This window comes from Budorcas taxicolor, chromosome 7 (assembly GCF_023091745.1).
Source record: "Budorcas taxicolor isolate Tak-1 chromosome 7, Takin1.1, whole genome shotgun sequence".
Lineage (NCBI taxonomy): Eukaryota > Metazoa > Chordata > Mammalia > Artiodactyla > Bovidae > Budorcas > Budorcas taxicolor.
The window spans coordinates 97,666,942-97,739,030 of NC_068916.1; the positions used below are offsets into that span (position 1 = coordinate 97,666,942).

General features: G+C 40.0%; 1 pseudogene; it reads left to right on the forward strand.

The window, feature by feature from the left end:
• Positions 1 to 36,954: 36,954 nt before the first annotated feature.
• On the forward strand, positions 36,955 to 39,100 carry LOC128051076 (60S ribosomal protein L7-like; annotated as a pseudogene).
• Positions 39,101 to 72,089: the final 32,989 nt, after the last annotated feature.

Here is a 72,089-nt window from a genome sequence, read left to right on the forward strand (position 1 = left end):
TTGCACAATTCAGAATTATGGGACATTTTATAACTTTTGGGTAGTGTTTATCATTTTCTAGTCATGATAAACTTCTTAGACAATTGTGAACTTAATGTAAAACACTTTCTAATTGTATCAGAATTACTGTTTGTGTTACTTTTCGGAGTTTACTCACTGGGACTTTTAAATTCTCATCCAGAATAGTAGGAAAAAAGAAAAAGCTTTATAAAATGAAAAATAAAACGGTTGCGATAGAATATAAGCTGAGCTGCTATAACAAAGAAAAATGAAAGTAGGGACCCAAACATGGTAGAAACTTATTTCTTTCCTATATAAAAGGTAAGAAACCAGCTGAGACATGTAAATGATTATGATCTAGCAGGACATTTGAGGACCAGGCTTCCTTAGTTTGAGTCATCCACCATTTTCCAGGATGTTTTCCTTTGTCTGTATGGACAGAGCTGTGTCACCAGAATCATATCTGCATTAAAGGCAATAGGAGAGGGAAAGAGAGGTTGGGCAATTTCTAACAAGAATGTGATCTGGAAGTCACAGTCATCACTGCTGCCCACCTTGTAATGGCCTAAGAAACCACACCAAAAAGAGTGATGGCTACTAGGAAGCACACGGTAGTCTCTTTCAAAACACTCAGGCAAGTTAATAACCCACAGAGCAGAAACTTTGAAGTAGTGCGAAGATATAAAATCATTAGGGGGAATGTAAACCATTCGTAAACTGGAGAGATGAAAGGCCAGTGTTAACATGTAGTGTGTTTTGTTTTTTTTTCCTGGCTTGTGGGAAAAAGTAATACTGAAGAATAAACCACTTTACAATCCTTGCCGGTCCATTTACAGAAGATGCCTTAGTGCTTAGTATTCACAACCTCATTTTTTTTTTTTTTCCTTCTGACAATGGGCTGGAGACTTTGCTTTGATTGTGCGTTGAATCTGTTTGAATTATAATAACTGGAAAGTATTTTCAGCCTTGTTCAATTCTGAGAAAGGCAGAGTGACTATTTTGACAGTTTAAGTTTAAAAAGCCAGTAAAAATTTCCCATAAAGCAATCCCTACAGTTAAAAGTTTATCACTTTGCATAAAGGAGCCAAGATTAAGTCTATAAGGAATTTTGAAAGCATTTCCTTTAAAGTTAGGGAATAAAAACACAAATATAATTCAATAACTTGCATCTTAACCTGTTTTCTTTCTCTTGCAATAGTGCTATCCTCACTTAGCTGTTGCTGTGTAGTTGTTGAGAAGCCTGAAGTTCCAGGCTTGTTTGGCTTAGAACACATATAAACCTTGATAGACCATAGTGTGTTTTATAGTCATTCTTGTGGTATATTAGCCTTAATGGCTACAATAGTCCTTCTTTCACTTTTTGCCACTATGAACATATGCATGCCCTTATGACTCTATTTAAAGGTCTTAACATTAATAGCAATATCACTGATAAAAGACATCTTTTAGTTTGCATAAAAGTACTGGTTCTTGGTGTTTGGCGTCACTAGCTGGCAATGAAGCCAGCTAGTAGTCAATCTGATATATAAGTCTCATATTTCTTGCTGCATGCTTACGATTCTTGGCTATAACCTGTATATCCCCCTTTATTATAACCAATTTACTTCTTACAGTGAAGATGGAAAATGACAACTCTTCATCTTAAGAGCCCTAAGCAGACGTTTGTAGCAAACTTGAGCCCAAGACTCATTGATACCTGGCTGATCTCCTTATTTCAATATATACAACTCATTTAATTACAATACTAGACAAGACACAGCACAAGTCACAAAGATAGATAACTTGATTACATTCTATAACTTTCTTGACTTGACAAGTCTTGGCAAAGGCAAGGCATTAGGCTCACCGTCTGAGGCATCAAATGTCATAGTGATAATGGGGTTTGGGACCACGTGTTTCCTTTGGTGACAGGCTGCCACATGCTGTTCGGTGGTTTTAGCCTGGCACTTGGAAGAGAAGAGAGAAGGTTGCAAAGAGGTGAGAAGTATATGAATCAGTTCCTGGGGTGTCCTGGGGCTCAGGAGAAAATGACTTGAAACAATTCCAGCTCTTGCTTTTTCGTTCAATCAATTCCCAGCTGGGCTGTGACAGAAGGCAGATGATAAGAAAAGAGAGGAAAGCAATAAAGTGCAGCCACTTTTATAAAAGAAGAAGTTTCCCAGAGGAAAAAGTGAAGAAGAAGTAAAGGACTGCAGGGGAGGAGGCGAGAAACAGAGCTTGCTTGCAGGAGGGGAGAGGGCAGAAAAACCTCCGTTCTGTCATCAGTAGTAACAGCTGCAAAGAAGCTGAGACAGGTAATTATGTTCAGTGGAAAAGGGTTTCATCATAACCATACACTCACTTTTATTTATTTTATTTATTTTTATTTTTTATCTTTTTGGACTCCAAAATCACTGCAGATGGTGACTGCAGCCATGAAATTAAAAGACGCTTACTCCTTGGAAGAAAAGTTTTGACCAGCCTGGAGAGCATATTGAAAAGCAGAGACGTTACTTTGCCAACAAATGTCCGTCTAGTCAAGGCTATGGTTTTTCCATTGGAGAGGATTCTTGAGAGTCCCTTGGACTGCAAAGAGATCCAACCAGTCCATTCTGAAGGAGATCAGCCCTGGGATTTCTTTGGAGGGAATGATGCTGAAGCTGAAACTCCAGTACTTTGGCCACCTCATGCGAAGAGTTGACTCATTGGAAGAGACTCTGATGCTGGGAGGGATTGGGGGCAGGAGGAGAAGGGGATGACAGAGGATGAGATGGCTGGATGGCATCACTGACTTGATGGACGTGAGTCTGAGTGAACTCCGGGAGTTGGTGATGGACAGGGAGGCCTGGTGTGCTGCGATTCACGGGGTCGCAAAGAGTCAGACACGACTGAGCGACTGAACTGAACTGAACTGATACACTCACTATATTATGTAATGAGTGCATGCTCAGTCATGTCTGACTCTTTGTGACCCCTTGGACTGTAGCCCACCAGGCTCCTCCGTCCATGGGATTCTCCAGGCAAGAACACTGGAGTGGGTTGCCATTCCCTTCTCCGGGGGATCTTTCTGACCCAGGGATTGAACCCACATCTCCTGCCTTGGCAGGTGGATTCTTTACCACTGCGCCACCTGGGAAGACTCAGTGACCATGAAGAACGGCCTTGGTCAGTTGAAAATGAAGACAAGACCTTCCCAACTGCCATGCAAGCTTAATACAGTCATTGAAAAGGCAGGATGATTTCTACAGGAAACAAAGCAAGCGAGAATCCCCCTGGGGCTCCTCAGTCTTAAAAATGAGAAAACATCATTTTATATCATTTAATTGTTTTGTTAGGTGTATTTTTAAATAATGGTTTCATGGATGCAGTATAGAGCACCAGCTTGATTCTACAGGTTTTGAGGGCAAAGCTGCAGTTCTTCTGCATCTGCCATAAGCTAAAGCTTTGCTGGACACATGGAGGCACATGTATACTTGTAACTGTGAGACCAAAGCATAGAGATTCAGGAGGCTGTAGCATTACTAATGTACACTGTGCTTCTGTCATTCTGTGACTTTAAAACAAATGATCTTTGAAAAATGGGATACATGTTACAGTTCAGAGTAACCAATAATAACACTTAAAAGGACACCAAGTTAAAGCATATTTAAAAAGAATTAAGGCAGTATTTGAAGAATATCCTTATAATGGACCAATAAAGGAAACAGGAATATTTTCATCCCTTTTCTCTCTTTTTTTCCTTTTCCCCCTTTTTGGTAAGGTGAGTTTTTCAGTATGCTCTTGGTAAGTCAGAATGTTAGGGACATACCTGAAATTTCTGGGTTCCTCGGGGGAAAGCAACTGATAAGTGGTGTTTTGTTCTGAATTTTGGTAGCAGAAAGGAATGACCCCAGCTTACAGAAGACAGAAAAGGAAGCAGTGTACAAGATCCATGTTCAAATAAGTGAGGCCTTACCTGGCCAGGAATATTTCAGTTTTGTAGTAGTTTTAATAATGGCAGAATCCAGGTAATGTTACAGGATTTAAGAAAGTAGCTATATCACTGCTTACTTTCTTTATATTAAAATACTAAATATACTTCAAAGTTTTCAAAGTCTTTGCTGGAAACATAGGAAAGGCTTCCAAGCCACAGAATTGCAGTGTGGTAACTTGATTCTTTGATTGATCCCATCCCATCCAAAGACTTAAGGAATGTGTGGTCCTCGACACAAGGCGTGTGTGTTCAGTAACCACTCTGATTGGTTGACTAGGTGTGACTCAGTCACCTACACAATACACTTTGCACCCGGAACACAGATTTTTTTTTTTAAGTTACAAGGCTGTTAGCATTCTATGTCTGTGTTCTTTACTAATACAGTAAATAAAGAACATTTTCCACATCTATGAGCACCACCCCCAAGGAACCAGAGTATGAATTAAAATTGAGGCAGAACCTACTAGTGTATATATGTATACCTTTGTTTAATTTGTACTGAGAAATACTTCAGTGCTTGAACTTACTGTCCAGTGATTATTTTCTTGACTATAATTGTAATTTTGAAAGAATGTGTTTACTGCTAAGGAAAAGAGACATTTAGGAGGTTAAGACTCTGAAGAATTAGAAATGGAGGTAATTGAGAAATTAAACTTTTATTTTAAAAGTAGACACTTTGCCCCATAAAAACTGAGCTTAGTTAATTCCTTCAGCATTAAGAAGATTGCTAACAAAATAGTTTTGCTGATGATTTTTCAGATTCTGAAATTTTATCTATGTGTTTCATCTTTATTAATCTCCAGAGAGATTTACTATTGGGCTGGCTTAAGCTCTGCAAATATGGTAAAGTGATAATGTTAATATAATGCAAATCCCCAGGGGCCCAATGATGACAGATAAATGTCAGTTTTGTGCTAGATAAAGGGAAAAAATCTAGTAAAACCATTATTGGGAGGAAATTGCACATTTTTTCCAAGTTAAAAGGCCGATTTTAAAAAATGTTTTCTGTGGCTATAATACTGAAATGTTTGTGAATAACACAGTACCTTATGTATTTTGGTTTGACACAGACTTTTTTTTTTAACCTTGAAACTTTTCATCTTCTTTACAAAGTCCATTTACTTAATCTGTGACACAAATAACCCTCATGTTTTCTTTCAACCAAGATTTAATTCCGACCCTATAAAAAGTATTCTAGTAAACACCTATAAGAGAACAAAGCAGAGAGAAGTTTAACATCTATGCAAACGGACAGGACAAACATTACCTGAGTGTAATTTGGGGAAGAGATAAATTACACTGCTTCTTTTGCATTCCCACGTGCCATGTAGAGCTGCCGGGGTTGGGAAGGTGCAGTCACAATGAAAAAAATTTGTTATGCATGAGCCAATTCCCTTATGTTGTATCTAGAACATCTTGTGCTTGGTGGTAGGAGACTAGTGGGAATCAGAGTTTTAAGTTCTTTTTCTGTAACCTTAAAATAAATCAGAAGTTGGATATGATGGTCTCACATAGCCAAGTTTCTTTAATTCTTATAACACATCAGTTGGTACCTGGATCTTTTAAATTAATGGACACATGTGCCAAACTGACAGAAAAAACTTTTCCTTTATAAATTAGCCCTTTATAACCTGATTTATTCAGGGGGTCCCTACCAGGCTGCTTTTAACAATGGCATAAAAATGTTTTTTGTTCACTAGGACTTGGGGATTATTTGTGGTTATCCCTGTCTGGGGTATTCCTACGGTTACAGTGTTTTATTCTATCTCAAAACTTCTTATAGGCAAAGATGGAGTTTCAGGTTTTCAAACTGAACACCTTCTGTAGAAACAGTGGGTTCTCCTGGCTCTTTGAGTGATCCCCCAGACTTGATTGGGAAGTTTTCCTACCCACTTCTGCCCAGTCGCATCTTTCTTGAAAGCCTGAATGCTGCATTCTCCAGAGCCTTTTCTGACCCACTCCCCACTCCATACACAGGGATCTCTCCCTTTAAAATCTGATCATTTCTTCATCCTTTTCTCGCAACAGTTAGAACATGCTGCTTTGCATTATGGTTATCTGTGCACTTAAGTGTTTCTCGAGAGGCTTTCACAGCAGTTAACTCACTTGTATTTCCTCTCTTCCTAGTCTCGTATGTTCCCCTGCTCTCCTTCAAGCAGGAAGGTTGTCAACTGAGCCTTGCCTCCAGGGACAGATGTAACAGAATGGAAATCACTCGAAAGAGCTTTTCCTGACTTTGGTTTCTAAAATATTAAGGTCTTAGGGGGATGGAGTGAACTTCAGAGTTTAACTAAAATGTTTAGGGTTTTGGAGAGGGTCAGATTCCCTGTCTCCATCGCTAGGAAATTTCCCTTCAGGGTTCAGGTAAGGAAAGGATCCCAGAAGAGGGACTGGAGCACAGAAGTTGGCAGGTCACAGGGGCCCTTGCTTCTGGGGCTGGGTCCCCTGGGTGGATGAACTTATGGAGATTTCGCGGTGTGTGGAGTGAACCAGAAGGAGAACCATTCTCTTCTTCTCAGTTGGAGTCAGTAGTTTGGTGGTAGGGGATAAGAGGTTTGAAGCTTTTATGGAGAAAGGGGTTCCCATGCCCACTGTTCAAGTAAATCACTTTGAAAGAAAATTTCCCAAAATACCATTATCTTCCTACTTTCTTGAACAATTTAAGTTCTTTTTCTATAACCTTAAAGTAGTTGAAAAGCTATGACAAACCTAGACAGCATATTAAAAAGCAGAGACACCACTACTTTGCTATCAAAGTCCTTATAGTTAAAGCTATGGTTTTTCCAGGGTGGTCATGTATGGATGTGAGAGTTGAACCATACAGAAAGCTGAGCCCTGAAGAATTGATGCTTTTGAACTGTGGTGTTGGAGAAGACTCTTGAGAGTCCCTTGGACAGTGAGGAGAACAAACCAGTCAATCCTGAAGGAAATAAGTCCTGAATATTCATTGGAAGGACTGGTGTTGAAACTGAAGATCCAATACTTTGGCCACCTGGTGTGAAGAACTGACTCATTGGAAAAGACCCTGAAGCTGGGAAAGATTGAAGGCGGGATGAGAAGGGGACGACAGAGGGTGAGATGGTTGGATGGCAATCACTGGCTCAATGGACATGAGTTTGAGTAAACTCCAGGACTTGGTGATGGACAGGGAGACCAGGCATGCTGCAGTCCATGGGGTTGCAAAGAGTTGGACATGGCTGAGCGACTGAACTGAACTGAAAGTGGTTGAAACTCTCCAGACCTAATGAGACCTGTAGACAAGAGTCGGGGGCACCACAGTTTGCTATCTGCTTAGACTAAGGATTAAAGAGGTTGATTCAGGAGACTGAGGACAGAGTGCAGTGAAACTATATATTTATTCTTCTCCTTCCTTCTTTTTGATGCCTTTTTATTTTGTAAGCCTTTAAGAACTTAGAAACAGATTCAGATAAAAAACTGAATGTGGCCAGATGATTGATTGAAAGTAAATTTGCTCCATCGTACTTGGAATGAGGGGAAAGAGTAATTTCTTTTCATTTTAGCAAACTGAAAATGACTGTATCTGGGGTGCTCTGGTGATGTGAGTTTCCAGGCTAAGGTGTGTGTCATCTGCCTCTAAACTATCGACCTTTATGATGCGCCAGGTTTCTTTCTAGGTATTTTTTTGAATAGAACTAGTTTTCATCATCTCACCATGAAAAAATACTATCGTTGCCTTACTCTCTCTCTTTTTTTTTTAAATTAGACGGGGCAGTTCAGGCAGAGGGTGTTGATGGAACCTGCCTAGAAAATTTAAGTGGCAGATGATGGAACATGAGCGCAGGTGTGTTTCTGGAAGCTCTCCTTGACCATCGTTCTCTACTGCCTTTCACACACCTCAGTTTTCTTAAGGGCTGGGCTAGATGTGATCTGTGTTTCAACCAGAGTCCTTGCCACACCATTTTGCTAAAGGTCTACTGAAATAAATCTTTTGAAATGAAGACAGTCCAAGTAGCTAAGGGATATTAAATACATACAGAATTGAGGGAGGAAAACAAAAAAAGAAAGTGATTGGGAGAGTGCCCAAGTCCCCTGAGGACGTGTCATCCAATTTTCTTTATCATAGACCACTTGCATTCTAGCTTGGAGATTTGCAAAGCAAGCTTCCAGAATTTGTGTGTGAGCCATACAAGTAACACTTTGATTGCAGCTTTTACTTTTATTTTTTGATGGAAAGCTATGTTGCATATTGTAGCAAAGTGGCAAGTTGTGCCATCGATTTGAGCTAGAACTATAAGTGAAAGTTAACAAAGCAGTCAATACCACAGCGGAGAAACATTTGAATGTGATGGATGTTTGTCAAAACAGCCCTTTTTATATCTCAAAACTCTTAGCTGTCTGTTTGGTTTAATTTTTTGGTTGTCTTAGATTTTTTGAGGAAGCAGTGATTAAGCCATTAAAAGATCTCACTAAGTGGTTCTGAGCTGCTTGTGGTCAGATATTATGGTGTCATCTGTCATTCTCTCAGGCAATCAAATAAAATAATTAGCTTTGTCTGTCATGGGGCAAAGTCTCAACTAACTGTGACTTGGGCCAACTTTGATTGAAGGGACATATTTAAACGGCCTAGAGTCAGCTGTTCTTCATCTCCACTGAGACTGGGAAAGAAATTTGGCTTCCCTTACAGCCAGAGGACTTGAGTTACAAGGAAAAAGCTTGCAGATACAGAAATGTGTGGCTTAGGGTTTGAGGGGGATTTCTTCCATGAAGGCTTTTTTAGAAAATAATTACAAAAATTGCTTTAGGGATGTTTTAAAGGCAATTGTATGCCAGTGTTTTTCCAGTGGTTCAACTCTCTGGGTGGTGTTTTTTTGGTATTTTCTGCTTCCCTGGTGGCTCAGATGGTAAAGTGTCTGTTTGCAATGCGGAAGACTTGGGTTCCATCCCTGGGTCAGGAAGATCCCCTGGAGAAGGAAATGGCAACCACTCCAGTACTCTTGCCTGGAAAATCCCGTGGATGGAGGAGCCTGATAGGCTACAGTCCATGGGATCGCACAGAGTCGGACACAACTGAGCAGCTTCACTCTGATGTGACTCACAAGACTTTCTGTTTGACTTGTAAATTTAGAAGTTGGTATCTCTAGAATGCAATTCGGTGTCCTCGGGCTTTGCTCCTCACAGCATGCTCCTCAGAACTGCGGTCTTGGAGTCAGCGAGGACATGTTAGATGTGCTGATCTCAGGTTACCGCATCTGCTCCATGGAAATCTGTTTTAATGACCCTCTGGGTGGTTCATATGTACGTTAAAGTCTGGGAAGCCCTCTTCTGGGGGAATCACTTTTCCCTTATGACAGCATGCCACAGGTGCCCTTAAATCTTACTTAGTGTAATGACAGCAGAGGGGAAACCTGGGCTGAAATTCTTTTCTACTTCAGAGGTTTCCTGCATGCCTTTGCTTTTCCTGCACTTGAGTATTCTCAAACTGTAGCAGGGGTTATAACCACTTGGGCTTGTTCAAGCGCAGGTTGTTGGGCCCCACCCCTCTTGTTCGATTCAGTAGGTCAGGGATGGGTCAGAATTTGCATTTCTAGAATGTTTTCAAGTGAGACTGAAGCTACTGCTTCAGAACCACAGCTCTGATCAAGTATCGGTCCCTAGTTTACTTTGGCTCTAACTAATCCATATTACAAAATCCGGTGAAGGCAATGTTACCAGAGTAGAGGGAGAAACTCTGCTACCTTTGGATTTTATGGCCTGGGGGAAATTGTTTAATCTTTCTGAGCTTTAATCTTTTCATCTGTCTAATGAGGATGAAATGAGGTTATAAGGATAAAGAGATAGTATGTGTATAACAAAACTAACAGGGGTGCCTGGCAAGGAGTGAATTCTTATACATTATTTACCTTACTCTTTTCCCATTGGATTTAATTGCATTTAAACAATTGAACACCATCTGCTCTCACTTTCATCTCTTTCTAACCTTCATCCAGTTGAACTCTCTGCATTAAACCTAAGCTCCAACAGTATCGATTGTTTTTGAGCATTTTCAGATATACTCTTTGCTGTGCTTTTTATCTTACAGATGCTGACATCTTTTCCCTTATATATTTTTTTAATGCTCCTAATCAAACCATCCTGCAATATTCAGTCCCACAGTCTGCTAACTCACTATCCTGACCTTGTGCGTTTTATTTCCTTCTCTATGCTAATAGTGAATCTTGTTCATTCATTTCTGTATTACTGAACTTACAACATTGCGTTTCATTGATTAGCAAATTCATTTAATGATCATTTATTCACTCTTCTTTCCCCTGGATAGCTGTCTGTTTGTAACAGAGTCATGTCGGAGTCTTTTGTATTCTGAACTAGTGCTGCACTGCTCGGTCCATATTAAAATGTTCTGTGGATTGGCAGGGATAAGAGCGGCCCATGTGATATTCTCTAATTTCTTGTTTAGGATTCTCCGTAGAGAGCTCAAGGGCGAGGGGATCTCCAGCTGAGGTTTTAATGAATTGACATAGACATGGCTTTCAAGGGAGCTAGAATAAGACTAATCTTCAGAGAATCCTGCAAGTGAATATGGTACTGAAAATCACATTTAATGATTATAAAATCGATGGAAAGTTTATTAGTCTATTCATGCAAAAAAATTAAATATAAGTTTAATAGAATTATTTATATGTGTCTATAGTAAATTTCCTAGGTACTTATCCTCTGTCTTTTATTTGAATTTTCACGCACAAGACTTATGTAACTGAATTACAGAAAAGATGAGGTTGCAGGTATTGAAGAAATTACAATACTTTTTTAGAGTTGGAATGATGTGTGGACTGTTAACAGACTTGCAGAATTCTATTAAATCTCCTAACTTATGTTGCAGAATTTACATTGTCTTATAAGCGTATATATGACAGACTTAAGTGCTTCCCACCATGCACAAGTTATGATAGCTATAAAATGTCTTAATAGAAGCAGCAGTGAAATGGCATTAGATATTTTAGCTGTGGTCTATCTGATTCAAGACCATTTTTTTCAGGTGGAGAAAGCTGGTAAAACACCTAGAATTCTTGACTGAAAGGGGCTACATGAAATCTTGTGCTTGGAAGAAATTGCTCTATGTGTCCTCTTATTCTTATTGAACATAGAAAAATCTCATATTTTTAATAAGTATTTATCCAACTGATAATGACCTTCATTACCTTTTATTAAAAGCACTCTGATATTTGATCCATGTTTTTTCATATGTGTGGACTACGGAAAGAAGGTCACACACGTACCAATAACACTGTCTATAAGCAATACTAGTTTCTCACTCCATTTTGTTTTTTAAAGAGCTAAAAAGGAACTCTTAAATGGATTCTTTAAACACAGAATTGAAGATGGGTTTTAAAAAAGAAATCTCCCAGTAAGAAGAAATTTAAACTCTGGCTAAGGAAGGCAGTAGGTACAGCTCTATATTCATGAATTACAATATGGAAGCACTTTTTAGCATTTGAATGTCTTTGAGGTACTTTGCTTCCTTGCTTTGTCATTACCTAGCACTCTGAATTCATCACACCGCATCTATAGTAGAGTCAGCCAAACAGGATATCTCCATTTGTCGAGCCTTGATTTTTATAGAAAATGCAGTGAGAAATACCCTATTTTGTCAGAACAGTGGTTTATCTGTTTCAATAATCATTTATTCAGTCTGTTAGAACCAAGTCTTTTTGGCTGCTGAATTTGCTTAGGAATACTTAAAGACATGTTGGGTTGTTTGTTTTTAGAAGTAGCCACATAGACATTCATATGTACAGTATTCTTCCCCAGTCCCATCTGTGTAAACAGTGTTCAAATGCAGTCTGCAGCATGTGCGTCGATATGCCTAAATATGCTTACCCTTCCTATAATATTGCAGATAGAGAAGAAATAGATAGGACATTAGGAGTCTGAGCATGAGTTTCTTTGTGTTAATCCCATGGCTGTGACCTTTCTACCTAATGAGCCAGGGTCAGCCTGTTCTGAGTCCTTAGGATGATTTATGAACTGTTTCTACTACCATCATTGGTCTCTTCTTTGGCCTTTTGTTTATACGCCTCAAAGGAACTAAGTATCATTAATTACTTCAAGGCCAAATCACAGTTTTTCCTTTCACTCAGTGCAAATTAATTCCATAAATCAGTTTTCACCACATCAGTTTACTAACAAGCAATAGATATCTGCTCTGTGTCCGGTACATCTTGAGAATTAAGGATTCCAGGATGACTAACACTGGGTCCCTTTAGCCAATAAACTGAAGCTCTACTGAGGAAACAGTAAGCTAACAGTCTGTGGGTTGTTACTGACAAGTGTGCCTGGGGAACTTTGGAGCCTGTGGGAGGAGCGCCAACCACACTATTAGGGCAGAGAGAACTTTCTGAAGGAGATGTTGCCTAAACCAAGTCCTGATGAAGCAGGAGTAGATGAGGCAGAAACAGAAGGGAGTAAATATGTCCTGAGGGCTTCCCTGGTGGTTTAGTCAAAAAGAATCTGCATGCAGTGCTAGAGACCACCTGCAGTGTAGGAGACCTGGGTTCAATCCCTGGGTCAGGAAGATTCCCTGGAGGAGGAAATGGCACCCCACTCCAGTATTCTTGCCTGGGAAATCCCACGGACAGAAGAGCCTGATGGGCTGCAGTCCACGGGGTCACAATAGTCGGACACGACTTAGTGACTGAACCACCAAATAGGTCCTGGCAGAGGAGAAACATCTGAAATTGTTTGGGCGAAAGAGGGAGAAAAGAATAGTAATAGAACATTTAAGGGATTAGTAGGAGCATCACATTTAAAGAATTAGAAGTGGTCCTGGTGCAGATAGAGTGTAAAGCTACAGTGGCAAGAGATGAGCATAGAAAGGTTAACTAGAATGCACTTATGAAGGGCTCTGTGGGCCATGTAATTAATTTAGGCTCATCTTGAAGAATTTTACAGATGGAAGCTGCTGCTGCTGCTGCTAAGTCGCTTCAATCGTGTCCAACTCTGTGCGACCCCATAGACGGGCTCCCCCATCCCTGGGATTCTCCAGGCAAGAATACTGGAGTGGGTTGCCATTTCCTTCTCCAGTGCATGAAAGTGAAAAGTGAAAGTAAAGTTGCTCAATCGTGTCCGACTCTTAGCGACCCCATAGACTGCAGCCTACCAGGCTCCTCCATCCATGGGACTTTCCAAGCAAGAGTACTGGAGTGGGGTGCCATTGCCTTCTCCGTTCAGATGGAACAGATATACCCCAATTCTTTTGGTTACAACTTTATTGAGATACACTTGACATACAGTACACCACACACATTTAAGATAAACACTCTGAATTTTGACATGCAGATGTATACAGACACACTTGTGACCACAACAATCAAAATAGCAATTTGCATTTTAGATAAACTGACTTACAAGTAGTATGAAAAATGGAGAAAAACAGTTTGGAGTCAAGGATGGGAGTCTTGAGGCTGTCATCAAAAGATGAAGACTTCAGTAAAATAGTTTCATTGAAGCTGAAGAGGTGTTATATCTTGGTCAACTGAGTAAATGGTATCTTTTTTTCTGAGATGGGGAATGCAGAAGAAAGAGGAGTTGAGGAATTGAGCTTTGGACACATGTTTTGGGAGTTTGAACTGCAGTCATAGAATATGAGCATAGGAGAAGGAGGGTGAAATGGTTCACAAATGGATGGAATAGAAAGAGAAGAGATACTGAGAAGGAGTAAGGAGAGGTGTTGGAGAATCAGGAAAATGTGAGTTAATGGAGTTAATGGCCAGAAATCTCATAGCTTGACACTTAGGCCAGTACTCTCTCGATCTCTGTTTCATTGTGACTTTGTTTCTTGCCTCCTCTTTTTTGTATGCTTCTTTGTATTCCTGCTGTTTTGTTTGGTCATCGTGGACATTCACTGTACAAGTTACCCCAATCTTACAGGTTCCTCAAGGATGCAAATAAAAACAAAATCCTAAGTTATTATCAAATACTTTAGTGATTTGACAACTTTTTAAGGCTTTTTAAAAGTTGAAATGTAATTGATAATGTTTTAATTTCAGGTATACAGCAAAGCAATTCAGTTACATTTATATACACACACACACACACACACACACACACACACACACATATATTCAGTTCAGTTCAGTCGCTCAGTCATGTCTGACTCTTTGTGACCTCATGGACTGAAGCATGCCAGGTTTCCCTGTCCAACTCCTGGAGCTTATTCAAACCCATGTCCATCGAGTCGGTGATGCCATCCAATATATATGCTGCTGTGCACAGTGATGTCCAACTCTTTGCAACCTCCTTGTAGCCTTCCCTGGAATATTGGGACAGATCCTCCTCTGGGGATCTTGCCAACTCAGGGACTGAACCCATGTCTCTTGCACCTCCTACCTTGGTGGGGAGATTCAGGAAGTTATATATATATATATATATATATATATATATATATATATAAATATATATAAATATATATAAAATGAAATATATATCTATATGTATTAGAATATATTCTCTTATAGTTTCTTAAAATGTCGACTATAGTTCCATGTGTCATAAAGTAAATCTTTATGTGTCTATTTTATGTTTGATAGTGTGTAGGCTTTTAATCGGAGAAGGCAATGGCACCCCACTCCAGTACTCTTGCCTGGAAACTCCCATGGACGGAGGAGCCTGGTAGGCTGCAGTCCATGGGGTCCCTGAGAGTTGGACATGACTCAGTGACTTCACTTTCACTTTTCACTTTCATGCATTGGAGAAGGAAATGGCAACCCACTCCAGTGTTCTTGCCTGGAGAATCTCAGGGACGGCAGAGCCTGGTGGGCTGCCGTCTATGGGGTCACACAGAGTCGGACACCACTGAAGCGACTTAGCAGCAGCAGCAGCAGGCTTTTAACGGTAACCCACTCCAGTATTTTTGCCTGGAAAATCCCTTGGACGGAGGGGCCTGGTAGGCCGAAGTCCAGGGGGTTGCTAAGAGTCAGGCAGGACTGAGTGACTTCACTTTCACTTTTCACTTTCATGCACTGGAGAAGGAAATGGCAACCCACTCCAGTGTTCTTGCCTGGAGAATCCCAGGGATGGTGGAGCCTGGTGGGCTGCCATCTATGGGGTCGCACAGAGTCGGACATGACTGAAGCGACTTAGCAGGCTTTTAATATATGTAGAATTGATATTTAAAAAAAATCTTGCACTTTCTTTTCTCATGATAGGTGGTCATTTGTATTGGCTTCTAGATAAGGGTATCCAATTTGTCAGATAACTCATTAAAACTCTTGCTTGTAAAAGGGAAGAGCTATTAAACTTTTAGTTCCTAGGATAGGTTCTCTGTTTCAGGTAACTCTGTTCTTAAACACTTTCTGAAAGTTCTATCACTTCCTGATGCATTTTTACTTATGCAGGTTTGCTAGGAAAGTCCCCTTTTTCTTTGTCAACTTTTTGTGTTTAGAAGGATGATGGTGCTTGAGCAGTTGAGTATTCTCAGAAGCTGGTGGTAACCAGAGTCTGGCTGGGCTTCTCAGGTGTTTTAGTGGTGAAGAATCTGCCTGCCAATGCCGGAGGTGCCAGTTCCATCTCTGGGTCAGAAAGATCCCCAGGAGAAGGAAATGACAATCCACTCCCAATATTTTTGCCTGAGAAATCCCATAGACAGAGGAGCCTGGTGGGCTATAGTCCGTGCTGTCACAAAAGAGTCAGCAGGACTTAGGGATTAAACAACAGAGTCTGACTAGGAAGGAACATAATTCCAGGCCAATGGAATTTGGAGTCTATCTTGAACGAGTGAGTTTAAGTGTGGTGGGGATAAGAGTGTATTTGCTTTTTAGGTAGATTGATCTAGTGATAACACATACTCTGATCTATTATTATTTTATGGAGTGAGCAATTTTGCCATGGCACATCTTTGATTGCTAGGGCTTCCCTAAGTGACTGTATGCCTCAAGGCAGGCTTTTTCTATGATGTCATCATTCAAAGGATTAGAAGATCTGCCTACTCCAAAGTGTATTTCTAACCAGCCTATCTTAATTTTCCCCTTTTCTGGCTCATAAATTTTGCCTTTCACTCTATGGGAGTGGCAGCTTACTACAGTAATGCCTACTCATAATAGCTGTTATGCTCAGAGGTGAGCATATGGGTTATTTTCTTGACAAATGTGTCACAACCCAAACAAACACCTACTGATATGTGGTTACATTGGTATGTTTTCCCCTTGCTATTTTTGATAGTATTTGTACTTTCTAGGCCACTGTCTCCATCCTTAGCAAACTACTTTGGAAAATGATATTACTACCATTTGCTCTTACCAAATGGGTGGTAGAATTTTTTTTTTTTTTACATTTATTCATTTTATTTTGCCTCCTAATTTTTTATTTATTTATTTTTATTGAAGGATAATTGCTTTACAGAATTTTGCTGTTTTCTGTCAAACCTCAACATGAATCAGCCATAGGTATACATGTATCCCCCCCTTTTGAACCTCCCTCCCCTCTCCCTCCCCATCCCACCCCTCTAGGTTGATACAGAGCCCCTGTTTGAATTTCCTGAGACAGAGAGCAAATTCCCGTTGGCTATCTATTTTACATATGGTAATGCAAGTTTCCATGTTACTCTTTCCATACATCTCACCTTCTCCTCCCCTCTCCTCATGTCCATAAGTTTATTCCCTACATCTATTTCTACACTGCTGCCCTGTAAACAAATTCTTCAGTATCATTTTTCTAGATTCTGTATATGTGCGTTAGAATATGATATTTATCTTTCTCTTTCTGACTTACTTCACTCTGTATCATAGGTTCTAGGTTCATCCACCTCACTGGAACTGACTCAGATGCATTCCATTTTATGGCTGAGTAATATTCCATTGTGTATATATACCACAACTTCTTTTTCCATTCATCTGTTAATGGACATCTAGGTTGCTTCCATGTTCTAGCTATTTTAAATAGTGCTGCAATGAACAATGGAATACATGTGTCTTTTTCAATTATGGTTTCCTCAGGGTATATGCCTAGGAGTAGTATTGCTGGGTCATATGGTGTCTTTATTCCTAGTTTTTAAAGGAATCTCCATATCGTCTTCTGATGGGAGAGAATTTTGAATTAGTTATACATCTTATGCAAGAGGAATTGTGCCAAATGTTAATGCTTAAATCAAAGGACTCTTTCAAGGAGGGGTGGTTTCCATATGGTAATCAGTCTAGTTCTAAAAAGACTGAAAAAACAATGGTTATGGGTATAATTGCCCAATTTCATGAATATTTATAACTAATCATTATACTCATTTTCCGTTTTGCTCTCCAGGTGATCTAGAATAACATTTACTGTGTCCCTCTGGTAAAATAAATCAGCTCGCTAAGCAAGGGCATCTTGCTATTGAGTGAGTTCTACTGCACAATTTCCAAGCTGTCTGTAATTCTCTTCCTCTGAGTGAAGATCATATGCAACCTTCACTATTTGTATAAATGTTTAGCCCTGGTTTCTCAGCTCTTGAAAATGGTTATCAAGACAATATCACAGGAAGTCAGGCATATTGTAATCTTAAGTTTTCTCCCTTTCCTCTAGTGATGTAAAGACAGACAGAAAATACAGTTAAACAAAGTGAGAATGGCTTGGTTTCTGGTTAATCTTCTTTCATATCACTCTAGCTCCATCATTTGAAGTCATTTTAAGCACACCAAGAGAAGACTCAGGAATTGAACAAAAATTTAAATGATTTCCATTACCCAATTTTTTTTTCTTCTTTTGGCTAACATTTGCCTAGCATATCTTTTAAACTTTTTAAAAAAATATAAATTTATTTATTTTAATTGGAGGCTAATTACTTTACAATATTGTATTGGCTTTGCCATACATCAGCATGAATCCGCCACAGGTGTACACATGTTCCCCATTCTGAACCCCCCTCTCACCTCCCTCCCTGTGCCATCCCTCTGGGTCATACCAGTGCACCAGCCCCAAGCATCCTGTATCATGCATCGAACCTGGACTGGTGATTTGTTTCATATTTGAAATTATACATGTTTCAATGCCATTCTCCCAAATCGTCCCACCCTCTCCCTCTCCCAATTTTTAAGGCAAAGGAGAGAATATTTTTGAATTTGCAGAAGCAAATGGCTCAAATATTAATATCATGAGTATAATAGTTAATTAAATCTGCTTCAACCATATAACTTTGGTTTAATTTCAAAGTAAAGGAAATTATATTCCTATCTCTGACAGTCCAGGGTTTATTGAATGCAGCAGATCATTTGGAAAAGGCGGGCTGAAAGATTTAATAAGTGCAGATGTCAGTATGGATGGGCGTGTGCACTGCTTCTACTGCATGACAGTCGTCAGTAGTTTGTGAGTGTACTCCTGAAATCCTGCTTTGAAAGAAAGTGAAAGTGATAGTCCCTTAGTTGTGTCCGACTCTATGCAACCCCATGGACTGCAGCACGCCAGGCCTCCCCGTCCATCACCAACTCCCGAAGCTTACCCAAACTTATGTCCATCGAGTCGGTGATGCCATCCAACCATCTCATCCTCTGTCATCCCCTTCTCCTCCCACCTTCAATCTTTCCCAGCATCAGGATCTTTTCCAATGAATCAGTTCTTCACATCAGGTGGCCAAAGTATTGGAGTTTCAGCCTCAGCATCAGTCCTTCCAATGAACACCTAGGACTGATTTCCTTTAGGATGGACTGGTTGGATCTCCTTGCAGTCCAAGGGACTCTCAAGAGTCTTCTCCAACACCACAGTTCAAAAGCATCAATTCTTTGTCACTCAGCTTTCTCTATAGTCCAACTCTCACATCCATACATGACCACTGGAAAAACCATAGCCTTGACTAGATGGACCTTTGTTGACAAAGTAGTGCTTACAATATTGACATATTCATTAATGGGGATGATACATAATGGTTAAAACTCTTATGGCATTTATATAGTGACACAAATACCAGACACACACTAAGCATAAACAACCTTAAGTTACTTAATCTTCACCTCAACTCTCATATATGCCTTTTTCATGTGATGATACTGAAGTACAGAGAGGTTTACAACTTGCCTTAAGTGTGGAAGCTGGAAGTCAAATTCAGATTGATTCTAAACGGTTTCCTCAGCTCTGCACTACACTGCTACTATCGACGTAGTTGCACTTTAAAATTGACTTGTATATGGTGACTGCAGCCATGAAATTAAAAGACACTTACTCCTTGGAAGAAAAGTTATGACCAACCTAGATAGTATATTCAAAAGCAGAGACATTGCTTTGCTGACTAAGGTCTGTCTAGTCAAGGCTATGGTTTTTCCTGTGGTCATGTATGGATGTGAGAGTTGGACTGTGAAGAAGGCTGAGCACTGAAGAACTGATGCATTTGAAGTGTGGTGTTGGAGAAGACTCTTGAGAGTCCCTTGGACTGCAAGGAGATCCAACCAGTCCATTCTGAAGGAGATCAGCCCTGGGATTTCTTTGGAAGGAATGATGCTAAAGCTGAAACTCCAGTACTTTGGCCATCTCATGAGAAGGGTTGACTCATTGGCAAAGACTCTGATGCTGGGAGGGATTGGGGGCAGGAGGAGAAGGGGACGACCCAGGATGAGATGGCTGGATGGCATCACGGACTCGATGGATGTGAGTCTGAGTGAACTCCGGGAGATGGTGATGGACAGGGAGGCCTGGCGTGCTGTGATTCATGGGGTCGCAAAAAGTCGGATACGACTGAGCGACTGAACTGAACTGAACTGTATTTAATTAAGGTATTTGCACATATTTTTAATGTAGTGCATACATATGAGAAATGGTTTATCTCTGCGTTTACTGATGATACTTACTGTGCCTATGCTTTCGTGTGCCCTTGTCTCATGTCGTAACTCAGACTGGCTGAACCTGAATGGAATCTGTCACAAGATCAAATATGCTTCCAATCCTGTGTTTACTTAACATTCCTCAGCACAAAGTGCCATTTGGTTGGAAGTCTGCGTGAGTAGTCAGCATTAGCCTCTTGTCCCAGCACAACTGTGAAATGAGTGAATTTGCCTTCAGCATGCTCTCAGATTTGCTCCTCTGCACTGCTTTTGTGGGCATCCATTAACTTTCTTTATTCATGATCTTAAAGTAGTGACTTGTCTGTCAATTCAAAGTTATTGTAGACATAATTACTTTTCACTATGGAGGTTTTCGTTTCAGCAGGGGAAGCTAAGAGAATGTAGCTTGCAGACAGGGTATCTATCCTGAGTGCAAACCAGCCCTCCCTCCCTACGTTTCTCTCTGCCCTCTAGCATCCTCTGCTGCCCTTCTCTCCTCTCTTATGTCCACCCCTTTGTTTCGCTCTCTGCCAACAGTTGGAATCTCTCCAGCTCCTTGACATCACACCACATACACCATGATCCACTCTAACATCACGGAAATTCAGATCTAGCAGGGACTAACTCAGTCCTTAATCTGCTGCTGGACCAATCCACAGTGGAGTCTTCTTTACACGACCATAAGAAAGGTGCTTTCTTACTTCAACTGCTGTTCAGGTGGCAACCAAAATATGCACCCCAACTGTAATAGGCCGACATTATCCCGTTTTTGATCACATGTCAGATAGTAAGTGCTAAGGCTACAGGCACATGAGATTCTGGCTTGGGAAGGATCCATCACCTATCTGTCTACCTACCTACCTACCTGTCTATCTATCTATAAGATATCTTGACTTGTTTTGGTGTCAAAGATACTTTGGAGACTCTGGGGAAGATGTGAGTGAGAGTGTTGTTGAGGAAAAGTATCACGCACATAGATATGATTAATGATGGTATTTAGGGAAGTCTGCTGCTAAGTGTAAAAAGAAAGTATGGGTACTGACTAGTAAGTGGGGCTACAATAACATTCTAAATGTCTTAAAATGTATCTTAAGTCAGGAAAAATGTTCAAGCAAATTCTAACCTTCGGTTGCATACTTTAGAAAAATGAAGGACCTTATTGATCTTGACAAAATGTCATCTTGCAGTGGCAGCGATTTGAACATTCTAAATATTTCATGTAGATCAGTAAATTATCCCTGCTGGCAAAGTTATGCTATGTTAGAAATAAATTCAAACAGAAAACAGTATCTCAAGTTAACATTTGATTGTAACAAATGATAGTCCAATGTAAATAAAGAAGCAATTGAATACAAGTCTTAAAGCTAATTTTTAGCCCATGGATGAGTTCTAGGAACCTTTCTCTGTATTTCACAGCCATACCACACCTGATACACATTACTGGAACATTAAAATGACTCTAAAAATGAACTTTTAGACACTTATTTTTGTGTAATACTAGCTGAGCCATGGTGTCCAGGTAACTTGGTCAAACTTCACTCTGGATGTTTCTGTAAGGGTGTGTTTTGTTTTCCTGGATGAGATTAACGTTCAGTAGCTCAATCATGTCTGACTCTTTGTGACCCCATGGACTGCAGCACGCCAGGCCTCCCTGTCCATCACCAGCTCCCAGAGGTTACTTAAGCTCATGTCCATTGAGTCGGTGATGCCATCCAATCTTCTCATCCTCTGTCGTCCCCTTCTCCTCCTGCAGTCAATCTTTCCCAGCCACAGGGTCTTTTCCAGTGAGTCAGTTCTTCACATCAGATGGGCCAAAGTATTGGATCTTCAGCTTCAACATCAGTCCTGAGAAAAAAATCTGATAGCTTAACAATTGACTGTGTATTGTATACTAAAAGTATTGAACAGAAAGCACGTAAAAGTATAATAGGTAAGGATATTGGAGGACTTTTTACAACCTTATTTGAAAATAAAAATACAGTGCCTTCCAAGATGTTTCTCTACCTTCCCAGTGAGAACCCCTTATACTCAGCTAATCATTAATTGTAAAGCTCATCTTTTCATAGGGAGTTCTCTCAGCCCCAGCAGGACCTCAGAGTAATGAGGCATACTGTTTCCCTTTGTTTCAGTATGTGCTCAAAACAGGGGTACAGCTGCCCCTGAAAGGGGTTATCAAAGTGAAGAATATGACAGCATATTCTTCAAAAAAAATCTCTTTTACCCACAGTATAGCATTTCCCTTTCATCTCTAAAAGGTTAACCTCGTCTAAAATTCTTTGAAGAATCTTCTATACCAGATACCAGGTGATTTTCTTTGGGGAAATGGTGATAAACAATATATGTACATCAGCAATAACTGCTTAATTTTCTTTTGGCGATAAAGTCTCTAGTTGATTATAGTATCTGTTGGCAAACCATATATGCTGAAAGAAAGTGATTTTTTTTTTTTTACCATTATATTAAGTCTATGAAATAAGTTCTTAGAAATGCCTAAAATTCTGGGACTCTAACTTATTTTGGTTTTAAAAATAACTACACGTACAAGTGCAGTTACGCTTTTCATTCTGTGAGGCGATAAAAATTCTCAGTCTCGGCATCTTTGGGATTGACATTAATGGCGTCCATTTGCCATTTCTAAGGTTAACTTTCAAGGACTCCTGGAAATCGGTGTTGCTTTGGCTTTTTAATGACTGACCTCTGCTCCAGGATAGAGCCAGGGGTTTTTAGATTGGACTAGACCTGCACACTAGCCCTCGTGTGCTGACTTTCACAGTACCAGTTGTGACAAGACTGCTTGCAGTCTTGCAGTTATGGGCTAGGTCATACTGGAATCCGAAGGAACCCTGAAAGCCTTGTTTATAGGCTGAGTTACAGAAACAGACCTGAGTGCTCAGGTCAGTTCCACTTGCTGGTATTATTTTTTTACCTTGTGTAACTCTTTACTCTGAGGAAGTTTTTGAACTTTAAAAAGCTGCCTGTATGTGCGGGACTCAAGTATGCACTCGTCACCAGGTGTCTATAACCTGCCTTTTAGCCTTGAGTGGTTGCCAGTGAGGCACACAGGGAGCTTTTTGCATGCTTTCCTGACTTTTGTCTCACCAGTCATACTCTCTGCTGCTGCTAAGTCGCTTCGGTCATGTCCGACTCTGTGTGACCCCATAGACAGCAGCCCACTAGGCTCCTCTGTCCCTGGCACTCTCCAGGCAAGAATACTGGAGTGGGTTGCCATTTCCTTCTCCAATGCATGAAAGTGAAAAGTGAAAGTGAAGTCGCTCACTTGTGCCCTACTCTTAGCAACCCCATGGACTGCAGCCTACCAGGCTCCTCCGTCCATGGGATTTTCCAGGCAAGAGTACTGGAGTGGGGTGCCATTGCCTTCGCCCATACTCTCTGCAGTTGGTTCTAAAGTATGCAGGTTAGTTTCAAGGAAATATAGGGTTTTGGCTAGAGCTTTATACTTTACTCACTTTGAAACCTAACAATATTACCTAATTATAACTTACAGACATAGAGATATCTATATACCTATCTTGCTATATATAAATAATATGTGTGTGTGTTTGTATAAATTATATTTATGATTTAAAAGTTTGTGTTCAGGGCTTATGAAGAGCAATTCATTACAGATTCTAATGCCTGTGAATAACTGAATTCCAGGAATTCTAGGAGGAAAGTTTGTCACTATAAAGCTTCACTCTGCTGTGACTATCAGAAATAGGAAGAAAATGGGCAAACTTCCTTTGAGTCCTCTAAGGAAGAGGTAGCATCTCCTTTGGAAGTATTTTAAAAATGGTTGGGGGAGAAACCTGCCTCTGTTGCACGTAACTCTGACCTTAGGCAAACGGTTTATCTTTTCTGTTTCTGTCTATAAGAAATGGCATGATACTGGTATCCACCTCATATAACTATTAATAGCTTACGTTGAGTGAATTGGCAGCTCACGTAGTTAAAGCAATGGGCTTTTCAGGAGGCTCAGTGGTAAAGAATCTGCCTGCCAATGTAAGTGACGCAGGTTCAATCCCTGGGTCGGGAAGATCCTCTGGAGGAGGAAATGCAACCCACTCAAGAGTTCTTGCTTGGAGAATCCCATGGACAGAGAAGCCTGGCAGGCTAAGGTCCATGGGGTTGCAAAGAGTTGGACATGGTTGAGCTACTGAGCTTGCATGAATACATAGTAAAGGAATACTGAGATGCTCTGTAACTTAAAAGAACTCTTGGCTAGAATTCTTTCTTTTTTTTTTTTTCTTTTCACTTTACAATATTGTATTGGTTTTGCCATACGTCAACATGAATCCGCCAGGGGTGTACACGTGTTCCCCATCCTGAACCCCCCTCCCATCTCCCTCCCCGTACCATCCCTCTGGGCCATCCTGGTGCACCAGCCGCAAGCATCCTGTATCCTGCATCGAACCTGGACTGGCGATTCGTGGCTAGAATTCTTATACCTGCATGAAAGGGCTTGGCGAGGACCTCATGAACCAGCCTCCAGCGGCACTACTGATACAGCAACCCTGAGCAGTACAGCTGCTTACTCTTTGACTAAGTGAGATGCTTATGAATTCTTTTCACTCTAATTGAACACACCTTAGTTTTAGAAGCTTGAAATGTGCCTTTCAAGGCTAGTCATTCACTTGCCTTGGAAATACCATTTTTGTTTATTTCATTCAGTCCAGGATGTCCGCTCTCTTCCACTTTCCTGGGCCCTCTCGGGCTGTCTTCCTCTCACGTATTCTGGTCCTCCTCAAGGTGGCCTCCAGGTACGGAAGTAACCATTTGAGTACAGCAGGGTGGTGGGGAGGGCTGTCTTGCTGTCAGTGCCTGCCCTGGGGGTTATGGATGACTCGTGCCCTTTGTGCATCAACCCTGGTCCCCACAGCTCTTATCTTTCTCTCAGTACTAGTTATGTATGGCTGTTGTTTCTGAGGAACATCTTTCCTACCCATCAGACCTCAGCCCTCCCAGAAGCAGCTTATCTGATGCTCAGCCATCTTCTTGACCCTTTCCCAGCCTTAGCCTGTGCAGCTCGAGTTGTCTGCAATGGAGCCCTTTCATCCTGAGCACCGCAATTCCATGGCAGGGGCACAGAAGCTCTTTTTGTTGTCACTGCTGCCATTTGTATTACACTGCAGCTGCACAACTTTTGGCCTAGAATATTTATCAACCCTCCTGAGAATCCACCTGCAATGTGGGAGACTTGGGTTTGATCCCTGGGTGGGGAAGATTCCCTGGAGAAGGAAAAGGCTACCCTACTCCAGTATTCTGGCCTAGAGAATTCCATGGACTGCAATCCATGGGGTTGCAAAGAGTCGGACATGACTGAGCGACTTTCACATTCGCTTTCACGTTCCAGAGTTGAGCCAGAGAGACAGCAAAAGAGAGAGGAGTACCTTCTGTTCTTTGGATCCTTAGTTTTTTGAAGATGTTTTTTTCTTTTGCAGTATTTTTTAAAACTTTTTATTTTATATTGGAGTATAGTTGATTAACAATGTTGTCATAGTTTCAGGTGGACAGAGAAGGGACTCAGCCATACATATACATGTATCCATTCCCGCCCAGACTCCCCTCCCATGCAGGCTGCCACATAACAGTGAACAGAGGTCCCTGTTTTTTTTGTAATATTCTTCTAAACATTTATTTTTAGAGTAAATATCATTTTTCCCTTTCTCTCTATGCTTTTCCATAGTCTAGGAAGGGATTATTTTTATGTTGAAATGGAAAACTACCCTGATACTATATCATAAAGAAGTGAAGTGAAAGTTGCTCAGTTGTGTCTGATCTTTGCGACCCCATGGACGGTTGCCTGCCAGGCTCCTCTGTCCATGGGATTCTCCAGGCAAGAATACTGGAGTGGGTAGCCGTTCCCTTCTCCAGGGCATCTTCCCAACCCAGAGATCGAACCCGGATCTCCTGCATTGCAGGCGGAGAATCACCAAGCGTTGGATACAACTGAGCAACTAACACTTTCATACTGTATCTTACCTCTGCTTTATTCTGTGGTCAGTATTTATATAACTACTCTCTTGACCAGAAGTTGAGCTAATTATAGTCTATGGGCCACGTTTGGCCCACTGTCTGTTTTCGTGACCTTTTATTAACTGATAAACCTATACTGATTTTATGCTACAGTGACAGAGTTGAACAGTTTCGATAGAAATCCTACGGCCCACAAAGCTTAAGATATCTGTTATCTGGCTTTCTATGGAAAACATTTATTGACCTCTGCTCTAGACCTCCAGGGTCTGATCCCATTTTCAAAGCCAAGAGATTTTGAAATTCACAGCAAATCCATTTAAATATTAAGTGCCTTCTCCTTTAAAGAAATTTTTTTAGTGGAATATGGTTTCTTTGCAATGTTATTTTCTGCTGCATAGCAAAATAAATGTCATACATACACATATATTCCCTCTTCTTAAAATTCTTTCAAATACTACACCTTCAGACGATTGTGCTTGCTGTGAGTTTAAGCCCTTTCTTTTGTTGTTGTTGTTGCTGTTAGTTAGCCTTGTTCCAGACTGTTCAGGCTTCCCCTTGAAACCACAAGTGCCACAAATTCAATGGATGGAGAACCACAGGAAATCAATAATATTTTTCAGAGAAAAACAACTACTTGGCTTAGATTCTCAAAAATGTCCTGCCATTGCTTGCTTATTTGCTTACTCACTGATTCAGTTATCTGTCATTAACATTTATTTAGCACGACATGCCAAACACTGTGCTAAGTCCAGAGACAGAAACAACAGCAAAACAAATACTTTCCTGATTTCAGGAAGTGTGAATCATTTTTTCCCCCCTTCTCGTCATGTTGCAGGTAAACCACTAGGTTCTTTGAGTTGCACGAGGCACACTTTCAGGGCAGTCATCTAGGGTGAAGTCAGTCATGGCTTTCTGGAAACATGCAAATCCTTGGCAAAGATAATATCAGAGGCCCTGGAAGGGAGCAGGTAGAGGGAAATGGTAGAGAATCTGAATGAAAGAAGGACGCATGGGGTTCAAAATGGGAGTGAATAGGTCTGCAGCCATGAGTTCTAAAGTCACAGGGAACCTGAGTTCCACATGTGCTTGTGGTTGGGGAGGGTGAGAGACCTGTGGAATGGTAGCTCTGTGGATCTGCTCGAGAGGAAACTGGGCCTGGGAATACAGATGCTGGTATTCCCTGCACATGGAATAGAAAGCTGAGAGCTGCTTAAGTGGACACCATGATACAGTGATGGTTAAAGATCCCCTCTTCCTTTTTTTTCTCTCATCACTGTGTAATTTTGATGTGATCCTATAGGGAGTCTGGTGTGACCATCAAGGTGTGCAGGGCAATAATATCTGAAATTGAATTTCCTGCTATTCTAGTTGGACAGGACTAGGGTTCAAGTTTAATTTAGTTGAATGAGATGCTAGAAGTGAATATTTCTGAAATATTTGAGCATATGGTTCATGATTTACATGCAGTGAAAACAATTTTCACTTCTCCAGTGATAGTGCTTTTATTAAACACCTGCTAGACATTAGTTTGAGCAAATTCTTGGAGATAGTGAAGGACAGGGAAGCCTGGCATGCTACAGTCCATGAGGCTGCAGAGTTGGACATGATTGAGTGATTGAACAACAATCCCATTAGACATGTCCAATGAATTGCTGTTTAACATCATATGTTACTGAATAATGCCACACAGAAAATAAGAGAGTGGTTTGAGAATTTAAAAAGAAAATAATTAATTTTAATTGGAGGCTAATTACTTTAAAGTATTGTGTGGTTTTTGCCATACATTGACACGAATCAGCCATGGGTATACATGCGTCCTCCCATCCTGAACCGCCCCCCCCCCCCCCCCCCCGCCCACCTCCCTCCCCACCCTATTCCTCTGGGCTATCCCAGAGCACCAGCTTTGGGTGCCCTGCTTCATGCATTGAAGTCTCACTGGTCATCTATTTTACGTATGGTAATATACATGTTTCAATGTTTTCTCTTAAATCATGAGTTGAGATTTTTAATCTAGGTGTGAGTATTTGTATAACCAAAATGCTTTCTCACATGACCTGGTAGAACTGGGGTTGAGTAGGTGGCTCAGGAATCTTCCACCAGGAAGTGCCATTGGATTGCTGCAACCACAGATTTCAAAAGATTAAGTATTAAATTAGGTAAGTGTTTCTTCTTGGAGGGTTTCTTCTATTTCTATATAAACACATTGTTGAATTTTTAAATATTTTTGTTAAGGAAGGCAAGTAGTGGAAGTTACTGAGGAAAGAAAATAATTTCTCAGGTATTCTATCAGATGCCTGATGAGTTTGGGTCAGAGCCCCAAAATCTTTGAGTAGAATGAATTACAGAGAATAATATGTGATTTCATTGCTGGCTGAATGATATTGCCTGGGGAAAGTGGGTTGTAATTAGATGCAATAAAGTATGATCAGGTTTATATGCAGCTCTGACTGATATTAACAAAGAATTTTCATGGATCTTGATATGGTATTGTAATGTACATAGTAAAAGAATGAGTGCTTTTTAAATAGCTTCAATTTAGCATGTGCCAGCAGAACTAATGAAAGCAGGGTGTTTTGAGGGCAATATTGCCAGGAATCTTTTGGATGCCATCTTTGGCAATCTCTCACTTTTTAAAAAATGAATGTTTTTCTAGGGGGGAAAAAAAACTGGAGAGTCTGTATTTCATCATACAGTATGACAATTCTTCAGTTACTTTCATAAGTGTGACAGCTAGTTGTCACGTCAAAAAAATGACTGTAGGTTCCTTGAGTGCTCATACACTCAATCCTATCTGAAGTGCCAGAGTTTTGTAGTATGTTTTGTCATAAATTTCTGGTAGTAAACATATATTCTTCCAACTGTCAGAGGCTAAGAATAGTTAAAAGATAGGGTAGGACTTTGAATCTTTTGTTAAACTTAGTCTTTCCTTCCAGTTGACTATCTTAGAATGAAATTAGATACATTTATAAAGACACAGATTTCTGTGTTTGTGTTCAAACTAGAATTTGAACTGTGATATACCAGGAATTGTTCTAGGTAACATCATATTTCTAGATGGCTCAGTTCAGTTCAGTTCATTTGCTCAGTTGTGTCCGACTCTTTGCGACCACGTGAACTGCAGCATGCCAGGCCTCCCTGTGCATCACCAACTCCCAGCTTCTACCCAAACCCATGTCCATTGAGTTGGTGATGCCATCCAACCATCTCATCCTCTGTCATCCCCTTCTCCTCCTACTCTCAATCTTTCTCAGAATCAGCGTCTCTAGACCTCTTTTAATTTAGAATATCATTGTCCCAAGGAAATGGAGAGATTTTGTTCAACATTCCTTACACTCAGGTCCACAGAGTTTAACATTTCTCCAGTCTTGAATAACCAGTTGAGTGGCAATAACCCAAATTTTCTGACTCTTACCACAAAGTTGTCATATCACACTTTCCATATAAATATTTTCATACTCATTCTTAAGCTATCAAAGGATATTTACATGTATAGGTAATATTTCATAATGGGAAAATATTTTTTATGTTTTATAATCAAGAACAAATAGTTTCATTTAACAGAAAGAATGAAAATTTGATAAGGTAAAATGTTTGCATTTGAAACATGATTTAACTTTGCAAGTTCAGTTGGTTTAATTTTAATTGTTTGAATCAGGCTAAGTGAGGTTAATATTTACTAACTTGGAGGGTGAAGTTTTATGACATTAGGTAATGGCTGGTTTCATCTGGCCACACGTATCTGTACAAATGACAGAAACACGTGGATGAACCTGCAAAATTGGAAGGCAGCTAAGGAATGAGCAGGACAAAACTCGAAGCAGATTTTAATATACAATCCACACTGGCACCTAGCTGCTCTTTTATTTTCTCTGTTAATAAAATAGATGTAGGTATATGAATAGTGTGTTAAGCTAATTTAAAACTAGTGTATGACGAAAAACAATGTGATAGAGAGCAAATGACATGTGAATAAGACCCTTACTGTAAAATGATTTTTCTGTAGTTCTAATAACACATTCAGAACTCACCCAACGTTCAGAAAACCAAGATCATGGCATCCGGTCCCATCACTTCATGGCAAATAGATGGGCAAACAGTGGAAACAGTGGCTGACTTTATTTTTTTGGGCTCCAAAATCACTGCAGATGGTGATTGCAGCCATGAAATTAAAAGACAGTTACTCCATGGAAGGAAAGTTATGACCAACCTAGACAGCTTATTCAAAAGCAGAGACATTATTTTGCTAACAAAGGTCCATCTAATCAAGGCTATGGGTTTTCCAGTAGTCATGTATGGATGTGAGAGTTGGACTATAAAGAAAGCTGAAAGCTGAAGAATTGATGCCTTTGAAATGTGTTGGAGAAGACTCTTGAGAGTCCCTTGGACTGCAAGGAGATCCAACAAGTCCATCCTAAAGGAGATCAGTCCTGGGTGTTCATTGGAAGGACTGATGTTGAAGCTGAGACTCCAAAACTTTGGCCACCTGATGCGAAGAATTGACTCATTTGAAAAGACCCTGATGCTGGGTAAGATTGAGGGCTGTGGGAGAAGGGGACGACAGAGGATGAGATGGTTGGATGGCATCACCAAGTCAATGGACATGAGTTTGGGTAGGCTTTGTGAGTTGGTGATGGACAGGGAAGCCTGGCATGCTGTGGTTCATGGGGTTGCAAAGAGCTGGACATGACTGAGCGACTGAACTGAAATGAATAACTCATCAATGAAAGGGAAATATCTGATACTCCTTATAGTCAGGATGATTTTCAGTCCAAAATAAATGCTGATATAAGTGTTAGCAAATTAATTGTGTTGTTCTGATAGATTCTCAGTTAATGAAGTAAACATAACCAATGTCTGATGTAAACATGGTTCAGTTCAGTTCAGTTGCTCAGTCGTGTCCGACTCTTTGCGACCCCATGAATCACAGCACGCCAGGCCTCCCTGTCCATCACCAACTCCCAGAGTTCATGCTAACCGGGTCACTTCTGTGCTGATTTCAATGGATACTGCATTGCCCTTTAGTCAATATGGAAAACTTACATTGATATTTTATTATTCATGTTTGTCTAGCTTATCTAAATAAACTACTTAGGAAAAATTGTTGGTTTATTGAGAAAACTCTCCGAACCTTATACTATTTTGATTAATTAGCAGATACCCATTTAAGCAATATCGAATACTTACAGTTTTTAAAAAATCTATAAGTTGGACCAAAGAAAGCAAGCCAAGTCATCCTAAATATCCATTAGAATCATGACTCTTAAACACTATAAAATTTTGTTCTATTCTTAATAATCTATAATATATCAGCTGCTTGTATAAGGTCTAAGTGAAAATTGTGATGAGACATGAACTTGAAGATACAATATAGTGAGGTTTGCATAGATTAACACTTTTGTAAGGGACTGGTTGCTTTGACATACCTAAAATTTTCATTTCCCCTGGATAAAAAGATATTTGTGTGAATATTTTATTGTTCAGGGTATGTGTTGGCATTCTCTATGTGGGATAACCGCCAACCAGATGGTCTGTGGTAATCTAACAGAAAGGCAGCTGGACTCGACCTGCTTTATATATATGGCTTTAGGAACCATGTGAAAGGCATTTGTTTTCTTTGCACTTGTGAAAGTGAAGACAAATTTATCTAAGGTATAGCTCACACACTGCGGATGGACACCCTGAGCTTTAACTCATCATATAAATAGTGGCAAAAGAATTTTAGTCATGTTTATATGTTTGCTTATGTTATATTTTAGGTAGATCAGCTTCACAGCAAAACACCAACAAAATCATGGGGAAGAGCCCCCAAAACCCCCAAATCTCAGTTATGTCAAATACTTTTCACTGAAAAATATACTGCAAATTGGATGATTGAATTTCAGAAGGAAATACTCTTCCAAGTTGTATCTGAGGCAAGTTTCTGCATAATGATGTCTGTTTCACATGTTAGTAGTTATTAGCCATTATGCATAGGTAATAAGAAAGTAAAAGTGATAACAGAAAATGTGGTACTATGGGAAACAGACTCCTGAGTTCTGGATCACAAATCATTTTTTTCATAATTCATCATTTATGTTAGAACCTCCACTAACTTTCAAGTTTGTGGAAACAAAATTTAAAGGATAACTACATTTTTGTTGATGTCTTGATTTGTGAGGTTCAATCAAATAGAGTTCTTTAAACAAAGGAATGGAATTTAGGATAATTAGTCTTGGTTCTCATACTGTGGTATACATCAGAATTGCTTATGATGTAGGTTTTAAAAGTTAAGCAAAACACAAATTCTGAAGCAGTGGGTTTGGAATGGGGCTTGGGAATCTGTTTTTAACAAGCTGAAATCTCCAGTAATTGTGATATAGGTCATTCATAATTGAGAACTAAGTTCAAGAAGATGATTAGTACATTCAATGGCTCATGTTCCTTTACTGCCAATTACTTTAAGCTGTTTCACCCATTTTGCTTGCTTGTTTTATATAGATGCCAGGGCATCAGAAAATGAGAGGAGAGATCCTGTCTTGTCCTGATTAAGAGAAGCATGCACTTGGGATAAAATATATACAGGTGGCAGCTGAAAAACTTAAATTGATGAGCCATAGCTGAGAGAAAGGAAAATGGATTTGGGGATTAATGGGGCCTGTTTACTAATTCAAATTCTGATATGACTAGCTTTGTGATCGTGTAAGTTATTTTGTTGAGCTAAACGTCAGTTTTCTATTACCTGTATTTGTCAGAGTTATGCTAATTCTGTCATAGATAAGTCCTGAACTCACTGGACTTAACACAAAAAAAATTATGGTGAGGGAGGGTCTCCACACAGTTATTCAGGGGCCTCATTGACAGTGTCTGCCATGTAAAGTACAGACATCAGTGTGTGGCTCCCAAGGTCACTGACATATGGCTGGTAGTTGAAGAAAGAGAATGGAAGATCTTATAAATCCTGATGGTCAATGTATAAAAATAGAAAACATGAATCGAGTTCTCTGAATGACCTAGAATAAACTGGCCTGAGTGACTCATTCTAGTCTTCATCTGCCTTGCATGTTACCCTTGATACTCTCTCCATGAGATGGACCTTTCTAATCAATTGAATGAACATGAAGAGAGGAGAAAAGCAAAAGAGAAAGCTGCAACTTGAGGCCTGCAAGTTTTCATGAGGCAGAAGGGTATTAAGTTGGAGACACCTTCTTGGCAGTAATGTGTATGATTTGATGCTGAGAGGCAATAGGAAGATTTTATGTATTTACTTCCGTAAACATAATCAACACTTAAGTAATGTTTGAAGTAACTGAAAATCATAGATATCAGATAGGGAATGAGTGCATAGAAGAAAAGGGTCAAAGATCCTAGGAAGGAACAGCAGTTAAGGGGTAGGGAGAGGAAGAGGAGGCAAATGAGTTTATAGAGGTAAATTCTGGAAAAGGGGGATGCAGTGTATAGAAGGTCTATTAGAGAGCTGGGGAAAAGGCTTTGGTTTTGACAAGGAAGAGATTAGTGGTGATCACCATCAATGTGTTTTATTATGGTATTGAGGTAGAAATCTGACTGTAAAGGAGATAAGAATAAATTGTTTGGGACATGTAGAAAGGCTGGGACTATAGATTGTCCTTTGAGGGGATGATGTTGGAGGAAATGAAAGGAATGGCACAGAAGACTAACAAGGAGAGGGTGTAAGAGTTTATTATGAAACATCAGATTTCAATAGGTAAGAAATTGCCATAGATGTATGAGAAATTTTAATTCTTTAAATATATAATGCAAATTTAAGTACCCATCCCACCTGGCTGAGGTGGGGAGGATTCAATCTCAGTTATTATGGGATTTCTTCCTGCATGTCTCCAGGGTTGAGCAAAGATCCCCAAGTGGGGACAAGAGGTTTTGCTGGTGTTAGAAATTCTCGTTTCTGGTGTCCAGCATCTCTAAATGATCCAAACCTTATCCTGGGAGTTCCTGCCGTTCTGTCCTAAGGCTTCTTTCAGAGAATGGGAAGTGAGTCTCTGTATCTTTTTCTTCTTCCCTGGAGACCTGCTCACAGCAGTCCTACTTGCAGCTTTGAGGAATTCTCCCCACATGTACCTCCTGAACACCCTCTTCCCTTTCTCTCCCTCTTTGGGGGACATAATATAAGCATTTCAAGACAAAACGATTCTTTCCCATCAAAGAACTCGTTTCTGCCCTGCAAGGACAGGGAAAATATAAGGCACAAAAAATACAAATGAAATGGGGACTACTAAGAGGGTAAACACAAATCAGTGACTTCTCATCATATATATGGCAAATTTTGTTCCAAAAAATCGAAAGGATTTCAAAGGGGAAGTGAAGATTGGACGTGCGTGATAAATTGTTAACACCAAAAGCATGTTATGGCTTATGTGCCATCACTGTTGTTGCCCTTCTCAGCTTCTTTAGTGGGGAATAGCCCTTTGTTGAGCAGTAGGATATTACTTACTGTGCTTTGAGCTCTCTTTCTGAGTTGGCTGAGAGGTAGGAGACTGCTTTATGAGAATAATAACTAGAAAAATAAAGCATTCTGTTGATCCATTATATATAAAAAGCTTAATTTTCTGTTAGAAGGTGATTCTTTGGCTTTGTTAATTCAAGTGTTTTTCCAACAAAAGACATATGTGCCTTTGAGAAATATTTGTAGTGTTTAATCTGTGATAGTACTTTCCAATGTAAATTATATTTATGTATACACGTATATATAATTATACATGTGTATATATGTGTATATATATACACATATACACATTCTTATTCAAAACTATGTTTCCTGGGACTGGAAAAAGTAGTTAGAAACATGATTTTTTAGTTATTTCCAATTTGTAATATTCTTGTTGTGTACCAACTTTGTGTATCTCAGTGTTAAAATTTAAGAACATCTGATTAGTTTAGAAAACTATAGAGAAGAAAAGGCAGTTCATAAAGAAATTTTAGTCTCACTTTAAGAGACACTACATTAACATGGGTGTCATGATGATAGAAACAGGCAGTTGTAAAATACAGCATGCTGTCCTGTCTTTTTATCATCATGCTGCATAACTGTTTTTATATATCATAAAAATGTGAAAAAATTTGCAATTGTTTTCCACCAACCCCACCGCTGCTGCTTTTTTTTTTTTCATAGTATTGATAAAGATTTACTTTTGTAGAGTTAACCTAGACATGAAGTGATTTTTCAGTCCTGCATGTGGCAAGTGAACAAATTGAATGACACTGAATGACAGTTGGTGACCTGCCCAAGGACACATAGCTGGGAAGTAGCAGAGTAAGGATGGTGACACATTTTCCCACATATACTTCTAGTATTCCTACTTGAAGTGAGAGCAGAGAGTAAAAGTGGATAAAATATCCATACTTTTAACCTATTCAGTTTATATATCTCCATATATTCAGTTCACTATTATAGTTGATGCCTCTGTCAAGGAGAGACTGCCATAGAATAAGAAGCAAATGTATTTGATAAATGAAAAACAACAAAGCGGGTTTTGTAATGAATTAGAAATAAGGCAGTGAAAGAGCAAGACTCACAACCTTATTATATGGCAATAATGACTCTGTTGAATGACTGAGGGAAAGCATGTTTATGGTTTTGATTCTTTAATAGTCTCTACACATCCTAAATAGTCAGTCATTGGACAGGAAGAAAGATTTAGGGATCCAGCCTTATAATGTCATTATTAGTGACAAATAAAAGATAGATAATAAAAACTCAATGAATTTAGATGAGTTTTAGTCATTTGTGCATGTCTACAAGCATTTTATGAAAGAGAAATAAAATATAACTTGTTAGGAACTTCTCTTTCAATTTTCTTTTCTCTTGTAATAGAAAGCTAAAAGCCTAGAGAAGAGAGAACTTCTGATTTTTTCCTTTTTCTTTAATCAAAGAAATAACCCTGAGATCATCTCCCCACATCTTTCCCCCCTTTTTTCCCTGCATCTGAGCTTTTGCAGACTTTGTAAAAAGCTGTCCAAACCCGCTTTCAGATCTACCGCTAATTGGTACCCTTGTTGGTTGCCTTAGTAGTGAGGCCAAAGATTAAGTGGTTGTGGAGTCTAGACTTCTGTCCTATTTTGAGTGTTGCTCTGCAGGTCAAGGCTGAATTATATGGACAGCATACAGTTGTCAAGACAATCACAGTTTTCTAACCTCTCTCAGCAAAGTCCCAACTGCTTCAGGAAGCATTATAGTATGTGAGCTACTATGAACCAAATCCAAAGAATGGAATTTGGAAAAATATGCCCTAAGAAAAATTGCCAAGAGTTGTTTTGATCCCAGCAAGCAAAAGGAAAAAGAGTTCTGATCACGGATAAATAAGAATGAGACTGTCAGGCAGTCAGCAAATGAATGCTCTCCTTTTGTTAGGAGAGGTCCTGAATTAACAAAGGATACAAACTACTCATAAACATATGCAAGGTCTCCCAGAACAGGCAAAAGGTTTTAATAACAAGAGTTATTCGTGACTAGTAGTAGTGTAAAACAAATATAAAATGTCACTAAAAACACATGTGTGCTTATAACTCATCCTCTCCATTATTCACTGGCAGTGTCTTCAGGTCAAATAAATGTGAACATTCAGTCCTGTTTTTTTAAATTGGAGTCTAATTGCTTTACAATGTTGTGTTAGTTTCTGCTGTACAGCAAAATGAATCAGCTGTATGTATCTGTGTGTGTGTGTGTGTGTGTGTGTGTGTGTATTTCACCTTGCTCCTAACCCTCCCCCATTCAGTCCTGTTTTTATGTCTAGGTGGTTGGATCAAGGTTCCTCTGTTAAACTAACATGTCTCCAACATTAGGGTCAGTGTTGAGTGCCTTGGAGACAAATGCAAAAAATGGCAAAGTACGATATATGTTTTCTATATCTGACATAAAGAAGTAACCAGATTAGGACTTTCATTTTTGGCTTGAGGCAGTAAGGACTCTATTTTGCTAAAAGGTAAGATCCTTGGACAAAATAGCAGAGACATTTTCTTTTAAAGTGGGAGAACTATCAGATGGAACCAAGGAAGGCTTGCTTACTCTTTTTGAAAACTCTTTTTTTAGAGTCACAATTGTAACACACAGTCTGCTAACGGTTTGCTGGCCAGTGTTCTCTGATGTAACCACTGACAGCAGCCAGAGCAGCAGCTGTGAGAATGGATCTGATAAGCTTTATGAGTAAGTCAGTAGCTTGTATAAATGAACAAATAAAAAATGGTACAGTATAAAAAAATAAAGCCCACATATGTACTGTGGGATTGCCTAGCTTTCAAGAAGACATATCTACAGATGTACTTATCTCTTTCCTGGCTGGAACCATGGAGGGTGCAGAAGAGAAGAAAAAGAAGGTTTCTGTTGTGCCAGAAACCCCTAAGAAAGAGCAATAGAATTTCATAGATCTTACGATCAATTGCCTGGGAAAGAAGTTTCCCCAAATGTTGCATTAAAGGCAAGGAGGAAGCTTATCTATGAGAAAGCTAAGCCCTATCACAAGGAATACAAGTAGCTTTAAGAACTGAAAGTCAAATAACCAGGATGGCATGAAAAGCCAGCAACTTTTGTGTACCTGAGGAACCCAAGTTGGCAGCTGTCATCAGGATAAGAGGTATCAATGGTGTCAGCCCACAGGTTCTAAAGGTGTTACAGTGTCTTCACCTTTGTCAGATCTTCAGTGGCATCTGTGTGAAGCTCAACAAGGCTTCACTTAACACGCTGAGAATTATGGAACCACACGTCACATTGTTGTTCAGTCGCTAAGTTGTGTCTGACTCTTTGCGACCCCATGAACTGCAGCATGCCAGGCTCCACTGGCCTTCACTATCTCCCAGAGTTTGCTCAAATTCATGTCCATTCAGTCAGTGATGCCATCCAACCATTTATCTTCTGTTGCCCCCTTCTCCTCTTGACCTCAATCTTTCCCAGAATCAGGGTCTTTTCCAATGTGTAGGCTCTTCACACCAGGTGGCCAAAGTATTGGAGCTTCAGCTTCAGTACCAGTCCTTCCAATGAATATTCAGGGTTAATTTCTTTAAGATTGACTGGTTTGATCTCCTTGCAGTCCAAGTGACTCTCAAGAGTCTTCTCCAGCACCACAGTTTGAATTTGGCACTCAGCCTTCTTCACAGTCCAACTCTCACATCCATACATGACTACTGGAAAAACCATAACTTTATCTATACAAATCTTTGTCGGCAAAGTGATCTCTGCTTTTTAATACACTGTCTAGGTTTGTCATAGCTATTCTTCCAAGGAGCAAGTGTCTTAATTTCATGGTTGCAGTCACCATCCACATTGATTTTGGAGGCCCAGAAAATGAAATCTGACACCATTTCCACTTTTTCCCCATCTATTTGCCATGAGGTGATAGGACTAGAGGAGAAGGCAATGGCACCCCACTCCAGTACTCTTGCCGGGGAAATCCCATGGACGGAGGAGCCTGGCAGGCTGCAGTCCGCGGAGTCGCGAAGAGTTGGACACAACTGAACGACTTCACTTTCTCTTTTCACTTTCATACACTGGAGAAGGGAAATGGCAACCCACTCCAGTGTTCTTGCCTGGAGAATCTGAGGGACGGGGGAGCCTGGCGGGCTGCCGTCTATGGGATCGCACAGAGTCGGACATGACTGATGTGACCTAGCAGCAGCAATAAGACTAGATGCTATGATCTTCATTTTTGAATGTTGAGTTTTAAGCCAGCTTTTTCACTCTTTTACCTTCACCAAGAGGCTTTTTAGTTCCTCTTTGCTTTCTGCCATTAAAGTGGTATCATTTGATATCTGAGGTTTTTGTTACTCCTCCTGGCGATCTTGATTCCAGCTTGTGACTCATCCAGCCCAGCATTCCATATGATGTACTCTGCATATAAGTTAAGTAGGCAGGGTAACAATATACAGCCTTGATGTATTCCTTTCCTAATTTTGAGCCAGTTTGATGTTCCATGTCCAGTTCTAACTGTTGTTTTTAACCTGCATACAGGTTTCTCAGGAGGCAGGTAATGTGGTCTGGTATTCCCATCTTTTTAAGAATATTCCACAATTTGTTGTGATTCACACAGTCAAAGGCTTTAGTGCAGTCAATGAAGCAGAAGTAGATTTTTTTTTTGAATGCCCTTGCTTTTTGTATGATCTAGCATATGTTGTGTGTGAGTGTGTGAGGTACCCAAATCTGAAGTCTGTAAATGAATTGATCTGAAAGCATGGTTCTGGCAAAATCAATACGAAATGAATTGCCCTGACAGATAACTCATTGATTGCTCTTTCTCTTGGCAAATATGGCATCATCTGCATGGAGGATCTGATTTAGGAGAACTAAACTTTCGCAAATTATTTCAAAGGAGCAAACAACTTCCTGTGGCCCTTCAAACTGTCTTTTCCACAAGGTGGAATGAAGAAAAAGACCACCGATTTTGTAGAAGGTGGAGATGCTGGCCATAGGGAAGACCAGATCAACAAGCTTATTAATTAGAAGGATGAACTGAAGCATCTACCATGATTATTTTTGTAATCTGGTCAGTTATTAAACAGTGAATACTTTCAAATTTAAATATATTGTTGTCTGACTTTTATCTTTCCTCTGCCTTCTCCTAACTATTGTGGCAAATCTTGGTGTGGAGAATGAATTAGAATCAACAGCCTGTAGAACAAAAAACTTGAGGGTCCAGCCTGTGTCTTGTGAAAAACATTCCTTGGGTTTATTGAAGATTTTCCTGTGCAAAAAGTCCTGATTTTTCACTTTTGAGTTGGCCAAAACGGGTTTATCCTGAGAAAATCTATTTCAGAGGCCTTCGTGTATGATTAAAAGTTCAGTTTACAAATAAAATCTTCTGCTGAAAATTAAAAAAAGGAAGATGTACTTAAACAAAGCATAGTGAGTGCTCTTAGGGTGAAGGGAAAAATAAAAAACAGAATCTTGCAAAGTCTAATGATGGTGATAATGTGCTATGAACTGGGACATTTGACAGCCGAATTCTTACTGCCATGCTTTTTCAAGAGAAGAGAGGAGAGTGTGACCATATATAGGGGATGTTGTGTCATGAAATAGTTAGCTGCACAGGCTCAGACTTGGAAAAAGGTATCATCAGTTCTCAGAAGCTGTGTGAATTCAGGTAAACCATTTAACTCTTAAATGAATACCATTTAACTCTTTGGTAGCTACTTCCCTCATCTGCTAATAGGAATTCATTAATCCATTTATTTCTTCAACAAATAGTGATCGATTGGCTGTTATGCACTCAGTCAGTCAGTTCAGTTGCTCAGTCATGTCCAACTCTTTGCGACCCCATGGACTGCAGTACGCCAGGCTTCCCTGTCCATCTCCAACTCCCGGAGTTTACTCAAACTCATGTCCACTGAGTCAATGTTGCCATCCAACCATCTTATCCTCTGTTGTCCCCTTCTCCCACGCTCAATCTTCCCCAACATCAGGGTCTTTTCCAATGAGTCAGTTCTTCGTCTCAGGTGGCCAAATTATTGGAGTTTCAGCTTCAACATCAGTCATTACAACGAATAGTCAGGGCTGATCTCTTTTAGGATGGACTTGTTGGATCTCCTTGCAGTCCAAGGGACTCTCAAGAGTCTCCTCCAACACCACAGTTTAAAAGCATCAATTCTTCGGCACTCAGCTTTCTGTATAGTCCAACTCTCACAACGATACATGACTACTGCAAAAACCATAGCTTTATCTAGATGGACCTTTGTTGGCAAGGTAGTGTCTCTGCTTTTTAATATGTTGTCTAGGTTGGTTATAACGTTTTTCCAAGGAGCAAGCATCTTTAAATTTTATGGCTGCAATCACCATCTGCAGTTATTTTAGAGCCCCCCCGCCCCAAATAAAGTCTGTCACTATTTCCATTTTTTCCTCCTCTATTTCCCATGAAATGATGGGACCAGATGCCATGATCTTAGTTTTGCACTAGGCCTCGTTTTTAAAACTGGGGCTACAGACCATGACCCTGCTTTCGTGAGCTTATATTTTTCAGGGAGAAGGCATATAATGAACAAATAAATGCACCTGTAATATGCCAGGTGAAAGAACAATAAAATAAAGAATATTAGTGCATAGAAAGGTATAACATAGGGTTAGTTGTGTATGGGTGTTATATTTCATATGGGTGGTAAGAGAAGGTTATTTCAGGTGCTTAGACCTGAAGGCAGAGAAGGCAATGGCACCCCACTCCAGTACTCTTGCCTGGAAAATCCCATGGACAGAGGAGCCTGGCAGGCTGCAGTCCATGGGGTCGTGAAGAGTCGGGCACGACTGAGCGACTTCCCTTTCACTTTTCACTTTCATGCATTGGAGAAGGAAATGGCAACCCACTCCAGTGTTCTTGCTTGGAGAATCCCAGGGACAGGGGAGCCTGGTGGGCTGCCATCTACGGGGTTGCACAGAGTCGGACACGACTGAAGCAACTTAGCAGCAGCAGCAGACCTGAAGGCAGAGAGGAAATGAGCTATATAGCTATGTGAGGAAGAATACTTCAAGGCAATCATAGGCCGATCATGTTATGCAGCTCACTGTTTTACTTATTAATATACCATGGATGTCAATACATATATGTTAATCTTATTCTTTTAAATAAGTGAGAATCTGTTTGCTGTTGTATAGCAAATACAGCAGTACAGGATTTTCTTTCATCCTTTGGCTGGAGCAAGTCTTATGATGGACATATCATTCTACATATAGATTTGTATGATTTGTATGTTTCTTCATTTCCAGAGGTTGAATTACTGGTTCAGTGAGTTTATGGATTTAAAATTTTGATGGACATTACTAAATTGCCCATTAAGCCATTGTATTCCTGATAATAGACACAATTTTCTTACATTTCTCCAGATACTGAATTGCTTTCCTGATGTTTCAGGGACACCTAACTTTTTCACTTGAGTCATAACTTTTTCAATTTAATTTCTTAATAATTTTCTTACTCAGATTTTCCTGTATTAAATAATTCATTTTCTGTCTTACTCCCTGCTGTCAGAGATTACATAATTAGAACTTAGTTTTAAAGGAGGAAAATAATATCTACTAAGCATCACTAATAGGAAACTAACTTTTGGTGTAGATTAGATTGTTTTGGATACGATTATTAGGAATAAAGTAGAGAATTTCACTGGATCTTTAGTTTTAAACTTAATATGAATTTTAGCCTGTATGAAGTGAATTAGTCTTACGAGTACTTAGACCAGAACAGAGTTTTAATCACTGAAAAATAGAAAGTTAAAAAAATTGCGTTAGATTTCAACTACCTCTTTTATACGTCTCTATGATCAAGCTTAACGTTAAATGACTAGACTAATCTAGTAATCCATTTTGGGAAAAATTTGCAAAGAACTTTAGTATAACTGAAATCTCTTTTCCTCTAAGTCACGGATGTGTAAACAGAACTTAAAACACAGTTATAAGCCTGTCATTGTCAGCATCTGTATGATGGACAGATACAGTAAACATTGAATTCATGTTAGCTTGGTTTTACTCCATTCGTACCTCTTAGAGTTCTGATTTTGTTAGGGAAATAATTCTGGACAAGGCTTCTGTTTTGAGTACCTATTATTATCCTCTGTACCTGAAAAGTAGGCTTGTGTGGTCAAAAAGAACTTATAGTTTAACGTGTGGTATAACTTTCCTTTATTATTCTGGTAACTGATTTTTATCATAACTCAGAAATTGATTGGTCATCTCCATTGGATGGAGAAGACAGTTAAATTTTGTTAGCTATAAATATTTTCCTAGTGTATCTCTTGGTCAGGAATCCAGGTACAGTTAGTTGGATACCTCTGAGTCTGTCTCAAGGTTGGAATCAAGGTGTCAATTAGATCTATAGTCATTGCAAGGCTACATTGGATGAGAATCAACTTCTGTATTTGTTTATGTAACTCTTGGCAGGCTTTAGGTCCTTGCTTGATGTTGACTGGAGACAACACTTTCTTGAAATATGGGCCTCTCCACAGAGTTATTCACAGCATGGCAACATACTTTCCCAGAGAAAGGGCTCTAGGGGTAGGGGTGAGCAGGATGGAAGTCGTTTTTTGTAATCTAATTTTAGAAGTGGCATTCTACTAATTCTTTTGTTTTTATACAACCTTTTTATTTTGTAGTAACTTTATATTGTAAAAGTTATAAAGAAAAATTGGAATTCTCCAATGCTCCTCTCCTAGTTTCCCCAAATGTTAGATTTTCACATTGCCCTGGTACATTTTTCAAAACTAAGGAGCCAACGTTGGTATAGTATTATAAGCTAAACTTAAGCCTTTATTCAGATTTCACCAGTTTTTCTACTAGCAAACTTTTCCATTTCCAGGACCATATCCAGGACACTCTCTTGCATTTAGCTGTCAAGTTTTCTCACTCTCTTCTGGGACAGATTATGCAGTAAGTCAGACGGACAGAAGCCTGGAGGTTGGATAGTCAAACGCTTTTCTCAGTTAATGCGTATCGTGGATGGTGAGTGAAGCCCTATCAGATGTATTATGGTGGCAGAAGGTCGTCTGTGTTTGCAGCAAAGGACTGGGCATGCTGTCGGGCCACGGGGCTGAATGGGGAATGGTGAAGACTTCTGGACTGGCCTCCAGCCAGGAGGGTGTAAGGTTGGGATGGGTTAGCCAGAGAACACTCTCAGGCTCTAAAGCTGGGGAGTTGTTCCCCTTACCTGCCAATCGAAACCAAGCTTGCTAGCAAAGCTGGTCTCCATGGACTTAAGGTGTGCCAGTCATATACCTCAAGACCAGCACAAGACTAGGAAAATTCTTAACCTAAGAAAATGCAACTCCTATTTTTCCAGCACTTAGCTCATGATTTTAACTGTTGAACTCCCACTCTGCATCTCTTAGAGCCAACCAATACAAAGGAGAAACTCAGCTCTTCACTTATGGCTTTGGGTTTTAGGGATCAAGATGGTAATTCCTCGCAGGCCTTTTGGGACCCATGTTCATAAGGATCTCGGACATGGGAAGGTAGATTCCTAAAAATCCCGATACCTTTTTAACTCTGGAGAAGGAAATGGCAACCCATTCCAGTGATCTTGCCTGGAGAACTCCATGGACAGAGGAGCCTGGAGGGCTGTAGTCTACGGGATCGCAAAGAGTCGCACACAACTGAGTGACTAATACACTTATTCACTCAAAATCTAAAAGTTTTTCTTTCTCTCCAAGGTCCTTGGAGCTATCAGGACACATTTGAAGTTGATTCCAAACAAAATGAGCTAATCAGTTCAGTTCAGTTCAGTCGCTCAGTTCTGTCCGACCCTTTGTGACCCCATGGACTGCAGCACGCCAGGCCTCTCTGTCTATCTCCCAGAGCCTACACAAACTCATGTCCATTGAGTTAGTGATGCCATTCAACCATTTCATCCTCTGTCATCCCCTTCTCCTGCCTTCAATCTTTCCCAGCATTAGGGTCTTTTTTAATGAATTGGTTCTTTGCATCAGGTGGCCCAAGTATTGGAGTTTCAGCTTCAACATCAGTCCTTACAATGAACACCCAGGACCGATCTCCTGGGTGGATGATCTGGATGGACTGGTTAGATCTTGCAATTCAAGGAAGACCACAGTTCAAAAGCATCAATTCTTTGGTGCTTTTATGACTTTGTCAATTATCTCCATTAAAGGTAAACAGGGCTAAGAATAAAGGTTGGAAAATAAATATTATGTTTCTACTAATAAAAATGATGTAATATTTATTAATAAAATTTTTTCAACTTAGGCAAAAAGATGAATTTAGAAAGAATGTTGTGTGAGCTGAGCAGGTCATGTCATCTCTTTAATCTTTGCATGTGTGTGTGCTCAGCTGCTAACTTGTGTCCAGCTCTTTTTGACCCCATAGACTGTAGCTCACCAGGTTCCTCTGTTCATGGTATTTCCCAAGCAAGAATACTAGAGTGGGTTTCCATGCCCTCCTCTAGGGGATCTGCCCAACACAGGGATTGAACCTGCATCTCCTGAACTGCAGGCAGATTCTTTACTGACTGAGCCACCAGGAAAGCTCCTTAATCTTCTTTCACCTCATTTTATCTTCTACAAGGAGTAAAATAAAATGACTTAAGCTCTTCAGAGCTGGTAAAATTGTTGACTAAGCGATGACTATCAGCATAAATCTGTTAAAGGAAGATGTTATCAAGAAAGTAAGAAAAATTGGAATGCAAAAGCCTTTCTGCTCTACTGAAGTCAGGTGGCACTATTAAGACATTGATGGAAGCTTGGAAGAGACACTGTATGATGCAGAACATTGTCTCCACCCTTGCATAGTTCAGTTTCAATTATTTGCATATTCATGCAGTGACAGTTCCTCCTAACCGTGCACAAGGCTCAATGCCAAGGTAGTCAACAGTCTGGTTGACTGTTTTTGTCTCTTAAAAATTGATCCAACAAATTTATTCAGAGTCATTTTCACCATCTGCTCTATAATTGTGGGTTGGGGGAAGGACAATACACAGCTCAGTTTTAGCATAAAAATTCCACTTAGAGGTGTGGCTATGGTCACATCAGTGAAAGCTATAAAAATTAATGCTGTAGGAGTCAAGGAGCTAAGGAACTCACAGTTAAAATGATAGAATTCTGGAGTATTGTTCCCTCATTCAACTTTTCTCTCATTTCTCCACACTTGATGGTAGGTCTTAAACCTAACTGAAATGTAACACACATGCATAATCCCATTTGCTAAATACTCTAATATGTAATATCTAATTTAATTCAGTAAAAATGCTGTACAATAAACTAGAACAGCAACAAATATTATTCCAGAATCTACTATTAATATTTTCTTCCACACTGAGGAACCTCAGTGGTTTTAGTGAAAACCAAAGGAAGTGATATTGTAGCATTCAGCGGTCATAAAAATCAAGTGTTAATGGATACCTGGGGATCCAGCTAATATAGCAAAGGAAAGCGGTCAGAAGACTGAATATTAATGTCTGTTTAAAGTATTTCACAGCTTCTGTAAAACTGACAGCCATACAGAAGGGATTTTTTGATCAGAGGATTTTTTTACTGAGAAGAGAAAAATAAAGACTCTTCGGCAGAGTGATTATTAAGCTGCAGAGAATAATTCACAGTAAGTGTAAAGCACTGGAGACTTACTTGAATCTACGTATATAAGAAGAAAACAACTCACGAACACTGTTTTTCAGGTTGAAGTTAAAGATGGGGCTTATAAAGGCAATCCAATTTTCACAACTAAAAGTGATTGGCTTGTCAGGTCAGCATTGTTTGGTTGAAGTAGAGAGCTCTCAGTCCATTCATTGAGTCTGCCTCAAGTTTGTCATCAGGCTATTTAAAAAATGCTGATTCTAAACAATTTTATGAAAAGCCATCACTCTAGTTCCCTGACAACGGCTTCTCTTTTCACCCTCTAAGCCTGGGGTTGTGTGGTGGGCAGGGTTGCATGTATAGGCTCAGGCTTAGAAAAAGCTTCCCTCCTGGTTCCATCAATGACTGTGATAAGAATATGTACTTTTCCTATCCATTCACTACCTTCTTCACGTGTTCACTGACTACATATTGGGTATTTCCTAGTTAATCGTTTTCTAACACATGGGAGTGTGGGCAAGTAGTCATGAATCAGCAGTGTCCAGAGCTTTCCTTTTTCTGTGATGCGCTTGATGATGTTTCTAAAGGAGTAGCCCTATAAAGACAGTGGATTTGTTTTCAATTTGAACTCTGAAAGAAAGGCCTTTTTCTCACGAGAGTTCTTGAAAATTTGGCAGATAACAATCAGAAATAAATCTAGATAACAGAACAGAAGACTTCTTCTTCCCTGAGGCAGATTGGCTACAAGTCCAGTCTGCACAGTAAGAGCATGGATAAGGCATTCAGAGCTGTACTGTGAGTGACTACCAATCAAACTAAGACTTAATAATATCACTCTTAGAGCAGGAACGAACATTCCTGTATAGAACCAGGTTGGTCTGGGGCAAGAGTAGTGGAGGACAGATGGAAGAACTTTCAGATGGAACAGCATATTGGATAAGAATTTCTACTAGTTCCTCAGAGGGAAAAAGTGATGGCCAAGTTTGTGGCATCTTATTCATTGTGAAGTATATAAGCAGCATATTTTTGTGAGTTTATTATTGCATAATATGTACATACACACACACACACACACACACACACACACACACACACACACACATACATATATATATACACCTAGTCAAGATTGCTGGGAGAAGTATCAATAACCTCAGATATGCAGATGACACCACCCTAATGGCAGAAAGTGAAGAGGAACTAAAAAGCCTCTTGATGAAAGTGAAAGTGGAGAGTGAAAAAGTTGGCTTAAAGCTCAACATTCAGAAAATGAAGATCATGGCATCCGGTCCCATCACTTCGTGGGAAATAGATGGGGAAACAGTGTCAGACTTTATTTTTTGGGGGCTCCAAAATCACTGCAGATGGGGATTGCAGCCATGAAATTAAAAGACGCTTACTCCTTGGAAGAAAAGTTATGACCAACCTTGATAGCATATTCAAAAGCAGAGACATTACTTTGCCAACTAAGGTCCGTCTGGTCAAGGCTATGGTTTTTCCATTGGGCATGTATGGATATGAGAGTTGGACTGTGAAGAAAGCTGAGCACCAAAGAACTGATGCTTTTGAACTGTGGTGTTGGAGAAGACTCTTGAGAGTCCCTTGGACTGCAAGGAGATCCAACCAGTCCATTCTGAAGGAGATCAGCCCTGGGATTCTTTGGAAGGAATGATGCTAAAGCTGAAGCTCCAGTACTTTGGCCACCTCATGCGAAGAGCTGACTCATTGGAAAAGACTCTGATGCTGAGAGGGATTGGGGGCAGGAGGAGAAGGGGACGACCGAGCATGAGATGGCTGGATGGCATCACTGACTCGATGGACGTGAGTCTGAGTGAACTCCGGGAGTTGGTGATGGACAGGGAGGCCTGGCGTGCTGCGATTCATGAGGTCGCAAAGAGTCAGACACGACTGAGCGACTGAACTGAACTGAATGAGCATATGGATGTGAGAGCTGGACTGTGAAGAAAGCTGAGTGCCGAAGAATTGATGCTTTTGAACTGTGGTGTTGAAGAAGACTTCTGAGAGTCCCTTGGACTACAAGTAGATCCAACTAGTCCATCCTAAAGGAGATCAGTCCTGGGTGTTCATTGGAAAGATGAATGTTAAAGCTGAAACCAATACTTTGGCCACCTCATGTGAAGAGTTGATTCATTGGAAAAGATTCCGATGCTGGGAGGGATTGAGGGCAGGAGGAGAAGGGGACGACAGAGGATGAGATGGCTGGATGGCATCACTGACTCTATGGACGTGAGTTTGAGTAAACTCCAGGCATTGGTGATGGACAGGGAGGGCTGGTGTGCTGTGATTCATGGGGTCACAAAGAGTCGGACATGACTGAGTGACTGAACTGAACTGAATCAACATATACTTATCATTTCGAACTATGCATTTAGTTATGTCCCACAAATGTTTTGGAGAAGGCAATGGCACCCCACTCCAGTACTCTTGCCTGGAAAATCCCATGACGGAGGGGCCTGGAAGGCTGCAGTCTAAGGGGTTGCTGAGGGTCAGACACAACTGAGCGACTTCACTTTCACTTTTCACTTTCATGCATTGGAGAAGCCAATGGCAACCCACTCCAGTGTTCTTGCCTGGAGAATCCCAGGGACGGGGGAGCCCGGTGGGCTGCTGTCTATGGGGTCACACAGAGTCGGACACGACTGAAGCAACTTAGCAGCAACAGCACAAATGTTTTTGACATTAAAACAGTCCCATAGTTAGTGACTTTCTTCCACATAAGATTTGAAATTAGGAGATGTGTACCATACCTGGATTTGAAGTTTTCTCAATTATTTCCATAGTCAAAATTCTGGCTCCCAGTTTTGACAAAATTGCTGAGAAGTTGTACTTATAAGCATTTATATCAATAAAGTGTGTTTCTTGGTATGTTCTGTTTTCAGGTCATCACTTTAAGTCTTAAATAAATCTTGAAATTGTTACCTTTACTGTAAAACTCGGATCACTTGTCCCTGCCCCTTCCGGTCATTACCCTATTTAAGTCACTGTACTGTTATTTTCTCAGTCAAGTCTGCCAGCCCCCTCTGTCCATGGAATTGTCCAGGCAAGAATACTGGAGTGCCATTCCGTCTCCAGGGGATCTTCCCAACCCAGGGATCAAACCTGTGTCTCCTGTACTGCAGGCAGATTCTGTACTGTCTGAGCCACCAGGGAAGACCCTTTCTCTACCGTTTTCTCAGCCAGCCACTAAAGGCTTTTTAGTTTTTATTTAGAAGTTCCTTTGTGTCCTTCTTCTCTGTATGACGTCTACCTCTGGATACGTAGGATACTGAAATGTAGTGGGCTGATTTTCAGAAATTACAGATGGAGAATTGCTCAGCAGAGGCGGGTTTAATGCAAACTGGACTTAGGTCCACATTTGTTGGATCACAGCCCCTTTGGGAGTTTGCCCAGTGTAATCTGAAACTATCCCCCACACTCAGGGTTTGGTAAGGAGAGGCTGCAGAAAAAGGCAGATGACTTCAGATTGGTAGGCGGCAAAGAAATTGCTGAAGAGGCTTTTCTTGGGTGGCCCCAAGATGAGTCGATTTCTGCCAGATCTTAAAGTTTTTAATAGAGGCTTGAAGTGGCTTCATCCATGCTCCTAGTCCAGAAGATTTCAACACCACATTACTATTTCTAGGCTGTGTTCTTGGGTAGCTTCTAGTATGAGGAAGGCAGGTAGGGGACACATTCCACAGACAAGGTTGGGGCAAGCAGGTTCTAAATGCTAGGTCTTGCTCAAAGGTCAAATGTGCTACCATATCTTCTTGATGATCATCTCAGTTGCCTCCCAGGTAAGAGCAGCCTGGGCTATGACCGTATTCAATTTCAAGTTTACTGAAGGGATTGTATGTGATGAAGCCAGACATGGATGGGTCATTACACAAAAATCTCTGAATTCATCTTGGCTGTTCTCTGTTGCTGACTCTGCTTTGGAGACTGCTTCCATGGACTTGAAATTTGAGGAAGAGAATTCTTTCATCTACACATTGTTCTAATTTTAATGAAATATATTACTTATAAAAGGGCCTCCCTGATAGCATAGTTGGTAAAGAATTTGCCTGCAATGCAGGAGACCCCGGTTCAATTCCTGGGTTGGGAAGGTCTTCTGATGAAGGGATAGGCTACTCACTCCAGCATTCTTGGCTTTCCCTTGTGGCTCAGCTGGTAGAGAATCTGCCTGCAATGTAGGAGACCTGGGTTCAACCCCTGGGTTGGGAAGATCCCCTGGAGAAGGGAAAGGCTACCCACTCTAGTATTCTGGCCTGGAGAATTCCATGGACTGTATAGTCCATGGGGTCACAAAAAGTCAGACACGATTGAGTGATTTTCACTTTCATTACTTGGAATAAATTAAAAAAATGAAGACATAGGAAATGTACTGTCATGGAGAAAGTCTAGAGAAATTTTTTAATCCTATAGTGAGATAATAGGGACCTAAATTTGAGATATGAAAATGGAAAATTAAAGATAAGAACACAGAATAATGAGGTAGTGATTGGTGAAATGTGGGAACCGATGGGTAGAGAGCTGGCAAGGATAACACAAAAGGTTTTAACTTCAGCTGATTAGGACCACAAGAGGAGAGGCAAGTCTTAGGTGGAAAGAACAAAGTTTTGTTTTTTGAATGCACTGAATTTGCCATGCCTGGGGCCCCTCCTGGTGGAGCGGCTTCATGGCACTGGAGTGACTTTGAGGAGATTCTCCATGTCCAAGGGCAAAGGAGAAGCCCCAAAAAGATGGTAGGAGGGGCAAAATAGCATATAGAATCAAACCCCATACCCAATGGAGATGCTCTGCTGCTGTTGCTGCTAAGTCGCTTCAGTTGTGTCCAACTCTGTGTGACCCCATAGATGGCAGCCCACCAGGCTCTCCAGTCCCTGGGATTCTCCAGGAAAGAATACTGGAGTGGCTTGCCATTTCCTTCTCCAATGCATGAAAGTGAAAAGTGAAAGTAAAGTCGCTCAGTCATGTCCAACTCTTAGTGAGCCCATGGACTGTAGCCTACCAGGCTCCTCCATCCAAGGGATTACCATTGCCTTCTCCGGGAGATGCTCAGAAGACTCAAACAAACCTTGTGTGCACCAGGACCCAGGGACCCCACAGAGACTGAGCCAGAACTGTGTTTGGGTGTCTCCTGAGGAGGTACAGGTCAGCAGTGGCCTGCCGCAGGGGCAGAGCCTCTGGGTGCAGCAGACCTGGGTGTGGCATAAGCCCTCTTGGAGGAGGTCGCCATTAGCCCCACCATAGAGCCGCCAGAACTTACACAGGACTGGGAAACAGACTCTTGGATGGAACAAACAGAACCTTGTGCACCAGGACCCAGGAGAAAGGAGCAAGGAGATCCAACCAGTCCATCCTAAAGGAGATCAGTCCTGAAGATCCATTGGAAGGACTGATGCTGAAACTGAAATTCCAATACTTCAGCTACCTGATGCGAAGAGCTGACTCAGTGGAAAAGACCCTGATGCTGGGAAAGATTGAGGGTGGGAGGAGAAAGGGATGACAGAGGATGAGATGGTTGGACAACATCACTGACTCAATGGACATGAGTTTGAGTAAGCTCCAGGAGTTGGTGATGGACAGGGAGGCCTGGTGTGCTTCGCTCCCTGGGGTCGCCAAGAGACACGACTGAGAGACTGAACTGGGGCCCCTCCAAGAAAAGATGTCTAGCAGGAAATTGCATATACAGGTATAGTACTTGTAAGAGTCCTGAGCAATGACATAATATACTAACAACAGCAGTAATCTGATATTTCACTAATTTGCTAAGCCCTATACTATGTGCTTTCTGTTCTGCCTGTCTAATCTTATATGCCTGAATATAATGTGTTGGACTGTGCTTTCTCAAACTCTTAACCTAAATTCTGTTAGTGAACCATCAATATTTTTAGTCTGTAGTGGCAACCTTTTTGGCACTTCAGTATTGTTCTACTTTTCTCCCCTCATCAGTTATCAGTTATTTCAGTGGAATTTTATAAGGAAGGAGAGACGAATGGGTCGTCTATTTGCCTTCTTGCACTTGAAGCCAGAAACTGTGAGTTGAGGTACGACTCTGTGTTCTAGAAAGTTTAATCACATTTTGAAATGCATTAGACTTTTTCAGGCAGGCAAGGCATCATCATTTCATTCTACCAAATTATACTCTATAATATGATTTTTTATAACATGTTGATTTCTTAGTCATAATGAAAAAAAAGATGCTAAACAAAGTTTGACATCAGGCTTTTCTCCTTTTCTTTCACTTGCCATTAAGAGATCTTGTAATAAAGGATTTATTTTTGAAGCTTTTCAGACATACAAAGTAAATATTTATGGAAATATGGAAAAGTACAAGGAAAAAAGGAACAAGTCATACATAATTCTACCAGTCAGATACAATCCTACACATACATGGGGTTTTTAATTTTAGTCTTTTTCTGTATGTACATAGTAGGTATGTGTATTTGTGTGTATACATATATACACATAAATATATATTTATAAAGATATGTATAATACAAGCTGTCTTTTATCTAGATGAACCCTCTTTTACTTAATTAACAGAAGCATTTCTCCCATGTGTTTAATTATGTTTAAGAATGTTTTTTTGGTGGTATGTATTCCATATATGCTATTTTATAATTAAGATAGCATTGTTAGGGTAAAAAGGGTTGTTTTCAGTTTTTTACCTTTATAAGTAATTATGCAGCATATATGTTTATAAGCATCATTTCCAAGCACATTTCACTAAGTTAAACATATCACATATTCCCTGCATGATGAAGCTGGTTGGGGGTATATAACCCCCGTGATGACCAGGGTATTTCAGTTGAGGAGATATAAGTCCCACCTGAAGCTACCTTCTTCATATGCCATTCAGTAATACAGACGGTTCCTAAGTTTTGGCCTTATGTGTGGCTGCATGAGGTTGGTAACTAGTCTCCAAAGTTGACCTTCTAATGGGTTATATCTCCACATGTCACAGTATAGTGTAGTTGCCCATCCACATTAAACTTTGTGCAGTGAACGGAAAGCAGAAGAGGCCCAGCATGACTGCCAAGGTTAGACCAAGCTGGGCCTTGGACCCTTGAAAGGCACACTCTGAGAAAGTAAAAATTTTATATAAAAAAAACAAAAGCAACTGTATTGAGACTGTTGTAAGGAAATCTGGTTGCCCTAGGGAGCATGAGGAAGATGCTACCGATATTGTTTCTTCTATATTTGAAGCCACATAGAAATTGGACTTCAAAAAGTTTTCATTTTGGCCTTTGGGAAGAAGACAAAGATTCTGTAAATGGTGGATGGATTAGGGTTATATTTAGCCCCAGCAATAAACAAATGAAAAAAAATTCTAAAAACTAGAATATTTATCAGATTTATTATAGTAACTAGCATTAATTAATTTATTTAAATGATAGAGCAAAACTTTACTTCAGGTATTAGGTGTCAGTATTAATAGGTGAATTTTCTGTAAATAAGGTCTGAATCTGGCTGTCTTTCTATAGTGACACTAAGTGGGTTCCCTGTATGTTCAATCATCATTATCTGTTATGCCAAAGTTAGAGCTGGCTACTATCTGCTTCTAGAGCTGTGGGAGCATTTTGCGAAGAGAAAAGGTGATCATTGTCTATGAACAGGGGGGAGAAGGAAAGACAAAACACCAAATAAGACCTTCAGCAATGCTTACATTCTTTCACATCCTAAGCAAAGGCCAGAGTTGGTCAGACCTTGAATAGAATAGTGAGCTAAAGAAGGGAGGGGGTTCAGGATGGGGAACACGTGTATACCTGTGGCAGATCCATGTTGATGTATGGCAAAACCAATGCAATATTGTAAAGTAATTAACCTCCAATTAAAATAAATAAATTTATATTAAAAAAATTTAAAAAAGGGAAATTTAAAGCGACTCTAAAGGGCAAGACTCTGAAATGTAGTGGCAGGAAAATTCAGTTCAGTTCAGTCACTCAGTCGTGTCTGACTCTTTGCGACCCCATGAATCACAGCACGCCAGGCCTCCCTGTCCATCACCACCTCCCGGAGTTCACTCAGACTCGCGTCCATCGAGTCAGTGATGCCTTCCAGCCATCTCATCCTGGGTCGTCCCCTTCTCCTCCTGCCCCTAATCCCTCCTAGCATCAAAGTCTTCTCCAATGAGTCAACTCTTCGCATGAGGTGGCCAAAGTACTGGAGCTTCAGCTTTAGCATCATTCCTTCCAAAGAAATCCCAGGGCTGATCTCCTTCAGAATGGACTGGTTGGATCTCCTTGCAGTCCAAGGGACTCTCAAGAGTCTTCTCCAACACCACACTTCAAATGCATCAATTCTTTGGCGCTCAGCCTTCTTCACAGTCCAACTCTCACATCCATACATGACTACTGGAAAAACCATAGCCTTTACTAGATGGACCTTAGTCGGCAAAGTAATGTCTCTGCTTTTGAATATGCTATCTAGGTTGGTCATAACTTTTCTTCCAAGGAGTAAGCATCTTTTAAATTCATGGCTGCAGTCACCATCTACAGTGATTTTGGAGCCCCCCAAAATAAAGTCTGACACTGTTTCCACTGTTTCCCCATACATTTCCCATGAAGTGATGGGAAATTAGGCATCTGATAAAGAAAACATGTTTTCTAGGTGAAAAGGATGATTGGGAGATCTAGGAAGGTGATCATGAAGGAACATTTAGAACTGACAAAAGGAAAGTCACCCGAGTTCTTAGATTCCATTGGGATATTGACATCGCAAAAGGAATGAAGATTCTGTTGCTGAAAACGGATGTCAAATCCATTTCATAATATAATTTATTGTTGTTTAGTGGCTAAGTTGTGTCTGACTCTTTTGTGACCCCGTGGACTGTAGCCTGCCAGGCTCCTCTGTCCACAGGATTTCCCAGCAAGAATCCAGGAGTGGCTTGCCATTTCCTTCTCCAAGTATAATTGAAGACACCCATAATAACTTTCCCTTTCTCTTTTGCCCACAAGGGGAACATGCTGTGTTTTGCTTTAGCTTCTATGATCCCTGTGGCTCTGGCATAGTCCCTTCACTTATTGATCATTTTATTCCTGTTCATAGACCCTTTTCCTGAAGCTGCCCTACCCTACAGCTGAAAATAACAGTTTATTTGTGGAATTATGACAGAAACATACTTTGAACAACATATTTTTTTTCTGTCTTCTAAAAAAAATGAGATTTGAGAAAGTAGACTAGGAGAATATGCAAATTGAAGTTAGTCTTACTAAGTTAAAAGATAGATTTTGCGATTCTAATAATTCTGTTGGTGCCAGATGCTGAATTCGGCCTCTCAGAGGCAGTAAAGGGGGAAAGTACAAGAACCCCATGAAAAGTGGTATGGTGACTTAGAAGACCTGCTGGCAGAATTCCAGTTAGGTCATTTAATGAATATTTCTTGTGTATCCCTATCTTGAGCTAGCTGTCTTTATTCCGCTCCCCCCCCCCACCACCCCCACATGTTCTTCTGCTGCTGCTAAGTCACTTCAGTCGTGTCCGACTCTGTGCGACCCCATAGACGGCAGCCCACCAGGCTCCCCTGTCCCTGGGATTCTCCAGGCAAGAACACTGGAGTGGGTTGCCATTTCCCACATGTTCTAATACGTTAATATTATCCTCAGCTGTGAATTGGCTCTCTTTTCATCTTAGACTTCTGACATACCCTTAGAGATGGGCTTTACCCTATCTTTTCTCTAATTTAACCTTTTAGCTTACTGAGTCAGTCCATTTATGCTCATTGATTCTCAGCACAGATTTCCAAGCATAGAAAACATAAGCCCTTAGTTTTGATTCTACAGAGCCCTGACTTAGGCTGGGCATGGTTTTGAAGTGTCATGTAAGCTACTCTACATAATGGAGATCAAGGCTGATGAATACATGGCACAAGGGCTTCTCCCTTCCTTTACCCCCATCTTCTTTGCACTGCAGACATTTCTAACAATCACACATGTTTTTCCTGTGATTTAAGATGCAGCTTCAGAATCTTCCTCAACACATTTCATGAAATAATTGCCAGCCAAAAAATTGATAAATACACATTAAAACCCAATTTCCATTCATAACTCTAAAGGATGTGAGAACTGAAAAATGTATTTATAATCTTAAGTCACTTCATATAACTTCGGTTTTCCCTTTCCTTCCCTAAATGGTAGTGTGCTGACCAAAACTCTGCTGTATACATGATGACATTGCTTTTCTTACACCCCTTTGTAGGAACTGGTCAGTCATACGTAAATATCTAGCATAAGCTTCCAAGTTTAGAGAAAAGACTAAATCAAGTACAAAAAAAAAAAAAAAAAAAAACTCCATAAATTTAATTAACACTATCATTGAGTGGCTAGTTATTGCCATTTTTCAAAATACTAAACATAGGTTAAAATTCATTATTATGAAGACTTTAAAACAAAATGGATTAATACCTAGGTGATTAACACCTGTCAGTGTTCATATGTTCTACAGATAGAACTTAATGCTTTAATACATCACAGCTTTAGACATCAATCAAAGTTATTTTAAGATTCCTATCACAACACTGAAAGTCAGAGATCATAAAGAATGATAAGAAAATTAAACAAAAGTTATTTTACCTTTAGTCTTTAAAAGTAAAATGAAGCCTAAATGAAGCCTCTTTTGACTTTGTTTATAAAATTCCAGTACCCCCTCAACACACTTTATTCTTCATGTGCTCCTCTGCCAACCTCAGTGGCAGAATCTCTTAACCTTCTCTATTTTTCCTCTAATCAACCAACTATTCCATTTATTTGCTATATATGGCTTATAGCAGATGCTCAGTAAATATTGGTTGAATAAATTGTGTGTCATTTTAAAAAATGCAATTAGATAATCTGAAAGAGAGGGAAACAGTAGATATTTGTAAATTGTATATTTATAACTGCAAGGGTGCCTTTGTATTTATACAAGGTAATATCTATTCATCCCACAAACATTTATTGGGTTCCCCTGGGTAAATGCCTTCAGTAAAACATGATTCTTAATCTCAAAGATTTTGAAGATTAGTAGGAGAAATTGTAGTATAGTTTGATAAATATTGTGATAGAAACACGCTCAAAGTGATAGAATAAATCTACTTATCTTCAGATAGAGCTTCCAGTGAAGGTTCTATGACACTTTGGTTAATTTTTAATTCTTATTTGCCATGTGGCACTTTACATGAACTAAATGCGTGCATGCACTTTTACATATATTTATATAAGTGGAAACATATGAATTAAATATGTGTATTTGTATATAACATAAATACACACATATATATGTGTGTATATGTGGGTATATATGTATAATTTGTTTTCAAAAGAGATGGAAGAAGACTTATTACAGAAGTTATTAAAAGAGTACTTAGAGAGAATGAGTCAACCTACTTTGGTAAACTGTTTAGATTTATATTTTAACATGACATTCTTTTAAAATTATTCAGTTAATTTCATTTTTATTCTCTCTTATTCATATTAGTATATATGATTCTTGAAAGTACAAAAATCAGATGATAGTTATAGGAAGTAAATTATGATGTTTGTCATAAAATAAGAGCTAAAAGTTGTTTTAGTAATAGCGTGTATGATTAAAAATAACTTCTAATTTTTTAAGTAGATAGCTTTTTCAGCTCAAAAACTATAATTTAAAAGTGAGAATCCATCAAAAACCTTACAAAGTATCTGAGATTTAATTTTAGATGAGGAAACTGAGATCCAGAGAATGTAATTAACATGATTAAAGTCTTACAATGTCAGCACTAAGAGTGGGGCAAAACCCCCAAACTTAATCAAAACCCAGCATTCTGGCTTAGTCTGAGTCTTTCTAGTATACTTTCCTGTAGTATTTAAGTTGAGAATATCATGAAGAAATGAAGAATCAGTGGCTCTTCATTTCAGTGACTGCAATCAATGACTCTTCATTTCAGTGACTGCAATCAATGACTCTTCAAATCAATGACTAAATGAAGAAAGTCAAACAGAGAAAGACAAATGTGATACCTCTTATAAGTGGAACCCAAAATATGATAACATAAACTTATTTACAAAGGACTCACAGACATAGAAAACAAACTTATGGTTATCAAAAGGGATGGAGGCAGAGGAGGAATAAATTAAGAATATGCATTTAATAGACACATACTCTGGTGGCTCAGATGGTTAAGAATCTACTTGCAATGCGAGAGACCTGAGTTCAACCCCTGGGTTGGGAAGGTCTGGAGAAGGGAAAAGTTACCCACTCCAGTATTCTGGCCTGGAGAATTCCATTGGCTGTATAGTCTATGGGGTTGCAAAGAGTCAGACATGACTGAGCAACTTTCATTCACTCACTACTGTATAACAACATAGATGAACAATAGGATGTATTCTTCAGCACAGGGAACTATATTCAAAATCTTGTAATAACCTACAGTGGGAAAAATCTGAGAAAATTCATGTGTATTACTGAATCGCTTTGCTGTACACTTGAAGCTGACACAATATTGTAAATCAACTATACTTCGGTAAAATAATTGCTACTCTACTTCGAACCTCTGTCAAGTATTTCCATATAAAGTATCTTATTTTCATGTGACACATACAGACAGAATAGCAGTAGCTGAACATACCATCGAGGATCTTGCTGACAAAAAATCTGTCAGCCTATGAAAGAAATATAAAATTTTATTCAGGCTAAATCAAAGGATTATAAGTCAGGAAGAGCATCACAGACGGCTCTGAGACTCCTGTGAGAAGTTAAGGTGCATTTATATAAATTTTGAGACAGAGGACTGTACATCCACTGACACGTTATTGACAGTTTACATAATCCAGATCTAAGTGTCATCCTTGTGGTGGGTCATGTAACCCCTTAGAAGATCAAGAAGAACTGTTATCTTCTAAGGAGTTGCCTTTGCTGTTTTTGACTGAACAGGTATTCCTGCTGGTGGGGAAGGTCTGATTGAATCATAACATAGATACACAACAATGAGGCGAGAGGGGAGGCCAAAGGGCAGGGAAAACGTATCTAAATTTTTCTTGTAATAAAATTTGAATTTTATTTCACAATATTAATACATTTATCTCAGATATCTTTTTCTGCAAACACTTCTTTAATGAGTTTGGTTTTACATTACATTCTAAATTCCTTGGTGTATTTTATCATCAAACTACATATCATGTGAATTTTTTTTCTTGAAAGACCTGAAATGCACAAAAACACCGATTTCCTTTCAAATTCTTCTGTGATCCTTTTGTCAGCAAAACATATTTGAATTACTAGTTGAATTTTTTCAGGAGCTTGAGATGTTCCTTTTATATGGATTATAAAAAGGAAGCAATGGAATGTCTATTGGAGTTACAATCAATTAGGATGGAAAGAGGCTTCCGAGGGGGGCACAGTGGTAAAGAATCTGCCTGCCAGTGCACGAGACACAGACACGAGTTTGATTCCTGGGTCGGGAAAATCCCCTGAGTAGGAAATGGCAACCCACTCCAGTGGTCTTGACTGGAAAATTCCATGGACAGAGGAGCCTGGCAGGCTAGAGTCTCTGGGAAGCCAAAGAGTCAGACATGAATGAGCGCTGCTACCGCAGGGTGAAAAGGCTGAAGGGTTGGAGGCTGGGGGCTACTTTCAGTATAGCAGAATTAATATAGCACATCAGTTCACTTTAGTGCAGTTGCTCCGTCCTGTCTGACTCTTTGCATAGCATTCAAGTAAGTCAGAAGATGTTTAATTCATTTTATCGGGTGATTATGACAGTGATGAATAAGATTCTTATCTTTTGGAATGTTATTTGACCATGCCCAAAACTGTGGTAAGGGAAGGGAAATGTTGCTATCACCTGGTGCTGCTGCTGCTAAGTCGCTTCAGTCGTGTCCGACTCTGTGCGACCCCATAGACGGCATCACCTGGTAGTTGGTTGTTGTTCAGTTGCTAAGCTGTGTCTGACTCTTTGTGGCCCCATGGACTGCAGTATGCCTGGCTGCCCTGTCCTACTCTATCTCCTGGAGTTTGCTCAAACTCATGTCCATTGAGTCGGTGATGCCATCCAACCTCCCATCCTTTGTTGCCCTCTTCTCTTCTTGCCCTCAATCTTTCCCAGCATCAGGGTCTTTTCCAATAGTTTAGAAAGGCTAAAATGTAGTAGATACCCAAGCTGACCTTCAAGGTAGTTTGAAATGTGCCTGCCTGCTACTTCAACTTCCCATGTATCAAGTGTCATTGAGTATAAAGAAATATGGTGCAATTACTGTTTTGTTGGCACTGGCTTATTTTTAGCACTTTAAGCTTGGATCAGTTCCTGCCCTCAGACACTCCTCCTTGTTTGTTTCTCTTCCATAGTGTCAAGAGCCTGTCAATTGCTTCCCTGCGCATTATTAGCTTTGTGAGTTTTCTTCTGGAAGATAATAAAGGTCAGATACTCCTCTAGAGGAGTAAAGTAGTTTGAAACCAATAAAGTTGTATTCAAATAGCTCGAAAGGTAGAATCTGTTAGGAGAAAAGCTCTGTTTCCTCTGCTAAACAACTGTGAACATGGGAAGGTGTGTTTGTTTTCATTAAACACCATTGGCTGACACAAATGAGGCAGTTTATTCGCCTTTTGAAGTTCTCTAGTAAATAAGAGAAGAAATAATACCATAAATCGATATTTTTGAGGCACAAAGCTTGGTTCACATTGACAGTGCAGGGAAACAAATTAGACAAGTCTGATTAGTTTATTCTCTTGTATTCTAGTTACAAAAAAATGTGACCTTTATAGGTAAGCACTAAGTGAGTTTATGGAACTAAAGTTTACTCACGGTAAATGATCATCCATAAATAATTAAAATATGGAAGATTTTGTATTTGTAATTAAAACCATAAAGTTTTACTTAATGGTATATTAAGCATAAGATTTTCATTTAGAGTGTTTTTGGTTGGTAAATGATCAGCTGTAAAACAGATGGTGTTTCTTTTGTAAGTCCCCAGTCCTTTAAAAATTGGCATTTATTATAAAAAGGAGAAGGACAACTATTGTGTTCTCTTTTATTTTTGTTTTTTAGTATCTGTCATTAGGTTTTACCAGAAGTTCTGCCACTGAGATTTTTCACTGAAGTTAGTATGAGTATTCATGTAAATCTTTACCTCATATAAGACTAATATTGTACATTTTATCCTGGAAAACAAAACATATCTGTGAATTTCATTTCAAGTGTAGAAGCTAAAACATGTGAAGAATCATTTGACTTAAGTGAAATTTAATGATGAATAAAAATATTCATGGAATTAGAAGACATAAGTTCTATAAAATTATAAAATGGAAAAAAATCACTAAATCCTAGGTTCTTTGTGTGTTAAAAGAGTAATACATGCCTTTGGTACCTTAGAAATATGATGTAAAAATAGGGACAAGATAGCTTAAGTCAAACATTAAAACTTACAGTCGTTATTTTATTTTAAATGTGCCTAAAAGTATATAATGAAGATAGATCAATTTATGTTGCTAATGCTGCCGAAAGCTTGATTGCTCACTCTACAGCACTGCCGAGTTGCATCTCAGAGACAAGAGTTTTGGTGAAGTAGGAAACCATAGCGTTTTTTATTGCTTTGCTGGGCAAAGGAGGTTACAGCTAGGATTGGCTAGGTGGAGTGATTTCTAAGAGCTCTGGGCTGTGGGGATGGTTCCTTGCTGACTGGTACCTTGCTTCAGGATGATTAAAGCAGAGAAGAATGTTTTGGAATATCTGGGCCACCTAGAGGAGGGGTGACTCTGGATTGGTTAGTTTGCATGTAAAAGACAATCATATTACAGTGGGTTGCCGTTCCCTTCTCCAGGGGATCTTCCTGACCCAGGAATCAAACCCAGGTCTCCTGCACTCTTGGAAGATTCTTTACCATCTGACCCACCAGGGAAGCACAAGGTTTCATCCATGTTGTGGCATGTGTCAAAATCTTCTTCTTTTTAAAGAACTTCTATTGTTCTTATATGGGCTTCCCTTGTGGCTCAGACAGTAAAGAATCTGCCTGCAACGCGGGAGACCTGTGTTTGATCCCCAGGTTCGGAAGATCCCCTGGAGGAGGGCATGGCAACTGACTGCAATATTATTGCCTGGAGAATGTCCATCAACAGAGGAACCTGGTGGGCTACAGTCCATGGGGTCACAAAGAGTCGGAAACCACTGAGCAACTAAGCATTCATTGTCCTTATATACCACATTTGGTTTATCCATTCATCTGCAGATGGACACTCGGAATGCTTCCGCCTTTTCGTCATTGTGTATAATGCTGCTATGAACATGGGTATGCAAATAACAGTTTGAGACCCTGCTTTCAATTCTTTTGGTTGCATGCCCAAATTTGCAATTGTTGGATCCTGTGGTAACTCTGTGTTTAGATTTTGAGGAACACATACTGTTATTCCCAGTGGCTGTACTATTTTATTTTCCCATCAGCAGTACACAAGGCACAAGGCTTCCAATTTTTCCACAATCTTGTCCAGTGCTTTTCAGCTTCCTCTTCAGCTTTGTGTTCTTTTTTTTTTTTTTCCTTCTGAGAATGAGGTTGTACGTCACTGAGGTTTTGATTTGCCTTTCTTTAATAATGAGCGATGTTGAGCATGTTGTTATGTGCTTCCAAGCCAAATGTATATCTTTTGTTAAGAAACATCTATCGGACCCTTTACCCATCTTTTAATTCTGTTATTTGGTTGTTGTTGAGTTGTGAGTTGCTCTTTACATATTCTTGATGTTATTCTCATCATATGTATGACTTGCAAGTATTTTCTCCCATTATGGGGATTGCCTTCTCACTTTTATTGTGTCCTTTGCACACATGCTGTCAGCTTTAATCAAGTCCAATTTGATGTTTTTGTTTTATATCCAAAAAATCATTGTCAAGTCCAACATCATGAATCTTTCCCTCTATGTTTACTTCTAAGAATTGTATGGCTTTAGCACTCACATTGGAGAAGGCAACAGCACCCCACTCCAATACTCTTGCCTGGAAAATCCCATGGATAGAGGAGCCTGGTAGGCTGCAGTCCATGGAGTCGCTAAGAGTCAGACACGACTGAGTGACTTCACTTTCACTTTTCACTTTCATGCATTGGAGAAGGCAATGGCAACCCACTCCAATGTTCTTGCCTGGAGAATCCCAGGGACGAGGGAGCCTGGTGAGCTGCCGTCTCTGGGGTCGCACAGAGTCGGACACGACAGAAGTGACTCAGCAGCAGCAGCAGCAGCAGCAGCACTCACATATAGGTCATTGATTCATTTGAGTTAATTTTTCTATATGGTGTAAGACATGCTATCGACATTTTACTCACCAAAAACAAAAACACAAAAATCCCACCAAGTCTCTGAGACTTGAAATGATATACCCCAAGCTGGTAAAATTCCTTAACAGATAACTGATGGAACTCTGACATCTGAGTAGGATTTCACTCTCTCCATCTTCCCCCTTCTTCCTCACCCTCCATCCCCACTTCCTCTTCCATCTTGTCTCCCTCCCTTTTCTTCTCATCCCTTTCCCCAAAGACCAAAATTTGAATTAAAATTTAGAAACTTGAATTATATAAAATCTTCTTTCTCCCTATAGAATTCTAAGATTTTTTTTTTCTGTATATAATAACTCTCCATGAGCCTCATTATAATAACTCTCTTTTGGAGTTTTACCATAAGAAAATTTTTTTGCTATAAAAATGTAAATTTATTTCCCATCCACTACTACATTTTCTTCCTGTGTTCTGACAATTATCATTGCAGGAATCCCTTTCTTCCTACAATTTTTTTGGGAAGGCTTCCCGGATCTTAGTATATGACCTTCATACATACTTAGTATGTGAGGGAAACTTTCACCACGAGGTTGAGTAGGAGATGAAGAAAACTAAGAAAGGCAGAGAGGTAGTTCCTGCAAGGAAGAAAAACTTAGGAAAGTAATAAGTGGGGAAAAAGACCCTGTATATGAAAGGATCCTTTCACTTAATCAAGGGCTGTCAAAAGATGTATTTCTAAATAGTAACACGCATGGTAGCTTTGAGGCAGTTAATGAATTGGTCACAGTATTTTAGCCTTTACCCCAAGGGAATTAGGAAACCAATACAGGGTTTTGAGCTATGGTGTAACATGTCCACTTCATTTTAAAAAGGACCCCTCCTGAGGCTGTATTGACAACAACAGGGGAAAAAGTATGAAGGTAGTGAAATCTGGTAGAAAGCCCAGAACAGGAATCTATTAATAGATAAGAGATGATGGTGGCCTGACCAGGGACACTGAGAGAAGGTGGTTAAACTCCATCAGATTCTACATGTATTTTGGAGGTAAGGCTAGTAAGAATTTCTTCTGGTTTGGAAAACAAAAGAGAGAGGTCAAAATTTATTTTAAGGTTTTTAGCTTGAGCAACTGGAAAGAGAATTTATCAGTTTGAGATGGTGAAGACTGGATAGAGCAGTTTGGAAAAGAAAGAATAGGTGTTCACTTTGGTAGTTTGAGAGACCGATAATTAACTAGAAATGTCAAGCAAGCATCTGGAAATATGAATTGGGATTTCAGAAGAGAGGCAGCATTAGATATCTAAGTTTGGGAATCATTGACACACACATGAAAAAAAAAATAACTAGAAGAGAGTGAGGGAGGAGAGTACTGCTATTACTCATTAAAGGTCTGGAAAAACAGAAGAAATCAGCTAAGGGTACTGAGAAGAATGATTTGTTGAGGTAGGAGAAAAACTATGAGAATATTTTATTCTAAAAGCTATGTGCAGAAAAGGATACCCACGAGGCAGAAGTGACTGGCAATTTCAAATGTTGTCAAAGGCAAATATGATGTGGACTAAGAATGATCATTATATTTAACAATAAAGTTGGTAACCTTGGTAGGAGAAGGTTCTCTTTAGCGGTGGGGCACCGGACTCCAGGGAGGAGTGTGAAACAAATGCAGATAACCCTTTTTAAAGTATTCTGCTGCAACAAAGAGTAAAAAAACGTAGAGAGGAAACTAGTTGGGGGAAGGGACCCAAGATAATACTTTAAGGAAATAACAGCTTATGTACATGTTGTTGACAAAGATTCAATTTCCTGTTATTTAATGCAGGAAATAGAAGAACAATCAGTTAAGCAATGTGCCTGAGTAGGTTAGAAGATGCGAAGTCAAAGGGTTGGTTTTATTTTTTATTTTTAATATTTAAAAATATTTCAACCGAAGTATAGTTGGCCGGTAATGTTGTGTTCAGTTCAGTTCAGTCGCTTAGTCATGTCCGACTCTTTGCGACCCCATGAATCGCAGCATGCCAGGCCTCCCTGTCCATCACCAACTCCCGGAGTTCACTCAGACTCACGTCCATCGAGTCAGTGATGCCATCCAGCCGTCTCATCCTCGGTCGTCCCCTTCTCCTCCTGCCCCCAATCCCTCCCAGCGTCAGAGTCTTTTCCAATGAGTCAACTCTTCGCATGAGGTGGCCAAAGTACTGGAGTTTCAGCTTGAGCATCATTCCTGTTGTGTTAGTTTCTGGCATATAGAGCACAGATTCAGTGATACATATATTCATGTTTTCATGTTTTTCCATCATGGTTTATTGCAGGATATTGGGTATATCCTATTCAAGGGATTGGTTTAAACATGAATGCGGAATTTATCTATAGTAACAGGAGGAAGGAGGAACAGACAAGGGATGGAGATACAGGCGCTGGTGTGTGAGCAGATGTGAAAAAAGAGCTCTATTCTAATTCTGTTGACTGAAAGCTGAGTTTTATCAAAGAATTAGGAAGCAGAGTCACAAGATTACAGTGAGAGTGGGGAGATGTTGGATGCTTAAGGAAAGAGTAGAAGGTATCCAAGACCACTGTTAGAGCCACGATTCTCTAGGAAGCCTGATGGGGCTCAGTAGATAATTGGGTTCACCAGTATGATTTTTTACAGTGATAGGATATGAACCAAAATCAGCAAAAGGCAAAGACATACAAGGCAAAGTCCTGAGGAAACCAGGTGCCTACTTCCAAGAGTACTTTCCCAGTGGAGTCACAGGGCATGCTCCATTTCTTCAGCAACCACTTTCAACAACACATGTGAAACACTGTCAATTAAACAAGCTCATTAGAGACTCGTTGCCCAGAATTTTATTGGGGGCTGGTCTTCGGAGCATCGTCTGCCTGGCACATATTAAAATTGCAGAGTTCCAGAAGGAAAGCAGGTGTTCAGAATAAACCATATTGTTTGCACAAGCACTAAAGGCTCAGTAAGCCATTCTTATCAGGGAATGGCAGGAACTCTCCTAAAATTCACAGTCTCAGATGCCAGCCAGGGGCCAAATTTGGAAGCAGGTATTTGTAAGGCTCGCAGTCTGATGATGTGAGATTTGTTTCATGATGGGATGTCTGTGATAAGCTTGAGATTCAAGGAGGTTGGCGGAAGAATGAAGTGGTGAGGAGAGAAGCGAGTAGAACAATCCACCACCCCTAAGCCCAGCTCATGGGTGGGAAGCAGAGTACTTAGGGAAAGTCAGGCTTCTGCTAGATGCAGCCAGAAAATGAAGGGACTGCTAAGAGAATTTAGGGTGTGGAGACTTTTGCTGATGGTGGGCTTTAATTCTAGAAGGAACAGGGTCAGGTTTTAAAGATACATCTATGGGGTAGGGAGGTGGAGCAGGAAATGAAGAACATGGATCATGTTAGAGCCTCTTCCCAGAGCATGGAAAATGAGAAAGGACCTGAGAATCTGAGGATGCTGGTGTTGACTAATGTCAATATAGATTTGATCCTGGTGGATTCAAGAAAGTTAGTGGCCATGAGACTGAGTGTTAGAGTTTAGGGAAGGGTTGTTATCTGGGCTTTTCTTTGATGCCTTTCAGCAGGGCTGAGGAAATCTGGAAGAGCTGGGTTGGATTCTTGAACTGATGCCCTGATTGATGGTGGAGGCAGCAGACCTGGAGTGGAGAGCATCACTGTCTCAGGAGAGGAGTTCAGCCCATTCATTGTTGACCTCTGGGTGGAAGGTGACCTTGCATGAGTGAGCTGAACTTTGAGCCTCTTAGCTGTGGGTAGGCTAAGGTGTAACTTTGGTCTTTATCTAGCCTTTGTTCCTTAGACCATTTTTGATTTCTCTTTTAAAATAAATGATGATACCTGATTTATATAGAAGTGACAATGCATGTCTGTGTCATAAATCATTTTTGAGCTAACTTTGAAAGCCCTGAAATATAGAAGAGCAATTGAAAAAGAGGACAGTGTCCATTTTCCTATTTTCAGCTCCCTGATTTGACTGGAAAGATAGGGTCATCACAGAGCTGCTGAAGCTTGAAAGACAAAGACAAATAAAATTACTTCCTTAGGTGACTTGGTAGTGAGAGTGTATGTTCAAGTATAACTTGTACATATATAATTGAAAAAGACAATATAATGAATGCTATAACTAGACCAGGTAAAGCAATTAAGGGTTAAAACAATTAAGGGATTTCCCTGGTAGCTCAAATGGTAAAGAATCTGCAATTCCAGAGACCTGGGTTTGATCCTTGAGTTGGGAAGATCCCCTGGAGGAGGCCATGGCAACCCACTCCAGTATTCTTGTTTGGAGAATTCCATGGATAGAAGAGCCTGGTTGGCTACAGTCCATGGGATCGCAGAGTCAGATATGACTGAGCTACGTAATACACAAGACTATTAAAGTAATAGTTTTGATTTTGTCTTTTTGTAGTCAGTTCTCTGCAGTCTCTTCACAGATAAAGGCTGTATTCTTTAGAGAAAATTTTCTTAAGTTTTAAATTAATCTTGGCCATAAATACAATCCTTTGAATAAAGAGAATATTTACACTTTGTGTCTAAATCTACCATCTGTCATGAAGGTTGGTGTAACTTAGCAGTCCCTAGCCCATTTTCTGTTGCATGAGGCAACAAAATTTGAATAAAAGCAACATCCAGATGGAATAGAAGAAAGCTTTTATTTCACATAATTCAACCTGGGTGTATTACTCTTATCTTACAATAGTGTTACATTATATCCAATCATTATACCCTGTAACAGTACTTTCTAGGAACCAAAAAAATAATATTTATTGACTCTGCTCATTTGGCCTGTCTCCAAAAGTGCCATTTTCTTCCTGCTGAAAAACTTACTTCTGTGGAACTTTGAGTATTTTCTAATGGAGAGCTGTGTTGCTTTGCAGTTTGTCAACACTGAATGAAGCTGTGGATTAGTTTATTTTAAATTAAAATGGAAGACACAGTGGATTTGGGGTATGGTTTCCTCTCATTATCAATTTTCTTAGGGTTACTTTTGAGAATTTCCCAGCCTGGGACTTCAAGTGGAGATGTTGCATTTGGGTCCGAGGTTCACAGGTATGAGTGAGACCTAAACTTTCACCAACAAAATATAGGTTGTTTGTGGAAGGGGAGTGCTGGGCTGAGAGAATGAACAGTCAGGTTGGCCATGGCATTAGGTGGACTTGAATGGGAATCCTGGCTCTGCCCGTTTTCTGCTTGTGCCCTTAGACAAGTTACTTAAATATTCCGAGTCTCAGTTTATCTGAAAAGTATACGTGCTACAGCACTGTTTTAAGAGTTAAAGACACTTTTTGTAGAGTTCCAGCTATATAGCAATCACTCGCTATTTCACTAGAAAGATTGACAGCGTATGAATGCTGTCAAGTTCAACATATGACGTATTGAATTTCTTCTCAAGTTGAAATTTCCCTACCTTCTTTTCCTTTTGTTTGAGGAAAAAAAAAAAAAAAACATTTCTGTTTCTCTTTTCTCTGTTGAAACCTTGAGTATAGATAGTTACACCCTTTAGAGTGCACCTCGCTTTTGGCTTGTCTGATGTTGTATTAAGACAGCTGTTTTTAATGCCTCTGTTTCCTTCCTCCGTATGGGTATCAGCTGGGGAGTTAGTCAGTGTGGCTGCTCTAATGTAGTATAACTACCTGTTTAGTTTAGGAGCAAGGCTGTCATCTGACGGCAGTGCCACATTTGTGAACACTCTCATTTGCTTCTTTGAAGCTGCATGACAGCTAATTCCATGTTTAGTCATCTTAACGAAATAATCACTTTTAGCTTACAATAAGCTGACCTTTATGGTCTATTTAAAGTGAAAACTGGACACTGTTAGTTTTGAGATTTGTTCTGCTTGAAGTTTCATACATAAAAAGATGAGCAATATAGTGATTTTTTTAAAAACCATAAATGTACAGTAATTTCAATGTCCTTTTGTGAGAAATGAAAAGAAGGGTTGCCAGGAGAATAAAATGCATCTTAGGGGATTAGAAGGGGGAAAAAATAACCTCCCACTGGCTACAAAAACAAACCTGCAAATAGAAAGTATTCACAGCATCGTTCCCCAATGGCTAGAGATTTTCACTTGGTTGGACATGCCAATAAAACCTGTCAAGAAAATAAAGCCAGATATTTTATGCCTACAGGTAGTTTGGGGATAAAAGATAGTGTAACTCCCTCTTTCAAACTCATTTTAAGCCCACAAAAGGAAAACTTTCAAATTATTTCAGCCCCCAAATTGACTATCTTGGTTGTTCAGCGTGAGGTTTTTCTTTTTCCCCTGCTTGTTATTATGTGTTATTGTTTGCATTTTCTTTGTGACCACTAATGCTTTTTGGTGACAGGTTTCAGAGCTGACTCACATGCTCCTGTCCACATCCTGCAGCCTTCATTCTGGAACAGTAGACTCTTTCTTGTTGTTCTCGATTTCTCTTGCCTGTAGATGGACTATGGTGAGGTAGCTGCTACTTCTTCAGTCCTGTCTTTTTCTTTCTTTTCCTTTTTCATAGAACTTATTAAGTTCTGATGAATGCTTCAAAGCTTTCTCTGTATATGAAAACAAAATGATCCTTTGCAAAACTTACCTTGGTTTCCAAGGAAACTTCACCTCTTTGTTCACCATAGGAAACTAACCTGTATTGAACATTTCTCAGGGATCAAGCTCAAATACCTCCATGGATCAGACAGGTAACACATTTGTGAAGTGGAAAGGCAGGAACATAGACAAAAATAAGGATGTGTCGAAGTTGGGTTAACAGAATGGTATATGACTTCTGTAAATTTATACAAGTACAGGGCTTCCCTGGTGGTTCAGTTGGTAAAGAATCTACCTGCAGTGTGGGAGACCCAGTTTTGACCCCTGATTCAGGAATATCCCCTGGAGAAGGGAATGGCTACCCTCTCCAGCACTGTTGCCTGGAGAATTCCATGGACAGAAAAGCCTGGCAGGCTACAGTTCATTGGGTCTCAAAGAATCAGACACTACTGAGCAACTAACATTTTCACTTCAGGTACATGTGGTCAGGTTATTGATGACACAATGTCTCAATTTAATTCTTACAGTATCTGATTGAGAAAAGATGTTTTTGAATTTCTATTTTATAGGTTAGAAAGTTGAAGCTCAGAATTGAGATAATGAAATTAAAAGACACTTACTCCTTGGAAGAAAAGTTATGATCAACCTAGATAGCATATTCAAAAGCAGAGACATTACTTTGCCGACAAAGGTCCGTCTAGTCAAGGCTATGGTTTTTCCAGTTGTCATGAATGGATGTGAGAGTTGGACTGTGAAGAAGGCTGAGCACCGAAAAATTGATGCGTTTGAACTGTGGTGTTGGAGAAGACTCTTGAGAGTCCCCTGGACTGCAAGGAGATCCAACCAGTCCATTCTGAAGGAGATCAGCCCTGGGATTTCTTTGGAAGGAATGATGCTGAAGCTGAAGCTCCAGTACTTTGGCCTCCTCATGCGATGAGTTGACTCATTGGAAAAGACTCTGATGCTGGGAGGGACTGGGGGCAGGAGGAGAAGGGGATGACAGAGGATGAGATGGCTGGATGGCATCACTGACTCGATGGATGTGAGTCTGAGTGAACTCCGGGAGATGGTGATGGACAGGGAGGCCTGGCATGCTGCGATTCATGGGGTCACAGAGTCGGACACGACTGAGCGACTGAACTGAACTGATAATCACATTTAAAGGTTTAAAGTCAAATCCTCTGGATCCAAATATCACATTAATTTCCACTATATGGTGCTGCCTGCACAACCTTGAGTACACTCAAAGGTGGATAAAACAACTCATTCATCCAAAAATTATTTATTAGCTGATAGACAATTTTCTAATCACTGAATAGAAAGTAGACAATCAACCAAAAAAAAAAAAAAATTCTGCCTTCATGGAGTTTATATTCTACTATGGAAAAATCAAGAAAAAATCCAGCATGCAATGTTATCTTTTATTAGTCAATAAATTTAGAGGGGAGAAAGAAAATCAGGCAAGGGATTAGAGATGGCTGGGAGAATCCATTTAAGAAGACTGGATGGGGAAGTGTTCACTGAGTATGTGGCATGTGAGTGAAGGCCTGAAGCCAGAGAGGGACTGTGTCTACAAAAATGTCTGTGGCTGGTGTGCTCCAGGTAGAAAGAACAAGTGCAAATACCTTGAGGTGAAAAAGGTGCCAATGGCATGCTTGAACACTGGAAATGGGAGGATAAGAAATACGCTGTTACCAAGGGGGAAGAATGTCAAAGAGGCCAGGGGATGGAATGGAGTTGTGAGGGGAGAGCAGTGGGAGATTGGGCAGGGAGGTCATGGGCCAGACAGATCACTGTGAAGGCTGGTCTGCATGCTGAGGGGGGTGGGAAGCCACTGGAGGGTTTTGAGCACAGGAGTGATAGAATCTGACTTACGTTTTATCAGAATCTCTCTGGTTGCTGAATTAAAAGTGGACTATAGGGAAAAACTGGAAAATAAAAGCTTAGAGATGACACTGGCATGGACCCTGGTGATAATAAGGAAGTTACTGAACCAACTTACAGTGGGGCTTCCCTTATACCTCAGTTGGTAAAGAATCTGCCTGCAGCGCAGGAGACCCAGGTCCGATTCCTGGGTCAGGAAGATCCCCTGGAGAAGGAAATGGCAACTCACTCCTGTATCCTTGTCTGGAAAATCTCATGGATAGAGAAGCCTGGTGGGCTGCAGTCCATGGGGTTGCAAAGAGTCAGCCACGACTGAGTGACTAACACACACACAGTGAGAACTGATGGGAATCTGTACATGTTTTGAAGGTACAGCTGGAAGATTTGCTGATAGATCGAATATGGGGTGTGAGAGAAAGAAGAGAGGAGATGACAACTCTAAGATTTTGGTTAGAACAACTGGAAGAATGTCCCTGCCTTTGACAATCGTATGGAAAGCTGATGGGAGCTGATTTGGAAGGCGCATCAGATACTCAGTTTTAGGCAGGTTAAGTAGGAGAGATTAGCTATGAAAAGTGAAAGCATTAGTCATTCAATTGCTGGGGTCCAGCATCAGTGAATCCAGGGTAATTCAAAGTGGGGACGGAGTCAGCGATTAAAGAGAGATAAATTAAAAATTTAAAGAGAGATTAGAGAAAAATAATGTAGTGAAAAAGTAGAGGAAAAAAGAGGCTAATATTTCTTGGTTTACATGAAAAGCTAATAAAGTTTCAAGACAAAAAACTTACACTGTCTACGTTAGGCCACAGGCGTCCGCATG